We start from the raw sequence: 72,089 nt of genomic DNA on the forward strand, positions 1-72,089 counted from the left end.
GTAAAAGAGTGATTTTACCTTAGGAAGAGGATTTGAAGGGAATGAATGAATTATGGAGGGGGTGAATTTTGATGAAGGGTTTTTTTTAACACTTAGACCTTACAAGTTATTGGGCCAAGGGTCCGGTCCCTCCAGAAGTCAGAGAAATGCTCTGAGCCCCTTTAACTTTTAGGTTGTTGGTGCCTTTAGTACTTATGGGAAATTAGTAAAATTTAGGGAAAAAAATGAGTGAGGAAGTTAATTAGTTTGAATTTGTCCATAATGTAAATGTATTCATTGTCACCCATATCTTTAAGTGCTTTTGATGATGAAACTATATGCCTTGAGCTTTTAACTTAACCATTCATCATACATAATTCTGCAACCAATCATCTACTTACCCACCTACACATCCTACCATTTTTACTTCTTTTATTAGGGTGCACTTAAACTAGCAAACCCTTATCAGACTTTTTCTTTTCTTTTACAATGGGAATCTATCCAAGTCTATCCTTATTACATCTAAGGGCTCAGATTAAACTGTTGAGCTCCTTTTATTCACTCTACCTATCTACTTATCTGCCAAGATTAAACAGTTTGGTTAGATTTTATTCTCTATATCTATAAACATGAAATTCAAAACATGGAATAACCAAGATTAAACTATTTGGTTACCATGGATTGTGGCATAAGTAACAAGTTTCACACAATCTTTATTATACAAAAAGTAAAATAGCAGTGGCATTTGGACTTGCACACTTTTATGGTCTTTTTTCTTTTTCTTTGGGGTTCATTTTCTTTCATTTTTTGACCTTTTCTTTATTCTTTTTTCCCTTTGATTTTTCTTTTAGGGCATACCCTCTTTACATTTTTTAATTTTTTGATTTTTTACAAATATGGAAAACATTTGCAACAAGCAAAGGTATGTACATATTTTAGAGCTAAACCAAGTCAATCATGATATATGACACCTATTGGTATAGGAACATAACATCTTACACATACAAGTCTATACCTAAATATTATAATACCATGGTAAAGACATAAGTACACTCTAATGAAGAAACTCCCCGTCCATGCAAGGAAGTTATTACAACATTTTACAAGAGAAGCCTCTTTAAACCATTTTAATAAATTAGATATGCAAAAATTCATATGTACTAGAAAACATTCATGCAAATGCATGCTTCAAGCATTCTTTCATTTAGTTTAATGTGGCAAGCTTAAAAATTAGGAGTGTAATGTTTCTTTGATGAAATTATGAAGAAAAACTAGATAAATCATTCTATTGAATTCCTTTGCCCCACCAATCTAGGTTTAATTTTATTAAGGGTATGTAAAAATAATTCCAATTTGATTTTCCTTGGAGTGTAATTTCATCACACTAATCATTGGGGCGTGGTTGTATAAATATATGAAGAGATTTTATAATATTTTCTACTATTACATTAAAAAAATTGATTCAAAAAGTATTGTGTGTAAATTTATATTGTTGTTTTGAACGTTGAATGGAAAAAGTTTCAGCAACCAAACCTCTACATTCTATATTAGGTTGGTTATTAAAAGGTGTTATTTTAAACTACCCGTTTTACAAAAATGAGGGGAATTAAAATTTTATTACAAAAATATAATTTAAAAATTATATGATATTTAAAATATTTAAATATTTTTACACCGAAGGTGTTTCCTCTACCGGGTTGGGCTGAGAAAACATTATGATGCCCCTCAGTATTGCAACAAGAATGCTACAACTCCCAAGGCTACCAACTTAAATTATCATCCTGGGGTTCATACAAAATTAAGAGGTGTTGGCACTATATGTGCAGCATACAATGTGTCATTCTTTTGTTGATCTGATGTAATGGAGTGAATATCACAAAACCTAACCTAAACTGATTGTAGAAATGGAAATGCTACTTTCTCAAATGTAAAAACTAATCCTAATTGCATAAATGGAAATCAAACACTAGCCTAATTGCAGGATGTGAAAGTTGCATTGAAAAGGGAACCTAGTCTTAACTTAAGAATAAAGAAAGTAAACTAATATAACATGCATGAAGGAAAGAGAATGTAATCAATCACTGCATTCCAAAGAGGTTATATCCATTGACAAAGTTCATTATATACTTCATGTGGCAATCAAGGAAATCATTATTGTGCTATCCAATTCATAAATCTGTCCATTAACCCAAATTGTTGAGATGTGTTGCAGGGGTAAAAAGGAAAATACTAAGTGGTATTTGGTATTCCCAAATCATGGATTTAGAGCCTATGGGTCATTATTCATCTAGAATAAGTCAAAGTTGCAGTGGGGATCAAAATTGGTGAAGGAAAGTGATGCTACAGGTTTGCTACAAGAGGTCTGTAATGCTACAGGAGCGAAAATCTTACTAAATTCCCAAGTAAATAAAACTCAAATGAGATGGAATTTTTTTTTTTTGAAATTAGGATGTCTTAAGTCTCCATTCCAAGTGGAATCACTCCAAAATACCCTTGTTAACATGTGCTAAAAAATAGCATAAAATTACTATAAAAACTGGAAATTCAAGAACTAGTGTTGTAGTTAGCCTATCAAATTCCTAACCTAATCAAGTGAAAATTCATTCGGGTAAATTTTGTTGTTTAATTTAATATTTTTATGACCTAATACAAGTTTAATCAACTCAAATGAATCTCATTACCGCGTTGTAAAAAATAGCAAAAAATTACTATTATTTTGATACAAGGGACTTCTAGAAATTCTAGCTTTGTGAACTAGTAAACCAATTTAAGTAGCTCAATGATGAAGATAACTTTTCAAAGTTGTTATAAGGATGCATCATTATTGTGACTCTATAAATAACCTACAAAAAAACTTACTTCAATCATTTAACCCAATCCTACAACAAAAAAACATCAATACTAAATGTAGAAATAGGAAAAGCAAGAATAAGAGATGCATGTGAATAAGAAGTGAAAAGAAAAAAAAACAAATTATACAAAAGGGTTCTGAGACTCTTGGTATGGCCAAGCCCATGGATAATCAGATTCCTGTGATTGATACTGAGCTTTAGAATCTAAAAATGGCACCAAACTGTAGGTTTTAACCCTGTACCGAAATTACCTGCAAACAAATTCTTAAAAACAAAAAATAAACAATGTCAAGAGCATAAAACATAAAATAGATACACAGAGCTTTTCCCCTGGATCCCAAAATTGGGACTACTAGATTTATTTTTCATTATATTCCTTTCAATGTTATAATACGCACACGCACACACACACACACATATATATATATACACATTCCGAAGCATCCATTAACCCTGGATTAGAACATAACCGTAGTTTCCTTGACCGGATCTACAAAATAACATGGGTAGAAAAATAACATGCTCAAAACAATGTGTGAAATCCATGCAAAAAACCATAGGTAGGTCCACCCACCTAATATAGGGGCAAAATTGTTTTTCCCGAGGCACTGCCGCGAACCCTGTGCACGGGGCCTACCACCCCCTTGCAAACTTCTGACAGGGGAGGCTTCCTCCTCCCTGTGACCCCACCCGTTGCGCCCGACACAACAAAGGGGGTGCTAGCTACCCCCCCTCTAAATCCCCGTCTTTATGCATGGGGCTAGTTTTGGAAAGAATATGACAAACACCCAACACAAACTTTATTATTTGAATCAATCCAAGTACATCCCTGCTAGAAATGAAAGTGGAGCTACAAAAATAAAAGTTTTCTCCACAAGAAGGCTAAAAAATATTTGCCTCTAGAGGAAAATTTGAATTGGTACTTATACAAAACTATGAGGAAACATTCTCCTTGAAAGGAGGAAGCTTTCCCCTCCAAAATCCCTCTAATAGTGGATCTGGTTCCCAACACTAGGAATCTACATTAAATGACAGGGAACCCATTCCTATATTTTCTCAATCATTGGAGCTCCAAGCTTTGTCAATAATTTCATGATATTTTGTTAATTTATTATCCAATATTGATCCTCTTGTAGTAGGGATAAAGTTCCTATATTATCTACTCCTCCAAATCTTCATAATCTACCCATTATTCTCACAACATTCTACAAAAATAAATAATATTAGGCACAAATATACAATTATCTCTAAACCTTCCTAATGAACATATTAAATCTAAAAATATGTCATCTAATGCAAAAAATAGAGGTTTAATGTGCTGAAGGATGGTTAGATGGGCCTTAATTTATGTCTAATTTGGAGGCCAATCACACTGTTCATTCCATCCAATCCTGGGATTCCATTTTCATCATCCTCCGTTGAGTGAAAATATGACACGTGGAAAATGTCATTGCCAAGTTCACACGTTGAGGATTTTTCCAATGCTCATATAGGTGAGAAAGGTTGCAGTCTCTAAGTCAGCCATCCACCTACAAATTTGGTGTTGAAGCGTTCCAATGCTTGAAATATCCACCACAATTCCCTCACAACCTGCTTCGAATCGTGTGATATTTGCTTCACTGCAACTTCAACACCCATGGGAAGAACCCCCTTGTAAACTTTCCCAAAACTTCCATAGCCCAGCATCTCCTTGAATCCCTTCATGGCTAGCTTGATCTCCTTATATGTGAATCTTTAAGGCCAACATTCAAGCTCCCAAGATTCAATTTTCTCTCTTTCTTTCCCATATATGACCAGGAAGGTTATCGCTGCTTCCAGAAGCACCGCAGCAGAATAAACAACGATAGTTATAACTCGATGCTACATTCATTTCCCTAAATGGGAATGAATGGAAGGAATATTATCAATAATTAAATCCTTTGTAGATACATTAGTACTGAGACTCCATCCCATAACACGGTGAACACTCAATGATAACCCTGTGGATGAAGAAAAACCTACATACATATCCTCTGTAGTTATATAAGAGAAATTAACTGTAGACAATAACAGAGGCCAGGATGGTTTTGCCAAACTAGCAGGTGCTAAGATTACATTAAGCCTGTGATTCACACCATGATAGTCTATCCATGCCCTTAATTTCTCTCTGCTTTTCATACTCAACAGTTGTGATTTATTGGCCAATTTACCATTCTTGTATGACACAACAACAAAAGAATTAAATACCATGTTCTTGTGACCAATTCCCACATGGTTATTGTTGATATCCTCGAATTCAAAGTCCTAGACTTTGTTGATATCAATTACAAACAAATGATTGAAGGCATTTCCATTGCTGATAGCATTGCGCATTACCATGTACTAGCTTGGAAAATGTCCCTTTGGTTTTGGAAAAGGAGTTAGCACATAGGCTAGTCCATGGCCAACTAGAACAAGATACTGAGGCATAATTGAGAACAAGAAAGTTGTACTGAATGGATTCTTCAAATTTTTGATTGGTTTAGGAGAGAATACCTAATGATAAATGTCCAGTGGAAATGGAAGAAATAAGGGAGAAGCAAGTGACGATTGCATCAAGACCACCATAAACAATGTTTTTTGCATACTCTCCTCCCCATGGAATTTAAGGTCTTTTTGTATCTTCCATTGCATTTCCATTTCCATTAAAGATGTATCCTTCTCCACCATGACCATATTCAATATCTATATAGGTGGTAATTATATTTCTTCTGGGTGGATTTGATCGATCCCCTTCCATCGTCAACCACCAACAGAGGCTCTTACAGACTATGAGCAAAGATTTCTACTGCTTTTCCATCCATGTAAATGCACTCTTCATCACAATTCAGTTTCTTTTCATCCATAGTTGATGAAATTCATTTTGCATTTAGTCACCCCTCCTCTTTTACCTTCAACAAGAATTTTTTTGAGTAGCAAAGTAATGAAAAGCTAAGAGAGAATAAGGTCGTTGATTGTGTGCCTCAGTGGCGAATTTGCATGCATTCCACATTGATGAGAGCAGTGAAATTGGAATTCAAATTGTGATGACATGGTACTAGATGTCATGTTTTTTGTTTCATAGATAACTAACATGTCTACATGCAATAATCAAATGCCTGACACTTGGAAGCAATTTCTCCACTTCACTTACAATCAATTCCGCCCAATGTGTGTTGAGGGAAGAGCAATATCATGTCAAACTCATGTTTCAAATTCACGCATTGGGCTACCAATAAGGTTGAGGTTAGGATCTCAAAGACCAGGGGGTCCTCCAAAGGGGACAATGATGAGATTAGGGCCACGCCTGAGAATGCAAAGACGTAAAATTGGAACCTTTTCAAGGGGCTCTAGAAGAAGGAAGGGACTCCCTTGAAGCCCAATATGAGTGTGCATACCTTCTTTGTTGCGCTCTTTAAAGATAATTGGAATCCTGGGTTGACCTCCGATAGAAATTATGGGCTCTTTAAGCCACACAGAACCTAGACATATGACCTTGGATTGAAAGGATTGAAGTGGATAGTCTCCTCTCTACCTTTGTCCCCCAGTATTGCCATAAGAAAAAACAATAATTCTATCCCCACCACAAGTATCACCTCCCCTACCACTTCAATTTTCCATCCCCTCTATGTCTACAAGTGATGATACTAATTCTAGTTAAAACAATTCCTTAGCTAAGGTAATGCTTTGATATTTCATGTATATATTTGGTTGTTTGTATTTAGGCTTTGAATTTTGCAAATTAAAAAATGGTTTGCGCATGTGTTTTTCTCAACAAATGTGAATATTAGAGTCTTTGTAAGAATTTTGAGGTCCTACTTTAGGTTTTATGTTTTTGTGGTATTTGTTTACCTCACAGTAGTCCCAAAACAATCAATGAAAATAGATATTTTGATATTAAGCTCTGATTGTTCCAGTAGGGTTTGCTAGTTCTTCAACTCAAATAAATATGCTTTAATGGGATTTACCGTGCACTTTCCATATCAGACAACTTTATTGTATCCTTCTCCCTGGGTGATTTAGAGAACACCTTGCGCCACCAAAATCAACCATCTATTTTAGACAACTTTGTTGAATCCTTTTCCATGGGTGATTTACCAGGTCACAAAAACAAACTTCGGTTTTGGAAAAAATCTTGGATCCCTTTCCTTGGGTGATTTAGATAGTGCCTTAGGTCACTGAAACTAGCCTAAAATTTATTGGATCCTTTACACATGGTGATTTAGAGAGAGCCTCAACTCACTGAAACCAACCTTCCATTTTGGATAACTTTGTTGGATCCTTTTACCTGGGTGAGTTAGAAAGTTCCCTAGGTTACCAAAACTATTATAATTTTAGTGTTTAAACTTATAATAATTATGACAATTGAAAATTCATAAACAAGGTGAGGAACTCCTAAGACATAGTAATACTTCAGATATTTCATAAGTAGAAAGTTACCTTTTTGATAATTTTGTGTCACCGATTTACAATCAAAATGTTTTATTTACAACATGCTATCCATTTGTTTGATAATTCATCTCTGGAAAAAATGAAAAATTAGCTATATATTTCATCTTTTGGCTACATGAAAATTTGTAAAATGTTTTTTTGTTGGTGAACAAATTTTTGTTAATTCAAACCTTGAATTACTAACCTATGCTATAGTAAATATGTAGGTGTGTAATAAGTACAAAGTTACCTTTTGATCTTTCTTCCTCACCAATTTAAAATAAAAGCTTTTAATTTTTAACATGTTATCCATTTGTTTGATGATTTATTTTTGAAAAAAGTATGAAGATTTGTGAGGTATAGCGAAATATTTGTCAGTGAACAAATAAATGTTAATCCATGACTTATACCCTCTTAAGACAATATAAATATGTAGATTATGTAGGTATCTAGATAAGTAGGGAGTTGCCTTTTGAGCTCTGGGCCTATCCAATTTTAAATGAAAGTGTTTTATTTTCATATGTTCTCATTTTTCTTATGATTCTTTTATGGGAAAATGGATGTGAAGATTTTTGAGATCGTACTAAATATTTCATATTTTAATTTTGGCCTCCTAGTCTCGGTTAAGGATGAGGTGTCATGATGCAAGAGCATTCAACTCAAAAGAATCATTGTATTTTAGTAGACATAGGGGGGTCTTGTGTGTTAAGGAAGTTGGTTTCCTAAGTGTTAAAATTAATGTAATTATTTAGGCTTTTGAGTGATTTTAATGAGAATATGAATTAATTAAGTATTGTGAGGCATATCTATAAATGTTCTGGAATGTTGGAGAACATGAGAGATTTAGGATAGTTGAAAGATTTGAGAATCAGTTGTAAATCTTAGATTAGGATTTAGTTCATGATTTGTGGATTAAAGATGACCCTTAGGGATAAAGATGATATTTTAGGATTTTGTTGAGAAGTTTATGGATCTAAGCCAGGAATTGGTTATAGAATCATTTTGTATAAATGTAAGCCAAAAAGGCAGAGAAAGAGTTAGTCAAGTTAGATAGTTAGTTGGTTAGCTAGTTAGAGGTTTGATTGTAAGCCTACGATCAGTTAGGAAAATAGAGGCCACTGATACATAAGATCAGGCCAAGGAAAGAGTTCCTATGTAAATACCTGTTTATTAATACAAACAACTCGATTTTGAGTTTATATGTATGTATGGAGTAATTTAGTTATAATATGTGTGTGAACTAGAGTAAGTTTTTTGTAACAGAGGTTGCAGATGGAGTTCGAGAAGAACACAAAGAAGAAGCGATATGAAGGATTGTATTAGATTGCTTGAATCCATTCAAAGGATCACAGTTGAGATTCAGGAGTGATTGTGTTAAGAGCATGTGGAGTTAAGTCAAGAGGGATTTATGTTGTAGGGCAATTAAATACTGAAACCCTGAAGTAAAACTGGAAACCACATAAACACTAAGAAATGGCATAAAAGCGAAGTAAAGGGAAAGATGAAGAAGTGAGGTGTCGATGCACAGGGGCCGCTGGATCTTGGAGACCAAAGAACAAGGTTGAAGGTGGTGGGCGATCAAGATTAAGTCACGTAGCATAAAGTAAAATAAATGAACAGTGGAGGTTAAACTTAATTGTTGACAAAAGAGGAATATGGAGGAGCCGTCGTAGTCGTCTGATGGGCGAAGGTCTACGGTCATCGCGCGCCAATAAGCTCATGCATTAGTTAAGGAAGAAAGGCGGGTTTATAAGCGGAGGCTATTTATCAGATGGAGAAAATGTGGTAAGTGGTAATTCGAGGTGGTCACCCGCTTCCATTTATCAGTCGACACATAGCATGTCGTAGGAGGGAGAAAACCACTTTATCGGGAGGGTAATATTCATGCAAGTGGCTCACCCGTTATCGTTGTTAACTGTTGGATCAAATGGGTTTTGATCAATGGTGGAGGATCACCGATTAGTTCTGCTGATCGGGTAATCCAACAACTATCGAATTGAAAGGTAAGATCAACGGCAGAGATTGAAGCCGATAAGGCTTGGGAAAAAGCAGACATGATATGTTATCAACATGGTTTAAGTTCATTTGAGTTCCGACAAGTGAATGGATCAAAGTTGTGATACGATGCGATAACCGTTGATCTGATGGAGTGAAATCAACGGTGGAGGCTGAACCAATAAATTGAGTATCGATAAATGTGCCAAGGTCATGGATTGGCAGAAAGGTAAGGTTCACGTGTGCTTTGTATAGTATTTCTATTATATGAAAATTATAATAGAAATAAAGTGGATAAAGGTTTTATGGGTTAAATTTGAATATAACCAAAGTTAAGAGTGGGGTTTGGTTAATATGCATGGGGTATAGATTAACCAAAGTTTATTGAAGATTGAATAAAGTTCCGCTGGAAAGGTTAATGAAGGGTCAGACTAAGGTTAGTCAAATACAATGTTTCTGCATGAGATTTAATTAAGGGGCCTTAAACCTTTATTTGTGAAGGTTTTCACCATGGATCAGGTTATTAAGGCCTAGGACCAGTGATATGCAATTTTATTTGCATAATGTGGGTCTTGTCGGCTTAGACCGGCATCATATCCTAAGCCATCACATCATAATTGAACACATTAACATGACAACACCTTCCCAAACTTGATAGGAATAAACTCAACTCATTGTGAATAAAAGTCATTTGATTTATTACTTGACCAAAATTAGCTTCATTAACAAAATGATTTGTTTGATATTTTTTTGTTTGTAAGAATGGCACGACTACATCTTTATCATGTCCAATATATCACCCCAATCGGGGCGGGCAATTGAACCAATGATTTCACATCAAGGAGTGCCTTAACAGAGCACCCAATCATTGTCTATCCAAGACCCCGTGAATATTTTTGTTTGAGCTTTAGTTTTTACATTTCTAGTATAATTTTGACAAACAACTACGAAATTTATGAGGTAATAATTTTATCTATAATCTCATATAGTGGTTGTTTTGAAATTGGAGGATTGGAAAATTTTAAGGTATATATTTTATCATTGTTCTCGTATATTTTCTCTTTTTCGTAAGGCTTTATTATTTTTAAAATTGTTTTATTTGAGCTTTAATTTTTTTTGTTTGTAGCATAATCTAGGTAGAAAAATGGAAAAATTGAGGTAAGGTTTCAATTTCACATCTTCATTGTTTGTTTTCATGTAGGAATTTTTTGAGTTATAAATTTATCTTCGATCTCATTTATTTGCTAATTTGTTTGCTATACATCTAGGGTTTTAACATTTAATGTCATGATTTTGTTATATGATCTTATGTAGAAGTTTTTGGATGGAGCTCCCGGAGCTGGAAAAAATGGCGAAACCCTAGGGTTTCTGCCTGCTGAACGACGGTTTTCCCGGATTGTGTGCGACCTTCCGGATCTGGGTTATGGCTACCACCGCGGGCCTGCCTGCGGGTTAGGGTTTAAGAATATTATATGGTTTGGCACCATTACCCGGGCCTGTCGGTGGTTATTTTAAAGGTTTTGACAGCGATTCGGGCTTTCTGCTTCCGTGATTCTGCTCATTACCTGCAGTCGGTCCCCCCTGGTCATACGGTGATCAGGCGGTGTTCTTTGTCGGTTACCATGGTTGAGGAGGATCTCGTTGAATATGAGGAGGACCCCATGCCTGAACAGGAGATTTGGGCACATAAAAAAGGTTCGAACATGGAACCCTAAAGCAAACAGATGGTTTGGTCGACAGTTGCAGCTCACTCGACGCAACACCCACCGTTCCCCAGTAAAAGGAAACATCCGGCTGTCAATGTGGAGGACTTACCGGCCCTAGAATTCCCTCCCCTCTCGCCGACTACCTTGCATCTTCTTGGCTCATGTATGCATTCATCACCCACCTTCGACCCCCCTAGCTTTCTCCCCGCTGCAATCCCCTCCACCACCTGCGTAGGTCTCCCAGCACTTGAACCCTCCATCCTACTCCTTGGCCCCGACCGGCCCCTCAAATCTACATCGTCCTGCTCGATCCTTTATCCATCCTGGTTCCTGCAGCTTAAACCCTCATTCTCCTATTCGTTCGGGCTGCTTCAGCTCCCCATTACTGCCTGCACGCCCTTCTTCTTCTGCCCAGCAAAGCACCTCGGACCCGTGTCAGAACCTGCTAAAAGATTACCCAACAGGCAAGCACTCGGACAAGCAGAAAAAGGGCGGTGCCTTAGACCCTTAGACTCGGATATTAATCTGACCTTTGATGAAGATGTTCACATGGAGGATGCAATGGAGACTGCTAGGAAAGTACTGGTTGGTCATGTCCGTGGAAGGACCTATTCTGTGGAAAGATTACGACAATGGACCGAGGAGATTTGGGGTCAACTCCTGAAGGAACTTCCTACAATAAGGGTCCTAGCCAGAGGCTGGTTTGCTCTACACTTTCATAGAGCGGAGTACACGCAAATGATATTGTCACAATTCTGGCATATTGAGCTAGCACCGGTCCTATTGAAGCATTGGGACCCCCTTTTTGATCCAGAGCGCGAACAGCTTGGCGCTGGGCCTATATGGGTGAGATTTCCTGGTTTACCTATGCAATTTTGGATCCACAAGTTTTCAAGCGTATTGGCGATGCGTTGGGAACCTATCTGGAGCACGATCAATCCTACGAAAGAACGGGCATTATGACCATGGCTAGGATCCTTGTACACCTTAACACCAGGGCGAGACTGGAAGAGAAAATTACTCTACACCGAAGGCACTTCTTGCGCAAGAAACTACTGGACTATGAAGGTGTCCCATTTCGTTGCAGGAGGTGTCACAAAGTGGGCCATTTATACAAAGATTGTCCATTACTATCTGTGGTGACCTCGGGAAATTCGAAGGGGACAAAAAACCAGGATTCGGTGGAGCAGAGCAAGGGTGACTCAAAGCGAGGAGATGGAGATAGGAAACAAGATGCGGCCCCATTGGAGACAACGGAAGGTGCATCAAAGAAAACAAAAAACAGGTGAAAAGCAGCGACCTCTCCTCCTCGGACCCACTCCAAGTCTATAGCGGAAGCTACTTCTATCCTGGGTAAAGTGACTATTCCTATAACTACTGCACTCTATTAAGAAGTTATGTTCTCTGTGCTGCATTCATCTCTGCACCCTCCCTCCTCCGCATTGGGCACTATTCCCTCTATCCCCTGCTCCATCATCCCATCCCCCCCACCTTCTCCACTACCCCCACCTCCCTTAGGGAGATTAACACTCCACCCACCCGCTCCTCCTCCCATTCTGGGATGGGTTCTCATCCATACAATCTCCAATCTAGACCTCGGCCAAAACATTTGGGGTTGGGTCTCTCCCCTGGACGGTAAAAAAAAAATATAAAGTAGCCAGAGGCCGTCCATCGAAGATCAAAACTACCGTTAAGTCGGAGGTGGCAGATGTTGCCACGGGCCGAAAATACACCATAGAAAGGGCACTTAGAGAAATTAAGCCCTCTGCTCCTGTTTCCCCATGATTTGTCTCTCATACAATTGCAGGGGACTAGCCAACCCCAAAAAGAGATTGGCTCTCAAGCGGCTAGCACTAGAATCCAAGTGTGATATCCTCCTCCTACAGGAAACTCTTGGCTCCTCTGAAATCATTACCAGAACCCTCCAAACCACTCTGTCAGGTTGGGTATTTCAGGGTTTAGATGCTAATGGAAAATCGGGTGGCCTAGAAATTGGTATTAATCCCAAAGTTGTCAAGATCTATTCATCTTGGGGAGGGTGGGGCTTCTTAGGTATGGATATTTTGGTGGGAGAACTCGGTATCAGAATTAGAGTGATCAACATGTATGGGCCTAACCAGAACAAAGCGGCTTTCTGGCTTAACTTCTTGGAACATAACCTTATTACAAATGCTACCATTATTGGAGGGGATTTAAACTTTTCATTGGGAATGGAGGAATCCTGGGGTCATCATGCACAAATGGATCCTATCTCGGAGCAGATGAGCACATTACTGGACACCTACAAGCTTATTGACGTTCCCATGAACAAGAAAGTACCCACTTGGCATAATAGGAGAACGGGGGAAGCCGCCTTGGGTCGAAGATTGGACCAATTCCTAATCCATGAAAATCTACTTTGTCAACTTCCCCTGTACAGACAATGGGTTGGCACTGGTGGTTCATCAGATCATCTACCTATTCTTCTTCAAATCTCTAGACCTACCAAGAAGCCGTGTCCTCCTTTCAAATTCTTTACGGGCTACCTTCAAGATCTGGATTTCATCAACCTCGTAACTGACTTCTAGCAACCTCAACCTCCGCTGTGGGAACAGAAGATGGTGGCTGATTTCTGTGAGAGACTCAAAACCCTCAGGAACAGGACCGAGGAATGGTCAAAGAGGAAGAAATAGAGAGATGAACAGGGGCTTGGTTTCTTATCAGAGGAGTCTAAAACACATTTGAACAATCTGGAGAAACAAAAAAATAGGCTGCTACTTGATAAAGAAGAACAATGGAGGTTGAAAAGCAGGGCCATCTAGCTGCAAGCAGGAGATGGAAATACAAAATTCTTCCACAACTTCGCTAATGGTAGGAAGGCAACAAATACTATCTGGTAGCTGCCAAATGAACCTGATGGATGGGCCTCAACTCACAAGCAGTTAGCCAGATTGGGAACTTCACAGTTCAAAAGACAGTTTACGGCTCCAACAGATATCAATTTATCGGAGATCATTAACCTGGCAGTGCTTTCTCCAAGATTTGTGGAACCTGATGTAGTGGAGGATTTGGTCCAATCGGTAACTATGGAGGAACTGGAAGGTACACTAAAGTGGTTCAAAAAAGACAAGAGTCCAGGGTCGAATGGTTGGCTAGTGGAATTTTACTTGGCTTTCCTGGAGTTGTTGGGAAAGGATCTTTTGGCTGTCATCAAAGAGAGTAGAATCACAGGACATATTCATCCTCCTATGAACCACACCTTCATAGCCTTGATTCCTAACACTGATTCCCCTGCATCTTTCAATGACTTCAGGCCTATATCCCTCTGCAACTGCCTTTACAAAATCATTGCAAAAATTATTGCTAATCGTATAAAACCTATCCTCTCCAATCATATTTCCCATGAGAAATTTTCTTTCCTCCACCATCGACACATACAAGAAGCCATCGACAAGGCCCAGGAAGCCTTACACTCCATTAAACAAAATAACCTTAAGAGCATCTCCCTCAAAATTGATCTGTCAAAAGCCTTTGATAAAGTGAATTGGCTTTATCTTAAAATGATCCTTACTCACCTGGGGTTTCCCCCCACCCTCATCTCCTGGATTATGGGCTGCATCTCTTCTGTCTCATTTGCCATCCTCATAAATGGTTCGGCTTCTTCATCCTTCAATATAGATAGAGGCATCAAGCAGGGATTCCCTCTTTCACCTCTTCTTTTCCTTCTAGTCATGGAAGGCCTGAGTAGACTTATTGCTGCAGAGAAAAGGAGAGGGGGACTTAGTGGACTAAAAATCATGGAGCGTTTCTATCTGACCCATCTACTTTTTGTAGATGATATCCTGATATTTTTAAATGGGAGTGTCCGAGACTCTTCCTCACTAAATGCTATTCTGATCCTTTTCTGCAAAGCAACGGGAATGGAGATAAACAGAGAAAAATCTTCCATCTCCCTAACAGACTGCTCACCACAGGAAACCCAGCTAGCTTTTCAAAAGTTTTCCTACCAAGAAACTGATCTAATGGAACGACTCAAATACCTGGGATTTAGACTTAAACCGGATGGATACAAGATTGCAAACTGGACCTGGCTCATCACCAAAGTGGAAAAGAGAATCAGCTGCTGGTGTCATAGATTCCTCTCTAGAGCTGGCCGACTTATACTCATAAAATCTGTCCTTGAAGCCACCCCAGTATATTAGATGTCACTTGCCTGGATACTGCGGGGGATTCTTCACTAAATTCAACAAATTTGCTGCAAATTCCTATGGAATGGTAAAAAGGAGGGCAAAACTTTTGCCTGGGTAAATTGGAACAAAATCGCCACTCCAAAGAAGTGGGGAGGTTGGGGGCTCAAAGTACTCCAGGCATTTGCTCAAGATTTGGTGGCCAAACAGGGTTGGATTTTGTTGAAACACAGTAATCTCTGGATGGAGGTTATCCACCATAAATATATATGGCCGTCGACCATCACTGACTGGGTCAGAGGCACTTCTTGGAACAGGAGAGGTATTTCAGTAATATGGAGGGCTATCCTCAATGCTATGCCCATCATCAAAGAAGGATTACTATGGAGGATTGGAAATGGTGCATCTATCCGAATTGGCATTGATCCTTGGCTGGGCTGTGGAAACTCCCATATATTACCAGAAGGTTTGATTCATCATCTTAATAACAGAGGTATAAAGTACCTTGGACAGATTAGAGACCAACAAAATTCCACTTTTCATTCACAAGCATGGTTGAATGAACAGCATGGACATATCCCAAATGAATGGAGTAGACCTTGGCAATGTTACATTCAGGCACTTACAGAATCACATGTCAGATTAAGGAATTCAGAGGATGAACTTATATGGGCACTCTCAAAATCAAGACAATATACACCAAAACTGGGATATGACAAAATCATTGCTGATAGAAAACCAGAGGCCTTAAAAAAGATGGTGGGATACATTATGGAAATTAAAAGCTCCTCTGCGTACCAGACTGCTGATGTGGAATATATTGGAAAACAAGATCCCCACTGGATCGTATCTAAAAAAAAGGGCTTTCCTAGGACCTACTCAATGTGTACTGTGTTTCAAGATGAAGAAACGACTCATCGCCTCTTCATTTCTTGTCCCACTACCAGGAGCATCTAGTATCAGGTCACTCAATCTCTAAATTTAAATACAAACTAGCAGGGGGCAGACATCAGCTTAGCCTGGGAAAATTGGTGGAGCTCCTCGGCATTGGACAAACCACGAAACCTCCCATTACTTTTCTCTTGGCATATATGGATTAAGAGGAATATTGTTATATTTGAGGACAAACTGGTCAACTGGAACCTTATCCATCCTAAAATCTGTGCGGAATATGCTGATATTCCAAATGACACCTGCAACACGAGACCTCGGCCTATCCGGCAGGAATAGATCAATATATCAATCCCTTGGGCCTATTTCGATGGGGCTGCCCAACAACATGGCTGTGGTGGTGGCATTTATTTCCATTTATCTGAAACCCATTACTTTCAGATTAGTATGGGTCTGGGGCCGGGAACAAATAACCTTGCAGAACTAATTTCTCTCCGACATCTTTTATACTTTGCTATTAAGAAAAACTGCTGAAACCTGCAAATCTTTGGAGATTCAAAGAATGTGACAGATTGGTTCAACAACACTGCTATTTGTTATGCATATGCATTGAGGAATATATTGGAAGATTTTTTGACCAATTATCTATTTCTCATATCTACAGGGAAAGAAATGAAACTGCTGACCGGCTATCAAAAGAAGCGACGCATCGTCCTATAGGGGAGTGGATGATCGTTGAATTTACTCCAACAGGGACATACCAGTACTTTCACAGGCCTTATATAGATGGAGATATACAGGGAGGCAGCGGCCTCTAATTTCACAGCATATGTATATGAACCTTTTTTTGGCACACAACTATGTATAACAGTAAATGCTTGTAAATATGGACATCTTCTTTGCACAGAAGATACTACTGAACTCTATTTTGATGGTCTCAACACCATTACTGTATACACTCCAGGTTTCTAGTTTTTGTTTTTGATTTTGACAGTGGTACAGTGCCACAGTATCAGCATATGCCTTCGGGCATCTACAACATGTAATTTCACTATTGAAATTATGAATTTTCTTATTCTGAAAAAAAGATCTTATGTAGAAGTTTCTTCAACACAAATGAGATTAATTCACATTATTTTTCATGCTCTTGATTTATACTTTAAGCATGGAAATGATATAAATAATTCTCTGGTGTAGCAACATTTAGTAATTCCTCAAGGGCTACATTGTAGCTCGTGAGATCCTAAAAACAGAACTAAAAACCTAAATCCACATATATAGATTCAAGACCTAATCCATAGACCCTAAAAACACATCTTAAAATCATAAATCCTCATAAACAGATAAAAAGATGTGAACCATATTAATGAACTTAGCTCTAGAAAATTTCATGGTAGGGATTCTACTATGCATGTTATGCTCTTTTCTAGCTAAAATCGCTAGTTGAAAACATTCATGTAGTTATTTTAATCCTGTTACACTTTCTTCCTCAAGTGAAACTAAGGCACATATGCCTCAAAATATGGCAATCCAATTTGATGAGCTCACAATCTGCGAATGTTTTTGTATGCTTCTATTGTGCAAGCCTAGTCTAATGGAAATGAGTGCTTTTAATATGTGGCTTGGGTGTAGAGCTATTAATCACAAGATTTAATCCCATGATATGGTTGTAAGATTTGGTATTAAGGATATTTTTTTCAAGCCTTCATCCATTTGTGGTAGCTTATCCCTTGAAATATATTTTTTGAAAAATATTATTTCCCTTTAACATTTAATTCCACTTGTTCTTTTTCTATTTAAGGTGAAATACACACAACATGAATACACATATTTTTTAATATTTTTTATCAGGTATTTGGCATTTAAAGAAGAATACTTGAAACTTATTATCCTTTTCTTACTAGTCATGAAAAGTATAGTCCCTGCAACCTTTAACCATGGTCTTAATCTCATAGTTATGTTGTAGCATTTTTGTTTGTGTCTTGGTCGTGGTTAGGTTAAAATAATACTAATTTTGCATTTTTTTACAAATAAAATACTTTTAAAGTTTCATCATCGATCTCTTTTAGAATCAATCCAATTGAAGTGTGCAAGCTAATAGTATCGTGCAAAATTGAAAAACTTTTATATAATGTTGTTATTTTTAATCTCATCTCTATGTTGTTTATCACGACCAAACCTTGAAATCTAAAATGGATTTGATTAAAACTTTTATCTGATCCATTGATAACAAATTGATTGAATCCCTTGAGAATGTTGATTTTTATTGTGTTCATACTCCTACTAATTATAATTTTAGTCATGGAGTAGTTGGAAAACTCTCTTAGACCTTTGAATCATGGCACTATAAGAAATGAAGTTGTTGTTGTTTATGATTCAGCTAGTGTATAAGTTTGAAAATAATGATGAATTGAAAATAAGTCTAAGAGATAACTATTGTGCTAGAATTCCCAAGGCTTGCACCCAATGATCTGTTAGCATTCCTATTGTTTCAGTAACAATACTAAATTTGATCAAAGTATGGCTGTATCACTTATGAGTTGCTCCCTAATTTATTTAAGGTCTCCTTTTTCATTTTGATTGGTTATTCCAAAATAATTTTGACTGCAAAGGAAAAAAATGGATTTTCTGTACTGATTTATGTTATTATGTGAATGCGACAAAGTTGTTGGTTTTCAAAATAATGTTTGAAGCTGATGAATGCAATGGAACACATACTGGTCCAATCACCATTCAAAAAATGAGCCATGACAAGTTGTGATGCTTGCTGGAGTTTTTATATAGTGGGAGCATCTCAGACGAGGTGATTAAACAACATGGGCATGTGTTGTTCATAGCAGTTGAAAAATATAACATTCATTTATTAAGTAAAATTTGTGAGGCTTACATTTCAAATTCTTTCAACCCATCAAATGGTTTGAATGTTCTTGAGCTAGCAACAATATTCTCTGCTACTTCTTTGCAAGAAATAATTGTAAATAAAATTATAAAAATCACGATGAAATTATCTTCACTAAAAAGAATGAAGGGTTTGCTATGAAAAATGCACTACTTTCAGTAGAAATGATAAAGGCATTTCTTAAAGAAAACAAGGGTAAGTCATGATTCCAATCTGAAAAATATTTGAAGCTTTAGTAATTTTATTTAACACCCTCCTCCCACATCTACCCAAGTAACCGTCCAACTGAGATAAATATGTGACGAGAAGTTACTATGATATGATTCGACCTCCTAAGTCATGTTAAGGAAGTGGAACCAATGGAAACACACCATAAAGAACTTCAACATCAGTAATAAGGCCCCTAAGAACCATCCCAACCTTCATGCTAACTAACCCTTGAGTCCTACTGAGTTTTTAGACTGCTTGACCTCTGGATGCTCCCATGCTATGGGCATGCCAACGTCCAAAGAGCTCTAGATGATCCCATAAGCCTGCATGCCTGTGTCCAGGGAATATTTCCAGTAGACCTGTGCTAGAGTCTGGGGAATTTAAGGCACTTTTCAAGCCTACAATTTCGGCCATTGCCCATAACTTACTGTAGCTTCCATAATCCATTAAACACATGATGACAAGATTAATAAACCAAAAAATAAGTCCAGGACTAGGCCTGACCATCCCCATCCAGGACTGACATTCGGTCAAACACTCGGCATGAATTAAATCTATAGGTTTAAATAACAGATCTGAACATAGGGGTCTTATACTTATCCAGGGATCACTAAGAATAATTTTTCCCTTACATCATTAGCTGCAGTACTATCTATTAGGTCATAGATACATTGTTCACTCATTTACAAATAGAAACATGAGGAGAGCCATACATCATCACTATCAGAATACATGCTCATAACCAAAAACACAATAACAGAAATACCATGAATACATCAGCCATAGAATCCACATATAAACCGATATATTTACACATGAAAGACCAAGGAAAATAATTTCTCATTAATGAATGTAGAAACCAACCAGTGACGGACTACCACATTCCACCCAACCATAGATTGGCTGAGCCAAATTTCTCTTCAGCCAATCCTCCCATGTCATATTCCAAGCATGAATGTGGGACCCATAACCAACAAAAAAGAACCAAACAAGCCTGGATGATACCAGAGCTATCCACCTCCACGTGAGGAATTTTAGTGCCTCCTAGTCTCCTAGGCTTTACCGTAATCCACAGTCTGATCTAGGGATCACTAGGCCCTACACTGAGATCCACTCTTCATGCTTTACCATACATCCCATCCTGGGACTACTAGGCCCAATGGAGAGCAATCCACCTCTTGGATTTTCCGTATATCCCACCATTCACTGACAAGGATTTCTAGGCCCACCGAGACACACAATCCTAACTTTAATGCAACCCACAATCTGGTTCAGGGGTTACTAGGCCAGTGGCTTTACTGTGATCCACAGTTCGGCTTAGGGATCACTAGGCCATGTGTTTGTCATTTCAAAGATTCATCCCACTCAGATTCAAATCCATTTGGAAATCTAGCTCAACTGAAGTATGAGAACCCATTTCATCATGGCTATCCAGAAATGTCAGGGCTAGGCTGCAAACGCTGTCACACCTAGTAAAACCCATGCCATGACAGAAAATAACCATATGCAATACCATGCATGGCAAATCTAGCAAGGAAGTCACACATGCAAATCAATACCTACAAAGAATCCTGTTGTAGCGAATTGATCTTGCTCTTCCTTGCTTGATTTTCCTTCCTCTTTCCTTCCTTGTCTTTCTTGATCAAATGACAAAGTGCTCCAAGAATACTCTAAGTATCCAAGAGTGAGTGAGAGAGAGAGAATAATGAGAGAGATTCAAAACTGAACTAACCAAGCTTGCCCACTTATCCTCAAAATCCTTTTCATCAATGAGGCCTCTATTTTCTTCATTTTCCATTATTTTCCTTCAATTTCCTCCTCACATGCAACCCATGACATTTCACCTTCCTTTTCTCTTAATTTCCATTATTTTCGTAAATAAATGTGCCAAAATGCCATTTTTCCTTTCCAAATCCTTAGCCATTTCCTTTGCCAATTTCCTTTAGCCATAATAACCGAAATGAACACCCACTAGGATGTTTTTCCCACCATTCAACCTGGAATACGTGTCCCATCAACTGTGGTCTTATATTTTTTTACATGGATTTTTAACCAGGGCTTTTACAAAACCCTCCCCATTGGGTTGACACCATCCTCAGTGTTCAATGATACATATAACCAACAAGACTGTTGAAAACAAAACATATTGCCCATGGAGCTTTATAACACTGCTCATTGTAATATTTACAATGACCACTACTAAAACATGACAAACATACCATTTAATGGATATTTACAACATAACCCATTATGGTATTTACAATAATCACATAAACACATAAACATTTGCTTCAACCAACAATTAACCATACTATTTATGGAGCTTTATAACTCTAGATTGATACAGTATTTATAGTAATACACACATATACACATATGCACATTTGATCAGCAACCAAATGAGAGGATACGATGTTTGCATCCAAAACAAGGGAATCCAAAGACTCACACCTCCACCCTCAAAGTAATACTAGGATTCACCTCCTTCCTAGGGAGTCCATAATCCATTGCAAGGTCAAATCTGCATCCAATGTCCAGCGCTACTATCCGATGAAACTTGTCCTCTCAATGTAAAATTACCAGCTCATTGTTCCAGGGAACACTCCCAATGTGCATTTGATTCCATCTGACAATGCTAATGACCAAAACAAATATATTCCCGACCTTCCCTTCTTTGCTACACAGTCCCTCGGGCAATTCAGTCACCCCCTCCCATGCAGTCACACACCTTCCAAGTTCTGTTGGCACCCCCATCTTGGGTTGTCCATCCCTTGTTAAGGCTTCCTCGCATCAGAAGATAGAAAAACCAAGGAATATCCCTACCTTAAAACCATCATAATGGTCATAGCATGCTCATGGAAATCAATGGACACTATTGGGTACCAGTGTCCCACAATGACCATGCCCTTGAATACTTTACTAGCATACTGGTGCCTATTCTAATTCCTTTTGTTGCGGCTGCTAATTCTTATAGTTTATTTCAACCACTAAACTGGGCATGATCATGATTTCTTGTACCTAGCACAAAATTTCCATTAGATTCAAAATAAATTGAAATAACTTCAAGTCATACCTCATTGGTGGCTCGTCAATAAGTTACACTTGCAACTTTGTTTGCTTCTGCCACAACAAGTAAAACTAGCATCTTTGATCAAATCCTCATGTATAAATATATCACATCAGGTTAGCTCAAAACACAACCATCATAAATCAAAATCATCAATGATCTAAAATCACCTATAAATGACCTCAGAAAAATAATTAAGGTATTACAGACTCAAGTGCTGGGGTGTGCCTATGTTATTTTATGTAATGGATCGATAAGATTGCGAAATACACAGACACTGAAACAGTAAGAGAACACAGAAAGCAAACACATAAACACAACAAATTTAATAATGAGTTCACCCAATCCTCTTGGGCTGCGTCTCCTGGTCCATACTTCAGTGGTGGCCCTTCTATTGTGTCTTAAAGCAGAGTTTTTACAATAAGGAGCTCAATTTGAGTCTCACTTTAACAAATGATGATCAGTAGGATTGTACTTGGATTCCCCAAGTCTTTAGATTACACAGACTCCCCTTACTGAATCTCAACCTCAACTGGTCTCAGTGGTATGAGTCCAATTTGGTACTCAATACCTGACAAGTATACACAGAGGGGTTGCTTGAACCTCTCAAGCCTTCTCTAGAGTTCACAGACTCTCAGACTCTCTCTGTCTCTGTCTGCTCGATGCTACATTTGCTCTGCAGGTTAGCTCTGCTTCTCTACTCTCTACAATTCACTTCTTTCTTGCCTTTCAGTTTTTAGCTTCTCTTTCTCTGCTCTCTTTACTCTTTGTCTGTTCATGGATTAAAGCCAATCTGCTCCCTAACTATTCGTTTCTGCTTCCCAGCTCTCTGGATCTCCTGCCTCTGTCCACTTGAATTCCCCTGCTCTGTGTCATCATCACTGTGTAATGCTACACAGAGAGGTAACCACTTGTTTTCTCACGAACTGAGTGTCAGTTCTCTTTGAATGGTCGTTATTTCCGTTGCTCCAAGATTTCCCGCGAAACTGATTCCTTTGCCAACTCATCAGTCATGCCGGACTTCAAATCTTATTTGACTCAGCCTATTTCTCCATCGAATTTGGTCATACATCGGATCGTTTCTCCGCCGTTGATCTGGAGCCTCCAGATCCTACTCTCTCCGTCCATATCACGCGAGTAAGTAACATGACCTTTACCCACGCGATGTGAGCTTTTTTCTCTCTCATCCACTGGACGCGTGTCACTCGGTGTATGGCATCGGGTAGGACCCGGTCAAACCCGCTTACCGCTTGAAGCCCTTCCGATATCCTACCGGTTTTAGCGCGGGACTTGCCTTCTGACGAAATCGACGATTTCCGTACAGTTTTATGCTTTTCCTCGTGACCGAGCACTTGGGGGCTTTCCTTCACTGAGGGGGACACCCTGCGATACGCGATTAGGTTTTTGGATTTGACCTCCCGTTTGTCAATTTGTGCCAGTGCGCGGTCACCATGGGCCAAAAATCTGTGTACTTTGACCGAGGGTCCTCGTTGTTCTGTGCTGACCACAAATTGCCATTGTTCAAAGGTAATTTCTGATAAGCTTCGACATCCATAATACTTTGAAACTTCGGTATGAGTTTTAAAAAGTTTAGGGAACTTTAAGAGTGTTTAAGGATCAAATTCGGATCAATAAATCATATGTAACCATCATAAAACAGAATCATAGATCACATGTAATAATCATAGACCAGAATCATAAATCACATGAATAATAAAACTGAAATAAAATGTTGATACTTATCCTTTAACCAATCCTTATCTTCTACCTTTTTCGTTATTCCGTATGCACACTGGGTCATTTTCCACACCTAACAAATGCCTAGTTCCTTCTCCTCAACCATGTGCACACACACACAACCACACACGAAATACAACACCATGCAATACATGAACCTACACCTGACATACCACACATACACCAACACCCAATATACAACACAACACAATACATACTCCTACATTCGGTGTACATCACAACGCAATATATACACCTACACCCGATGTACAACACAATACATACATCTATACCCGATGTACGACACCACATAATACATGTACCTACACCTAACATACCACAAATACCTACACATGATGTACAACACAAGACATATCACTATGTCACAACTACATAATGCACATACATAGTACCGCATGCTTGAAACACAATATGTATGACATGCACACAATACCACACATATACCAGTACCATATGTACATCATATACACAATACCACCTATACAAAGCATCACCTTCACAACGTGTACACAACATCACATATACATGACACCACTAGCACAAGGTGTACAAAATGCCACGTGTACATCATACTGTTGTCACTCACTGCAAAATTTGTTTTTAGCTAACCAAAGTGCAAAATAAAAGAAATGTTTGCAGCCATATTCCAATCCAAATAATCCCTCAAAGCCAAATCATACCCCCTCCATTGGATAGTTCTCCAAATCATCTTTCCAATGGTATATGGAACTCCTCAAATGGACTCTGGAACCAAAAGTTAGAGAAGATTGAAGTTGCCCTGTTGAAAGATAGAAAACAAGGAAAAAATGCCTAAGGGTAAAATTGCAGGTCTCGACATATCGTCAATCGGAAATCCCAATGTGCAACACAACCATGGAATTGTTTCACCGATATGCGATTAGCGATCCTGCACATAGGTGATCCCGCATATCAGAGGTCCAAGGCATCATAGCATCAAGAGATTGACGCATCGCAATCGTCGATCAAACAGGTGACAACCTTTGGGGGTTGCGATATCGCATAAAGTTTCAATTGCGATTAAATTTTCCAGGATTTGAGCCTCTAGTTTTAAAGTTCCAGGAATGCCTTGAAACATTTAATAAAGCAAATTAGTTGAAAAAGTAGAAGAGGGATGGCCTTTTCTCTCTCCTCTAAGGGACCACGTGAATGAGCATCATTTGACCCGATAAATGAAACGTGGTTAGGCATGATTGATTGTGATACATGGCACTTGGCAACACATGGTCTATTTCGATAAGGGAAAATAGGCAGCATGACGTGGTGGTACGGTGGACACGTGGCAAACAGATTCAACATTTTCAGGGGTCATATGAGGCAAAAAAGAGTGACACATGGTAGCGATGATGTCACATATCAGAGATCAACGATCAGAGGTTGCAACATGTGTGCATCAAAAATGAAATTGTCGATTGAAAACCTTCGATTCAGGGGCTTCGATATAAGAGTTGGCCCATAGTCAAGAGGAAATTAAAGAACTAGGGGTAGAGAGAAGTTTACAAAGAAACGATATCCCCAGGCAGGAATAAAAGGCCTTATCTCCTTAAGGCTAAGCACCGAGTCAGAACCCTCAGTCCTATGGTTATAAATGTGGGAAGGGCTAAGCATAAGGGGCTTGTCATATCGGAGGTCAACAATCGACAAATTTGAATACTACACCACTGTGAAGTTTGCGATATGGAATCACTCTGATAAGGAAGTACAAAGATTTAAAGGCATATGGGTTGGCAACTATGGTATTGAATGAAGGTAAGGAGCACTTGGAAATCGATATGGGTTAATCGTGTGGAAGCCCTTGGGACAAGAAACCAAGGACTACATGGGCATCATAAATGAATTAGACTTATTTGCATGCACGTCTCCATGAATTAAATGGAAGTATGGTACTCAAGAAGGCTTAATTTCTCAGCGTGGAGATCTTCACAGTCAGATAATGAAATAGTGCTAGGTTAATCTCCGCTTCTTCTATGTGACAAGCAACCACATTTGATTGCTACTAGCTCTAGAGAGTGGAGAAATCAGGTAGTTAAGGTGAAAGTGACGAGAACTGACCAAGAAGCTAGAGGGACACATTGTGGTGGAGACGTGGCCTGATCAAGGGCCTTCACAGGAACAACATAAGTATATTTTCCTTAGTCATCTTTTAGTTTTTTTTATTTCCATTTATTTTGTAATTTTTGTGTATTTTCAAGAAAGGAATCAAATCATTGGTAATCATTTTATGCATTAGAGATATCGCACACTGAGACAACTAGTCTATCGGACAACTGGCCCTTGGATGAGATATTTTGTGATTGATTCAAAGCTCCCCCTCTCCTTATCAATAGGGGGAAGAAACACTTAATAGAGGTTTCGAAATTCTGCACCCAAAGTTGTCCAAAGTTTGTGATTCCAATTTGGTTCTAATTTCCTATTCATGAGGGACTCGAGCGATGTATGGCTAAATGTAATGGAATAGTATATTGGACTCATTTTGAGGATAATTAAAATCCTTGGTGATTTCAATCATGGCTATAAGCAATATCTTTTCCCCTCTGTAAATCTCATTTCATGTATGTTTATCTTCTACTGAAATTGTGTAATGAAATTGCTGGTCTCATTCTCTCATTGTTATATGTATGCTGCTAAGTAGTAACAATACCTGTGTTGTTGAAAGATTTACTTATGTACCTTTACGAGCTCAGATTTGCATATGATGATTAGTGATAAGTGTATCCATGAGCTATAGAACATGAAACCTTAATTTGTGCTCCACAATTCCTGTCATTCCATCTCTTCTGTCTTCCATCCTTCTGCCATTGCTACTTAGGATTCTATCTTGTTTATAGACCTATACATCTATTTCCTTCCTTTCTCTCCTCCTCTTCACCTTTACTACAACTTGAATATTAAGCTGCTCATTATCGCGTGTTGGCCACCAGAACAAGACATTCCTCTTTGAGATCAACCCGATTCACCACTTGTATTTCGATCCATGTATCTGCTTGAGTTCACCTTGATGAAAGACTATTGAACCAAGCCCCCTATATTATATTTCCAAACTACGTGACAAATGGAGTGTAGCAGAAACCCCTCACTGATAATATTCCATGCACTCCTCTATCTAAGATGTCCTACGCATCATACTACCATAAACACATAACTGTAAATGCATAAATAAATACAAAAATACGCCAATTATCTTACCTTGTTGTTCCAAGCACGTTGTTTTCAACTGAACACATCCACATCATCTCTCAAGGGACACCAATTCCCTTGACAGATCTAACTATAACTAGACTCCAATTGTTATACCTGTCAAATACATGTCCATGAATATAACACATACCCACATAATGTCAGATGAAATCAAGGTTAAGGATACATTTGGTATGCAAAGCACTCATTTGATTGGAATTAGGATTTACAACCATAGCCAAAGGAATTATTTCCCAATTCCTTTCTTTTACCTTTTTACCTTGTTGCAATTGAGGCTTACCATGGATTTCCACATTTGCCTCGTAGCAGCGCAGGATGTAAGCTTTACTCCTACGCAGGAGCACGCTGGTCATACAATGCAGATTGAAAATGATGTAGCACAAATTAACCACGTATCAGCGCAGGAGGAAAGTCTTATTCCTACGCAGCAGATTCATGAACCTCAGCAAAATAATGAAGCCTCTCTCGCATTGGACGGTGACCAAAGTAAGAACTCTTCTAATTCTCTTCACCGCCTCAGTAACAATTCAACAGTAGTTAACCTCTCTCAGCTAGTGATAGATGACAACTTAAAACTGCTTCTTGAAAAAGGTTTAAATTTTGCTGTGTCCCCAGCCAAAATTCCTATATATGACATCATAAGTAACATTGAAGTCATTATAAAAAACAATGACCAAAACAAACCAGAAGAAATAAGACAGGATGTTTCTAGAATTCTTAGAAATGCCAGACCTCCCCCCAGCAACATATCCAAAGAAGAAGCCATAGCCTTAAAAAACATAAAAAATAACAAGAACATCATTATCTTAAAAGCTGATAAAGGTAATGCCACTGTCATCATGAATAGGACTGATTATGAGCATAAAATGGAAGAACACTTAGTCAACAGTGGTTGTTATAGAGTTTTAAACAAAGACCCTAGCAGCAAAATTCTTCGCCTAGTAAGTGATAAAATTAAAAGCTCCTCCCTAGATGCCTCTATTAAGAAAAAATTAATTCCTAATAATGCCATTATCCCTAGAATTTATGGAGTGCCTAAAATCCACAAATCTGGTGTTCCATTAAGACCTATAGTGAACACTATAGGATCCCCCACTTATTGGTTAGCTAAATATCTAGCAAGTAAGCTTAGACCTTTAGCAGGGAACACTCCCTCTTACATCAAAGATTCCTCCTCCTTCATAGATTGGATCAAAAACCTAGAATTTAACGACAATGACCTAATGGTTAGCTTTGATGTTGTGTCTCTCTACACTATGATTCCAATGGATGAAGCCTTAGAAGTCTTAAAGAACATTACAAACTTAGAAATGGTGGAACTTATAAGCATTTGCCTTAAATCTTCATACTTCAGTTTTAAAGGTAAAATTTATGAGCAAAATCATGGTGTTGCAATGGGTTCTCCATTATCTCCATTGATTGCCAATCTTTACATGGAACACTTTGAGCAAAAGGCCCTTAGGTCTTTCCCCTTTACACTTGAAGAATGGAAACGATTTGTAGATGATATTTTTGCTAAATGGAGCCACGGTTTAGAGAGGCTCATGGAATTCTTATCTCATATAAATAGCCTCTCTCAGCACATAAAATTCACCATTGAAATTGAGAAAGACAACCAACTCCCCTTCTTGGATGTCCTCCTCACCAAGAAAGATGGTAAGCTAAGCCACCAGGTCTTCAGAAAGCAAACCCACACCGACAGATATCTTCATGCAAACTCCCACCACCATCCTAAGCAAAAAATGGGTGTCATCAAAACCCTAACCACCAGAGCCTCTAGAATCTCCGACCTTGAACATCTAGATGAAGAACTTGCCCGTCTCCATAAAGTTTTTGTAGACAATGGCTATCAACATCACACCATTCACAAAATAATTAAAGATTCCTTAACCAGTAAACAAATTAAAAGAAAATCGTTTGATAACCCTAGAATCTCCCTTCTCTATATTAAAGGAATCACAGATAAAATTGCCAAAGTTCTGGCTAAGCACAACATCATGGTATCTTTCACACCCCCTAACACCATAAGAAACATGCTTGAATCTGCTAAAGATGCAATTGACCCAAAAAATCACAAAGGCGTTTATTAAATTCCCTGTTCACGCGGTAAAGTTTATATAGGTGAAACAGGAAGATCTTTTGGAGTAAGATTAAAAGAACACATTAGTGATATTACTAGAAATAGGTCTGATAAATCAGGTCTAGCTGAGCACGCTTGTTCCTCCTCTCACTATATATGTATGGAACAAGCTAAATTAATCCATAAGGAAGACCACTATTTAAAAAGAAGAATTAAGGAAGCAATTGAAATTGAAAAATCCTCTAATAATATGAATAGGGATGATGGTGTGAAACTTAGTAGTACCTGGAAACCCTTACTAAATAAAGTAAAGTAATCCAATTTAATTAAAATAAAAATCATATATATATATATATAAATTAATTCACTAATTAAAACAAAATCTAAACTAAATTTAAAATTAATTTAATTAATTAATTAATTAAATTGATTTTATTTTAAATTTAGTTTAAATTAATTTTAATTCAGCTTTATCTTAGGTTAAATTAATTCAACTTAATTTAGTTCATAGTAATTTAATTTAGTTTAAATTAATTTATTTTAAGTTAAATTAATTTGAATTTTATTTTTAATTTAGGTTAACTAATTTAACTTAAAGTAATCCAATTTAATTTAAATAAAATATATATATATATATATATATATATATATATATATATATATATTAACTAATTAAAACAAAATCTAACCTAAATTTAAAATTAATTTAATTAATTAATTAATTAAAGTGATTTTATTTTAAATTTAGTTTAATTTAATTTTAATTCTAATTTAGCCTTATCTTAGGTTAAATTAATTCAATTTAATTTATGTCATAGTAATTTAATTTAGTTTAAATTAATTTAATTTAAGTCAGATTAATTTGAATTTTATTTTTAATTTAAGTTAACTAATTTAACTTAAAGTAATCTAATTTAATTAAAAAAAAAATTATATATATATAGATATATAAATTAATTAACTAATTAAAACAAAATCCAAACTAAATTTAAAATTAATTTAATTAATTAACTAATTAATTAATTAAATTGATTTTATTTTAAATTTAGTTTAAATTTAATTTAATTTTAATTTAGCTTTATCTTAGGTTAAAATAATTCAATTTAATTTAGGTCATAGTAATTTAATTTAGTTCAAATTAATTTAATTTAAGTTAAATTAATTTGAATTTTATTTAGGTTAACTAATTTAACTTAAATTAAAATAAATATTTTATTAGGTTAAATTAATTTAACCTAAATAAAATTAATTTAGGTAAATTAATTTTATTTAAGGCAAAATTAAAGTAATTTAATTTAATTTAGGTCATATTAATTTAATTTAAGTTAAAGTAAAGCATGTTAGGTTAAATCAATTTAGGTTAAAATTAATTTAATTCAAGTTAGTTTAGGTTAAATTAATTTAGGTTAAATTAATTTTTAATTTTATTTTTAATTTAGGTCAGATTAATTTTATTTTTAATTTAGGTTTAAGTCGATCAATTAAAGTAAAATAAAAATAAAAAATAATAATAATTAAAAAATTAGTTTATTTAATTAATTTATCTATAAATATATGAAAATCTAGCCGACCTCACATGCCCAAAGTTATCTCTCTACCCTTTCTATCCTTCTATTAATAGATTCACAATTGCTTGGCTCTCTCTTCTCAAAATACAGATTTCATTACCTTGATGATGGACTCACCTAGCTAGTCCGAAACGTCGGTTTCAAAATTTGCTCACAGGTTTTTCCATTGATTAAAAAAAAAAAAAAAACCAATTATTAGTTATGTAAACACATCAATTGTTACCTTGTCACGCTAATACCAAGCATGTTTCCTGCAAATCTTCACAAATGTCAGCCACATGTTCCAAATATCAGTACAATCATATCTATCAATTTGAAATCAACCTTTACCAAGACTAACAATCATGTCATAATCCATAGTCAACTCATATTCATTAGATATAATGCTACAACTATCACCTACTACACTCAAGTACATATCAGCTGTCTCTACACATATGTGTTAGTACAATCATCATAAAGAAAGATCATCTGAACACATACTCCTATTATGCAATTCATTAAACATCCAATGAACTATAAACATACCATGTTAGATAAGTAAACTAGACAACATAATAGACACCACACACTCAAACTCCAAATAGAAATCATAATCAAACAGTAAAGCACAATGTAAATGACATAAGAAAGTTCATACCTTAATGTATCTCAGGGGAGGTGATCTTGTCTGCACAATCAATCTAGATTAGCACAATATAACTTCACAACATATCAATTCAACCACAAATAAGGTCATGATATCCATAATAGTCACTAGCTAACATGTCCACATCATAAGCTCATAAACATTTATCATTCATACATAATAATCACATCTGCACAATCAGTCTAGATTGGTATGACATAATATCACAATATATTACCTCATACCTGAATATTATAACCCAAACCATCAAGTTACTAGCATATAACAACAACGAGTTATATATCATGCTCATCAAAACATATAATTAATCATCAAGCTAACTATCATATAACAACAACAAGCTATATATTATGTTCAATAACAACATATAACCTAATCATTAAGCTAACTATCATATAAAAATAACAAGTTAACCTATAACATACTCATCAACAACATATAACATAATCGTCAAGTTATCTAACATAAAACAACAATAGCAATGCATGAAACCACAAGTTACTATCATTCATGACTATCTAACACATGTGCATATGACTACACTAATCAACTAGCATCTATCATATATGTAACCATAACATCAATAGACATGTACATAAACCTAATGTATATAACCCTAATGAATATAAGAATCCATTAACTAACATACCTACATGTCCAACATCCAAACCTGTATGACGACATGCTTTTGCCTTGAGGCCCAATGTTTCAAATTCACTTTAATGGTCTCCATCTCTTGCTCTCAACCAACACATCAGCATTATAACAACCAACAACATCATGATGATCTAATTTCATACAATGACCTCATGCACAAAAACCTTCACCATGACAATGCATGTATAACAACATATAGACACTACCATGCATAACAAATGCATATACAACCATATACTCATGACAACACACCCCACAACAAAACCATCAAACATCACATGGTGACATCACTACAACCATGATCAACACCATGCAAATGCAACAAGCACATGGAATACAAGCATAAGTAACACCTATTCAACCAACATGAATGCATGACCAACACACCGCCCAGTACAAGGGGTGAACCATACTCTGATACCACGCTGAACACCCTCCTCCCACATCTACCCAAGTAACCGGCCAACCGGGGTAAACATGTGATGATAATTTACTATGATATGATTTTACCTCCTAAGTCATGTTAAGGAAGTGGAACTGACGGAAACACACCATATAAACCTTCAACATCAGCAATATGACTCCTAAGAACCATCCCAACCTTCCTGCTAACTAGACCTTGAGTCCTACTGAGTTTTTAGACTACTTGACCTCTGGACGCTCCCATGCTATGAGCATGCTAGCATCCAAAGAGCTCTAGATACTCCCACAGGCTTGCATGCCTGTGTCCAAGGACTCTTTTGAGCAGACCTGTGATAGAGTTTGGGAATTTAAGGAACTTTTCAAGCCTAGAATTTGTAGTAACTTCTGGAATCTAGTATACACATGATGACAAGATTAATAAACGAAAAACTAACTCCAGGACTAGGCCTAACCATCCCCAACTAGGACTGACATTCTATCAAACACTTGGCATGAATGAAATCTATAGGTTTAAATAACAGATCTGAACATATGGGTCTTATACTTATCTCAGAATCACTAAGAATCATTGTTCCCTTACATCATTAGCTACAATACCATCTATTAGGTTATAGATACATTATTCATTCATTTACAAATAGAAACATGAGGAGAGCCATACATCATCACTATCAGAATACATGTTCATAACCAACAATATAATAACAAAAATACCAGGAATACATCAGCCATAGAATCCACATATAAACCGATACATTTACACATGAACGACCAAGGGAATTAATTTCTCATTAATGAATGTAGAAACCAACCAGGGATGGGACCACCATGTTCCACCCGACCATAGATTGGCTGAGCCAAATCTCCCTTCAGACAATCACCCCCATGCCATATTCCAAGTATGAATGTGAGACTCATAACCAACCAAAAAGAACCAAACAAGCATGGATGCTACCATGAGGAATTTTAGTTCCTCCTATTCTCTTAAGTTTTACCGTAATCCACATTTTGATCCAGGGATCACTAGGCCCTACACTGAGACCCACTCTCCAAGCTTTACCGTACATCCCATCCCAAGACTACTAGGCCCAACAGAGAGAAATCCACCTCTTGGATTTATCGTATATCCCACCATTCACCGGCAAAGGATTCCTAGGCCCACTAAGGCACACAATCCTGGCTTTACCACAACCCATAGTCTGGATTAGGGGTTACCAGGCCAATGAATTTACAATGATCTATAGTCTGGTTGAGGGACCACTAGGCCATGTCTTTATCATTTCGGAGATCTACCCCACTCGGGTTCGAATCCATCCGACAATCTAGCTCAACCGAAGTATGAGAACCCATCTCATCAAGGCTATTCGGAAATGGAAAGGCTAGGCTGAAAACACTGTCACACCTGGAAAAATCGATGCCATGACAGAAAAGAACCACATGCAATACCATGCATGCAAAATCTAGCAAGGAAAACACGCAAGCAAATCAATACTTGCAAAGAATCCTATTGGGGCTACTTGATACTGCTCTTCCTTGCTTGCTTTTTCCTTCCAAACCCTTAGCCATTGCCTTTGCCAGTTTATTTTAGCCATAATAACCGAAATGAACACCCACTAGGATGTTTTTCCCACCATTAAACTTGGAATACGTGTCCCATCAACTGTGGTCTTATATTTTTTTTACATGGATTTTTAACTAGGGCTTTTACAAAACCCTCCCCATTGGGTTGACACCGTCCTTTGTGTTCAATGATACATATAACCAACAAGATAGCTGAAAACAAAACATACTTCCCATGGAGATTTATAGCACCTCTCATTGCAATATTTACAATGACTACTACTGAAACATGACAAACATACCGTTTAATGGATCTTTACAACATAGCTCATTACAATATTTACAATAACCACATATACACATAAACATTTGCTTCAACCAAAAATTACCATACTATTTATGGAGCTTTATAAATCTAGCTCGATACAGTATTTATATTAATACACACATATAAATATATGCACAATTACTCAGCCAACAAATGAGAGGATACGATGTCTACATCCGTAACAAGGGAATCCAGAGACTCACACCTCCACCCTCAAAGTAATACCAGTATTCACCTCCTTTCGAGGGAATCCAAAATCCACTGTAAGGTCAAATATGCATCCAATGTCTAGCTCTACTATCCAATGACACTTGTCCTCTCAGTGTACAATTACCAGCTCATTGTTCCAGGGAACACTCCCAATGTGCATTTGATTCCATCTGAAAATGATAATGACCAAAACAAATATATTCCCGACCTTCCCTTCTTTGCTACACAGTCCCTCGGGCAATTTGGTCACCCCCTCCCATGCAGTCACATGCCTTCCAAGTTCTACTGGCACCCCCATCTTGGGTTGTCCATCCCTTTTCAAGGCTTCCTCGCATCAGAAGATAGAAAAACCAAGGCATATCCCTACCTTAAAACCATCATACTGGTCATAGCATGCTCATGGAAATCAATTGACACTATTGGGTACCAGTGTCCCACAATGACTGTGCTCTTGAATACTTTACTAGAATAATGGTGCCTATTCTAATTCCTTTTGTTGTGGCTGCTAATGCTTGCAGTTGATTTCAACCACTATACCGGGCATGTTCATGATTTCGTGTACCAAGCACAAAATTTCCATTAGATTCAAAATAAATTGAAATAACTTCAAGTCATACCTCATTGGTGGCTCGTCAATAAGGTAAACTTGCAATTTTGTTTGCTTCTGTCACAATAAGTCAAACTAGAATCTTTGATCAAATCCCTATGTATAAATATATCACATCAGGTTAGCTCAAAACACAACCATCATAAATCAAAATCATAAATCGCATTTAACCATCATAAAACAAAATCATAGATCACATGTAATAATCATAGACCGGAATCATAAATCACATGAATAATAAAACTGAAATAAAATGTTGATACTTATCCTTTAATCAATCCTTATCTTATACCTTTTTCCTTATTCCGTACGCACACCGGGTCATTTTCCACACCTGACAAACACCTAGTTCCTTCTCCTCAACCATGTCCACACACACATACAACCACACACGAAATACAACACTATGCAATACATGCACCTACACCTGACATACCACACATACACCTACACCCAATATACAACACAACACAATACATACTCCTACATCTGGTGTACATCACAACACAATATATACACCTGCACTTGATGTACAACACAACACATACATCTATACCCGATGTACAACACCACATAATACATGTACCTACACCTAACATACCACAAATACCTACACATGATGTAAAACACAAGACATATAAGTACACAAAGTACAACATAACGAATACACACGTCACTATGTCACAACTACACAATGCACATACATAGTACCGCATGCTCGAAACACAATATGTACGACATGCACAAAATACCGCACGTATACCAGCACCATAGGTACATCATGTACACAGTACCACCTATACAAAGCACCACCTTCACAACGTGTACACAACATCACATATACATGACACCACCTGCACAACGTGTACACAACGCCACATGTACATCATACTGTTGTCACTCACTGCAAAATTTGTTTTCAGCTAACCAAAGTACAAAATCAAAGAAACATTTGCAGCCATCTTCCAAGCCACATAATCCCTCAAAGCCAAATAGGACCCCCTCCATTGGATATTTCTCCAAATTATCTTTCCAACAATATATGTAACTCCTCAAATGGACTTTGGAACCAAAAGTTAGAGAAGATTGAAGTTGCCATGTTGAAAACCAGAAAACAAGGAGAAAATGCCTAAGGGTAAAATCCTAGGTCTCGACATATCGGTGATCGGAAGTCCCAATGTGCAACGCAACAGTGGAAGTGTTTCACTGATATGCGATTAGCGATCCTGCACATCGGTGATCCCGCATATTAGAGGTCCAAGGCATCGGAGCATCAAGAGATTAACGCATCACAATCATTGATCAAACAGGTGACAACCTTTTAAGGTTGCGATATCGCATAAAGTTTCAATTGCGATTAAATTTTCCAGGATTTGAGCCTCTAGTTTTAAAGTTCCAGGAATGCCTTGAAACATTTAATAAAGGAAATCAGTTGAAAAACTAGAAGAGGGATGGCCTTTTCACTCTCCTCTAGGGGACCTGAATGAGCATCATTGGACCTGATAAATGAAATGTGGTTATGCATGATTGATTCTAATACATGGCACTTGGAAACACATGGTTTGTTTTGATAATGGACACTAGGAAGCATGATGTGGCGGTACAGTGGACACGTGGAAAAAAGATTTTCAGGAGTCATATGAGGCAAAAAAAGGGTGACACATGGTAGCGATGACGTCACATATCAGAGATCGACGATCAGAGGTTGTAGCGTGTGTGCATCAAAAATGAAATTGCGGATTGAAAACCTTCGATTAAGGGGCTTCGATATAAGGGTTGGCCCACAGTTAAGAGGAACTTAAAGAACTAGGAGTAGAGAGAAGTTTACAAAGGAACAATATCCCCCGGTAGGAATAAAAGGCCTTAGCGCCTTAAGGCTAAGCATCGAGTCACAAACCTTGATCCTATGGTTATAAATGTGGGAAGGGCTAAGCAGAAGGGGCTTGTCATATCGGTGGTCAATAATCAAAAAATTTGAATACTACACCACTATGAAGTTTGTGATATGGAATCACTCTATTAAGGAAGTACAAATATTTAAAGGCATATGGGTTGGCAACTATGGTGTTGAATGAAGGCAAGGAGCAGTTGGAAATTGATATGGGCTAATCGTGTGGAAGCCCCTGGGACAAGAAACCAAGGACTACATGCACATCATAAATTAATTAGACTTCTTTGCATGCACGTCTTCATGGATTAAATGGAGGTATGGCACTCAAGAATGCTTAATTTCTCAGCGTGGAGATCTTCACAGTTAGACAATGAAATACTGCTAGGTTAATCTCTGCTTCTTCTCTATGACAAGAAACCATAGTTGATCGCTACTAGCTCTAGAGAGTGGTGAAAACAGGCAGTTAAGGTGAAAGTGACGGGAACCGAACAAGAAGCTAGAGGGACACATTGTGACAGAGACGTGGCCTAATCAAGGGCCTTCACAGGAACAACATAAGTATATTTTCCTCAGTCATCTTTTAGTTTTGCTTATTTCTTTTTATTTTGTGATTTTTGTGTATTTTCAAGAAAGGAATCAAATCATTGGTAATCATTTTATGCAGTAGATATATCGCACGTCGAGACATCTAGTCTATCGAACAGTTGGCCCTTGGATGAGATATTTCGTAATTGATTCAAAGCTCCCCCTATCCTTATAAATAGGGGGAATAAACACTTAATAGAGGTTTCAAACTTCTACACCTGAAGTTGTCCAATTTTTGTGATTCCACTTTGGTTCTAATTTCCTGTTCATGAGGGACTCGAGCGATGTATGGCTAAATGTAATGGACTAGTATATTGGACTCATTTTGAGGATAATGAAACTCATTGGTGATTTCAATCATGGCTGTAAGCAATATCTTTTCCCCTCTGTAAATCTCATTTCATGTATGTTTCTCTTATACTGAAATTATGTCATGAAATTGCTGGTCTCATTCTCTCAATGTTATATGTATGCTGCTAAGTAGTAACAATACCCGTGTTGTTGAAAGATTTACTTATGTACCTTTAAGAGCTCAGATTTACATATGATGATTATTGATAATTGTATCCATGAGCTATAGAACATGAAACCTTAATTCGCGCTCCACACTTCTTGTCATTCCATCTCTTCTGTCTTCCATCCTTCTACCAGAACATTGCTACTTAGGATCCTATCTTGTTTACAAACCTATGCATCTATTTCCTTCCTTTCTCTCCTCCTCTTCACCTTTACTAAAAATTCAATACTAAGCTACTCATTATCGTGTGTTGGCCACCAGAACAAGACATTCCCCTTTGAGATTGACCCGATTCACCCCTTGTATTTTGATCCATGTATCTGCTTGAGTTCACCTTGATGAAAGAGTATTGAACCAAGCCCCCCTTTATTATATTTCCAAACTACGTGACAATTAGAGTGTAGAAGAAACCCCTCACTGATAATATTCCATGCACTCCTCTATCTAAGATGTCCTAGGCATCATATTGCCATAAACACATAACTGTAAATGCATAAATAAATATAACGATACACTAGTTATCTTACCTTGCTGTTCCAAGCACGTTTTTTGGAACTAAACACATCCACACCATCTCTCAAGGGACTCCAATTGATTTGACAGATCTAACTATAACTAGACACTAATTGTTATACCTGTCAAATACATGTCCATGTAAATAGCACATACCCACATAATGTCAAACAAAATCAAGGTTAAGAATACTTTTGGTATGAAAAGCACTCATTTGTTTGGAATTAGGGTTTACAACCATAGCCAAAGGACTTATTTCCCAATTCCTTTCTTTTACATTTTTACCTTGTTGTAATTGAGGCTTACCATGTATTGTCACATCAACCAAGTGTTAGTTATGTAAACACATCAATTGTTACCTTGTCACGCTAATACCAAGCATGTTTCCTGCAACTCTTCACACATGTCAGCCACATGTTCCAAATATTAATACAATCATATCTATCAATTTGAAGTCAACCTTTACCAAGACTAACAATCATGTCATAATTCATAGTCAACTCATAGTCATTAGATATAATGCTACAACTATCACCTACTACACTCAAGTACATATCCGATGTCTCAACACATATGTGTTAGTATGATCATCTTAAAGAAAGATCATCTGAACACATACTCCTATTATGAAATTCATTAAACATCCAACCAACTATAAATGTACCATGTTATATAAGTAAACTAGACGACATAATAGACACCAAACACTCAAACACCAAATAGACATCATAATCAAACAGTAAAGCACAAAGTAGATGACATAAGCAAGTTCAAACCTTAATGTATCTCAGGAGAGGTGATCTTGTCTGCACAATCAATCCAGATTAGCATGATATAACTTCACAGCATATCAACTCAACCACAAATAAGGTCATGATATCCATAATAGTCACTAGTTAACATGTCCACATCATAATCTCATAAACATTTATCATTCATACATAATAATCAAATCTGCACAATCAGTCTAGATTGGTATGACATAATATCACAACATATTAAATCATACCTGAATGTTATAACCCTAACCATTAAGTTACTAGCATATAACAACAACGAGTTATATATCATGTTCATCAAGAACATATAACCTAATCATCAAGCTAACTATCATATAACAACAACAAGCTATATATCATGTTCAATAATCATTAAGCTAACTATCATATAAAAACAAGAAGTTAACCTATAACATACTCATCAACAACATATAACATAATCGTCAAGTTATCTAACATAAAACAACAATAGCAATGCATGAAACCACAAGTTACTATCATTCATGACTATCAGACACATGTGCATATGACTACACTAATCATCTAGCATCTATCATATATGTAACCATAACATCAATAGACATGTACATAAACCTAATGTATATAACCCTAATGCATATAACAATCCATTAACTAACATAAATGCATGTCCAACATCCAAACCTGTATGATGACATGCTTTTGCCTCGAGGCCCAATGCTTCAAATTCACTTTAATGATCTCCATCTCTTACTCTATCTCAACCAAAACATCAACATTATAACAACCAACAACATCATGATGACATAATTTCATACAATGAGCTCAAGCACAAAAGAATTCACCATGAAAATGCATGTATAACAACATATAGACACTAACATGCATAACAAATACATATACAACCATATACTCATGACAACACAACCCACAACAACACCATCAAACTTCACATGGAGACATCACTACAACCATGATCAACACCATGCAAATGCAACAAGCACATGGAATACAAGCATAAGTAACACCTATGCAACCAACATGAATGCATGACCAACACATCACCCAGTCCGAGGGGTGAACCATACTTGATACCACTCTGAACACCCTCGTCCCACATCTACCTAAGTAACTGGCCAACCAGGGTAAACATGTGATGAGAAGTTACTATGATATGATTTGACCTCCTAAGTCACGTGTTGGCTTGTTGGGGCATGACCCAGGTTCAGAGTTAGTTAGCCAAACAAATCCCGGTACTACTGGCCCCTTTCAGCAATAGTCCGTAGAGTGCGGACTGAGGTCTCACCCGAAGTAGTATGGGAGGGTGCTAGAACCAGGTTTCTGTACCCTGGAGATGTCTGATGAGTTTGACTGGTCTGCAGTTTCTCCTTGCGCGCAAGTTGGTTTGCGCACCTTCCCGTTCCTTGCGACTTGATACATTGCCTTCGCGCAGCCCTATCCCGAGACCGTGCCACGTTTTTCACTATTACCCAAGACCTTGCTTATATTCCAATGTTAGTTAAGTATCTTTGCCCACTTGAGTGATTTGAGTTATACTTAAAAACATAAAGCATTCATACAGTTGTGCATAGTAAATAAACAATATATTTGCAAGTTATATCAATCATGTATTAACCCAAGAACAGATACACAGAATTATAACAAAACTTCTCTCTATCGATTCTTTCCACGGTTACAAACTTGATTTGCCTTGTGCACTCAGCTGTAGGGGTCCGCGCACTCATCTACAAACTACTAGGTCTCTGCGCACTCAGTTGCAAAGCCTTCTCCTACTCTGTGACCCAAAGACACACTTCACACTGTGATTCAATCACTTAGACTTCTCATCTTCTATTCTCCCTTGGTTATATTATACACTTAGAGCCTTGCTCTATTTATACAATCCCGTGGTCCGTGAACCATGGGTAGGTCTATCCAGCCGACATTACATCACAAAACTCGGGCGGACAACCCTATGACTCTATTATGTCTTCGCTCACCGCACCCACAATTCGTGGAGATTTACAACAAGATTCGATCAAAACATGGGCTTTAAGCCCCAAAACATGCCTTTGGGGGGATTCCATGCCCAACAGGTCCCCAACACAAACATCGTGACTTGCCCGCGAGTCACTCTGTTGGCACGACGATCTTAGCGTGGAGTCCCTCCATCTGTTCTCGAATTGCGCGGAGGTCAGCAATGCACTGAGCTATTTCTTGCTGGATCTTTTGCATACGCCGCTCCAAGACCTCTGTGTCCAGAGTGCTTCTCTGCATCAATGTGTGCACCCCCCGCATGTATGTGAGCTTCCCTTTAATTTCTATCATGTTGGTGAAGGCCTCGTCGATCCAAGGCTAGACGCACACCTTTAGGACTGCTTCTTTATGTTGTGCCGGATCCACCTACTCCTTCAACGCTTTAGCTTGCTGCATCCGCACGAGCCTCTGAGTGAGGGCCACCATCTACGCAGTTCCTTTAACATTGTCATACTTCTGTTGGAGTTCGTGCACCTATGTCTCCAAGTGCTAGATGTTGGGGTCCTCCTGCAGATTTGTGAGGACCTCAAATGATTCTTCCAACATGCTGGTGTAGTCTCGCACTGCACTGCCAATTTCCTCCAATCTCACTGTGATAGCGTTAGCACGCTTTTCTCTGACTTCCAAGGGAGTGTATGGTTGCACCTTTAACCATAGATTGCCGAAGGTTCAACTCCAGCTGAACCTTTGTCGTTTCTTCCCTCGCCTCGCGGACCCCTACTGCAAATTTGTGGATCCGCGCCTCCGCTGGTATGTCTGCTGGGATAGCCAGCACCGGGACACTTTGACAAGTGTCGTCTATCACCTATACCAGCTATTGATTATGTGACACCAATTCGTCGCCCTACAAGCTTAGTTGTTCCATATTTATTTTCTTCTCAATAAGGACTTGGAACGCACGACTCTCCCTAGCTCGCAGCTCTGCAGTTATCCTATCCTGCAACACATATAAGGTCTTGCGCGGGAGTGCAGCTAGATTGATACTGAGACCTTTTAGCATGCTAGCCAGAGGCTGGTCGGCCTCATTTGATGCCACTAGTTCCCCTTTCAGCAACACTATGGTGTTCGTTATCCGCGTGTGCAACATCTGCTCTGTTGCCGAGGATCCAACTATACCAACCTGAGGGGGCATACTTGTAATTCCTGCAACTGTGCTCTGAGGTCCCCCAACACAATCTGCTTCTCCTGCATGAAATCTTGGAGAGCCTCATTGGTGACATCATGCATCGCTTCGCTAATGTTGTGTAGATCACCCTCAGTTTGGGTGATCAGGTCAATGGAAAATTTCGAGGCCTTGACCTTCTTCCATGACCATGCCCGCTCGGTTGGATGTTGGCGTTTCAGTTGCGTTGACACGGTTTGTGGGTCCGTGCCTCCTTCTTTTGTTTCTACTTCCTCTACTTCCTGCCCCTACGAAGGCATTGGTTGGCCCTCGGTCGTCGTTGCGACTGCTTCCTATGCTGCTGCTGCTACTGCGACCTTTTCCTACTCAACTGCTTGTTGTGCCATGTCCCGTGTTGCACACACTTCTATTGCCGCTTCTTTTCTTCACTTTTCGGCCAACTGTGCAATGCACAACTTGGCTTCATCCTTCTTTCGTTGTGCCGTGGACTTCTCAAATTCTGTGATGTCTGGGGCGCACCACTCCGGTGGCCATGCCTCCAGAACATTGAAAATGACGTCGTCAGTGGCTACGAAGGGTAGCTTTGTCCACTATTTAGTCGGGTCCTTGCACGCCCTGATATAGATGTTATGCATGTCCGCTTTAAATTCTGCAAAACCCTGTAGACTGTTGTAAACAGTGGGTGACAACCGCGGTTTACGGTTGATCCCCATTCTAAGGTTCATTTCCATGAACACCCAGAAGATTTTGTTGTCACGTATTTGCTTAGAATCCTTCGTGGCCCAGAGTGAAGCATACTTCGTGACCTCTGGCAGGTCCCTATCAATTATGGGGAATTGACTATCCTCTAGCAACTCCCCAACCACGAGCACTATGGACAGCAACAACCATGCATAGTGGAACATTTTGCCTTGTTCCTAGGCTTCGCGACAATTTTCTAAAAATTCCTTATAGAGGAACTCAGACCAGTTAAACTAGACCCCCTCTACGCACTACTCAACCAGTGCTACCACCGACACAGGGACTTCATCAGTGCGACACTTGCGCATGACCTTTCCTGCTAGGATTTGGGTCGCTACGTGCAAAACTTTCTCCTTGATGATGGAGATGGCGTAACCCCTTGTTCATCTTGTACTTTTTCTTCATGGCCTCTGTGATGGCGAAGTCACTGCCCTTCCCTTCTGATATGCTTGCAGGGTCCTCTCCTTTGCATGGAAGTCGAGAGACGTAGTGAATCAAGTCTGTCGTGATGGGGATGGGCTCCTCCAACCACAAACACCCATCATGCACCAGGCAGAGCAGCTGCCTAATGACGAAAATGGTTATTGGGGCACGGTGGAAGTGCGGCACCCAAAGAAAATTCAGTAGTCCAGCCTTCTCCACTCCACGCAACCACTTCCATGGCTCTAGCTCTGTAACCCCCATCGCGGTGTTCTGCTTGGGCTTCATGAGGTTCCTTGTCTCCAGGTGAGGGAACTTCTCGTGGTCAGCGAGGTCCCAATATTCAAATTTTAGGCTCGGCACGTGTCCCAGGTGCGTGCCCTCAAACATAATGTTATCTGGGAGGAGCGGGGTCTGGAGCAAGCTCTTGGTCTTGTCCAGGTCCTTGGGCACTTTCGCCTTCCCTTTTCGCAGGGAGACATAGGCAGGAAATTTTGTTGTAGAGCACGCAGGCTGAGTGTCCTCCTCCATGCCTTCATCCTCCTCCTCTGTGATGATAAGATCCTCCAGATCTTCTTCTTCTTCATCCATTTCTATGGTGATGGCTTTCCCCTTCTCCTCCATTGATAGTTTGGTGCGGAGTGAGTTCCGCGAGGACACACGTGCGGGGACCATTTCTTGTTTGTCCTTCTTAGGTCTTGGCATGCACGGTGATTTCAAGATTTTTACCACAATCCCGATGCCTTATGGAACATCCCCCACAGTCAGGGTTTGCGCGACCTCCTTGGCAGTCATTTCTGTTATTTTCATAACATCTTGAGAAGTTGCCATTGTACTCATCCGGAAATCTAGCACTCACTAACTCAGGGGCTCAATCAACGCTCGGCTCACAACACTCAAGGCTCTGCTCAATCACTCAATTCGTAAATGACCAAGTGTTGTTTACTGGGCAGTCCTTTGTATTTTATAACGCTTTTTGAATTCGAATATGATCGTTCCCCCTAATTCCAGTTCATCAATGCTTTCTTGGCGACGGATTTTACCAAATCTTGCCCATAAATCGCGTCTTAAATGCCTACCGCCTCAGCCATTTGACCTCAAGTCAAGCATCCCATCGTGAATAGTGACTTCAATGGTCACTTTCTGACCAACCCGCGCGGCAGCGCAACCCCCCGTGGGCGGTTGCGGACCTTGTGAATTTTTGTTTCTGCACGTAGCTCCAACCTCACACAGCTTCCGAGTAGAGTAGTTTATAGTTCCATGCTTCCTTTCAACTACTTGGAGCGCTACGACTGTTCCTTCCTCGGCTAGTCAGGTGGACACACCACCTATGTGCAGTTTCCTCCGATCATCCAAAATTCCTTCTGGGAAATACCTACCTTTTACTGTTACTGGCCACGTCGCATACCTTATCCTCTACAGCACATCAGCTTGGTTAATTCTCTTAGTAATATGCGGTCCAAGCCAAGGCATCAAACTGATCAATTCGCAGCAATAGTCCTCAAGCTTGTCAGCATGCTCATGCACACCCTATTTTATCACCATGGTCCTCTTATCAAGAAACCCGTCCCTTATCTCATATTTCAGCTTCTTAACTCCCGTAGCTTCTACCAAAGCGCTTTTCCTCCTTAATTGCACCCTTTCTTTTTCAAGTTCTTGGAGCCTAAAATTTCCCTGTTGGATTTCTACTTCCAAGGTTTCACGAACCGTCACATCTATTGGTGTGATCTTGTGTGGCCTAAGTTCTCCAAGTATTATAGGGCTTACTTCAGTTGCTTCATACTCTAGCCTTGGCAATGCCTGCACAGTCAAGGTTTTGCACACGGTCTTATATGCCCAGAGAATCGCTAGTACGCGTAGGTCCCAGTCAACCCATTTCACTTGGTGGATTGTGTTCAGTGCTTCCCGTACTTTGTCAACAGCTTCTTCATGAAGATGCCTCTACATGCTTGGTCTTACCATACTTCCCAGTCCCACACAGAGGGGTCGTTCATGCCATTGTCTTTCCCTCTCCTTCTTACTGATCGTGTTTCCTACAACAAGGATGGTGTGTCTTTGTGCAGGTTGCGTAGCATATGCTTGTATCAATCCGGAAAGGTGGGTGTGCAGGCCGTTTCGCATTCACGCCAGTCCTCAAAACTCTACTGGTGTGTACCCCACCACCTTGCAGGTGTAGCACGCAGTACCCATTTTATAGCATCGAAACGCTATTGTTCCGACACTTCTTTTTCAAATTTGTCCAGGAACTTTTCTACCTCGCTTAACCCGTCATATGTAGGCAGGTCTCTTGTCTCCGTTGCTACGTAGCGCAGTGACCTTATCATCATGTTATAGTTGAGTGTGGTTACCTCGTGCAACTATTTTTGCCATCGTTCTATCTCTTCGTCAGAATCTGATGTGCAAGAGCTTTCACGCTCCCAAGAGATTCGGCCGTCCGCGGTGTGATTTACCTAGTCTTGCTCCCATGTGGTTATCTTGTAGATGCAGTCCATATCTTCGTCACTATCATTGTCATGCACTGGTTCTGTGTAGTGTGATCCTTTTGCCGGGTCTAAAGGTACCACTAGGTGCAGTGACTTTTTCTCAAAAATCATCTTGCGCTTCTTTAGATTTATCACTCCATTCATGTCAGTGGCCAAATCTATTCCTAGTAACACGAGAAAGGTATTGTTGTCATCAACAATCTCTATCACTTCGAAATCTGCTAGCGTGCTCACTCCTTCGATATCTACTATGATTCCCTGCAATATCCCCATAGGTAGGATGTTTTGCTAGTTTTCCATTCGTAGTTGGATAAGAGACCAATGCAACGCAGGCCTGCCCATGCACTCCCATGTTTGCTTTAGCAGGACGTTCGCATCTTATCCTAGATCCAGAATCACTTGATCCATATCATATTCCCCGGTCTGTGCGGTCAATCTCATCTCCTTTCTTGTTCACGCCGTGTCCTTCCCGAGCTTTCGGACTATGCGTGGTTCTCCTAGTGTGGTCCCAACACATCTAGTTATGAGTTCTTGCAGCCCCTTCACATCCTTGTTGTCGTGCAGCAGCTTCATGCATGTTTCTAATAATGTAGTGAGGATCGATGGGTAAATTTCTAGTTCCATTATGTCTTTACTTCCTGAAGTGGAGGCATCCTCAAAGCTCCTCTTAGCTTCCATGAATGTCTCTTTAGCGCGCTCCAAATAAAATTCAGGTTCCTTAGTTGGAGTCTTGCGAACCCAGGTACTTTCTTCGGGCTGCTTGCCTTTGTCATCCCCCATCGTAATAACGCTTCGGAGCACAATATTTACATTATGTTCTTCCTCGCGCTACTCAAACCTCATCATTTGCAGGTTCTGATTCGGGGGAGGTTGGAGTGCTCCTTTATTACGCACCCTCGCTATCAGTGTTAGACAGTCCTCTGTCCCATGATAGAACAATGTACAATACAAGCACGATGGTCACGTTGGATTCGTAAAGTCGCGGGCATAATGTCCTGGCCCTCCGCAATTGTAACATATCATTTGGCTGTGACCTCTTCCTGGTCCCATTCCTCCTCGGCCTTGCCTGCTCCCCCTGAAATCTAGTGCGCGTCATGCCTGTGTTTTGATCAGGGGCCCGTGTTTCAGCCTGAACTCTGTAGGTAGGAGTCCAATCGATCATCAGTTCATAACTTCTACAAGTGCGCTTGTCATGTCCCATCGATCTGCAGAAATTACAGAACAAATGTTGGGAAGTCTATGTATACTTCCATAATAGATGGCAGTTATCTATAGCATGCTTCCCTCCTATCTGACAAATCGCGCACCATAATGCAGGTGCCACACTTGGCCCTACTTGTGCCTTCGATCTCAATGGCATTGGTCCTCCTCCTGTGAGTTAATTCGCGAACACTGGGCAGTGGTCCTTGTCGTGCCCCTGGCCCTTGCACTTTGCGCACCATACCTCTTCGCGCACTTCTGGATGAGCCGTCCTGTCTTGTTTCAAACTCTGCATCTCAAGGCACAATTTTTTCAATTGTGCGTGAATCCATTGGACTCCCAGGTGTGGATCTTGTATCAGAGTCTTGTGCAATATCAACGCAACCTCCAAAGCTTCAGCCTGAGTTGTTAGCCTCTATTGTGACAATGCGTTTTGTAAATGCAGTGTTAATGATGCTACAAATCATTTGTGATGTTTCCCATCTGTTAGTGTCATGTTCGCTTCGCGAATTGTGCACTTCAATATTTGATCCAGCTCCCATGGGGTTTCGCCTGGTAGCATTGTGATTTCCTTGAATCCAATGATCGACTCGGCCTGCAATTTTGGTCTGCTAAATTCCTTGTTTAGCGCAGCTTGGATATTCGCTATCCCTGCATTTGGATTGTCATTGGAATGTTTTATGTACCAGGTCAGCATGCGATCCTGCAAAGCACTAACCAACGTTGCCTTCTTTATCTTGTCGTTCGTGATACCCCGTGTTTCCCATACCGCTTTTGTCACGAACCAAAATTGGTCGAGATATTCATTCCCTACTCCCTTGAACACTAGTAGCTTTATCGCACTAGCCATACTGCTTCGTGGTGGTGGCGGAGGTGGTATGGGCGAAGTCTGGGGTGAATATGGTAAAACTGGTGGTGGTGTGGGTGGGGGTGGTATGCGCGAAATCCTCTACTTTATCATATTGATCGCACTTCTTGGTGAAACCTTCGCGATTTCTTCCTCGCCTTTGCGTGGCGGTGAAATCAAGGGGCTAGTTTCTAATTCTGTGCTACCTTTGTGTTTGTAGATCCTCCCACTCCGCATAGCCCCAAACATCAATTTATTCACATAACCCACTTTTCACACAGTAGCATTTTAATCCAAGTGTTCAAAGATTTAACATACTTACCTTGCGGTCCCTTAAGGAAGCGTCGATCTACCTCGCTATAGCTGACCAAAGTATCTACTGCGAATTCGGTGATGAACCCTCCTATGATCTAATCCAACCAGTGATCGACAATGCGTGCGATCCTATCTTCCAATGCTTCCATCTTGTGCACGAACTCTGGAGTCCACACAATAGGTTTGTCGAGTTTACACCTTCCTTGGCTATCTGCTACCCTCGTGATCCACTCGTACAACTCAGTGGGGAAGGATGTAAAGAAAATTTCGTGGATTTCCGTATATAAGTAGCAATCTAACCACTCTTCCTATGATAATCTTGGATTTTTGTTTTCTTGTGTCGTGAACTCATGAATCTTTCTGTCCAACCACTCTTCAATTCCTTTATTTGTCAGATTCCAATGATACGACATTAAACATCTCTATGCAGATCCCGATCCTGACAACAGAACCATTTTTTGGCTTGTTGGGGCCTCACCCAAGTTCAGAGTTAGTTAGCTAAACAAATATCGGTACTACTGGCCCCTTTCGGCAACAGTCCACAGAGCATGGACTGAGGTCTCACTCGAAGTAGTATGGGAGGGTGCTAGAACCAGGTTTCTACACCCTGGAGATCTCTGATGAGTTTGACTGGTCTGCAGTTTCTCCTTGCGCGCAGGTTGTTTCATGCACCTTCTCATTCCTCGCGACTTGATACACTGCCTTCGCGTAGCCCTATCCTAGGGCTGTGCCACATTTTGCACTATTACCCAAGACCTTGCTTATATTCCAATGTTAGTTAATTATCTTTTCCTACTTGAGTGCTTTGAGTTATACTTAACAACATAAAACATTCATACAGGTGCGCGCAATAAATAAACAATATATTTGGAAGTTATATCAATCATGTATTAACCCAAGAACATATACACAGAATTATAACCAAACTTCTCTTTATTGATTATTTCCATGGTTACACACTCGATTTTCCCTACGCACTCAATTGCAGGGGTCTGCACACTCAGCTGCGGACTACTAGGCCTCTGCGTGCTTAGTTGCAAAGCCTTCTCCTACTCTACGACCCAAAGACACACTTCACACTATGATTCAATCACTTAGACTTCTCATCTTCTATTCTCCCTTGGTTATCTTATACACTTAGAGCCTCGCTCTATTTATACAATCCCATGGTCCGCGGACCATGGGTAGGTTTATCCAGCCAACATTACATTACAAAACTAGGGTGAGAAACCCTGTGAATCTATTATGACTTCGGGCTCCACGCTTGCAATTCACGGAGCTTTACAACAAGATTCAGTCAAAAATTGGGCTTTAAGCCCCAAAACATGACTTGGGGGGGATCCCATGTCTAGCATCAAGTTAAGGAAGTGGAACAGATGGAAACATACCATATAAACCTTCAACATCAACAATATGACTCCTAAGAACCATCCCAACCTTCCTGCTAACCAGCCCCTCAGTCCTATTGAGTTTTTAGACTACTTGACCTCTGGACACTCCCATGCTATGAGCATGCTAGCATCCAGAGAGCTCTAGATTCTCCCAGAAGCCTGCATTCCCTTGTCTAGGGACTCTTTCCAGCAGACCTGTGCCAGAGTCTGGGAATTTAAGGCGCTTTTCAAGCCTATAATTTTGACCACTACCCAGAATTTGCAGTAACTTCCGGAATCTAGTAAACACACGATGACAAGATTAATAAACCAAAAACTAACTCCAAGACTAGGCCTAACCATCCCCAACTAGGACTGACATTCTATCAAACACTTGGCATGAATGAAATCTATAGGTTTAAATAACAGATCTGAACATAGGCGTCTTATACTTATCTCAGAATCATTAAGAATCATTGTTCCCTTACATCATTAGCTACAGTACCATCTATTAGGTCATAGATACATTATTCATTCATTTACAAATAGAAACGTGAGAGCCATACATCATCAATATCAGAACACATGCTCATAACCAACAATATAATAACAAAAATACCATGAATACATCAGCCATAGAATCCACATATAAACTGATACATTTACACATGAACGAAAAAGGGAATTAATTTCTCATTAATGAATGTAGAAACCAACCAGGGATGGGACCACCATGTTCCACCCGACCATAGATTGGCTGAGCCAAATCTCTCTTTAGAAAATCACCCCCATGCCATATTCCAAGCATGAATGTGAGACTCATAACCAACCAAAAGGAACCAAACAAGCATGGATGCTACCGTGAGGAATTTTAGTTCCTCCTAGTCTCTTAGGTTTTACCGTAATCCATAGTCTAATCCAGGGATCACTAGGCCCTACAACAAGATCCACTCTCCAGGCTTTACCGTACATACCATCCCGAGACTACTAGGCCCAATAGAGAGAAATCTGCCTCTTAGATTTATCGTATATCCCGCCATTCACCGGCAAAGGATTCCTATGCCCACTGAGGCACACAATCCTGGATTTACCGCAACCCATAGTCTGGATTAGGGGTTACTAAGCCAATGTCTTTACTGTGATCTATAGTCTAGTTGAGGACCACTAGGCCATGTATTTATCATTTCGAAGATCTACCCCACTCAGCTTCAAATCCATTCGATAATCTAGCTCAACCAAAGTATGAGAACCCATCTCATCAAGGCTATCCGGAAATGGAAAGGCTAGGCTAAAAACACTGTCACACCTGGAAAAATCGATGACATGACAGAAAATAACCACATGCAATACCATGCATGCAAAATCTAGCAAGGAAATCACACATGCAAATCAATACCTACAAAGAATCCTATTGGAGCTACTTGATCCTGCTCTTCCTTGCTTGCTTTTTCCTTCCTCTTGCCTTCATTTCCTTTCTTGATCCAAAGCCAAAGTGCTCCAAGAAAACTCTCTATCTCCAAGAGTGAGAGAGAGAGAGAGAATAATGAGAGAGCTTCAAAACTGAACTGACCAAGTTTGCCCACTGATCCTTAGAAGCCTTTTTATCAATGAGGCCTCTATTTTCTTCATTTTCCATTATTTTCCTTCAATTTCCTCCTCACATGCAACTGGTATCCTTTCACCTTCCTTTTCTCTTAATTTCCATTATTTTTATAAATAAATGTGCCAAAATGCCATTTTTCCTTTCCAAAGCCTTAGCCATTGCCTTTGCCAATTTCCTTTAGCCATAATAACCGAAATGACCACCCACTAGAATGTTTTTCTCACCATTCAACTTGGAATATGTGTCCCATCAAACATGGTCTTATATTTTTCTACATGAATTTTTAACCATGGATGTTACATTTTCAATCTACTCTCCCCACTAAGTTATTTTTGCAAATGAAGGTAACATTTTCAAAGATGGATAAGTTTCACAAAAGCTCAACACGAACGAAGATTTCATTTCATATTGGTGAAGTTTTCACTGAATTTACATTTTCGTGGTTGCATTCATCATCCGGGAAGAATTCAAAGAATATTAATCTCATGGTTATGTTGTAACATTTTTGTTTGTGTCTCAGTTTTGATTAGGTTAAAATAACACAACTTTTGCATTTTTTTACCCATAAAGTACCTTTAAAGTTTCATCAGCTATCCCTTTGAGAACCAATCCAATTGAAGTGTGCAAGCTAATAGTATCATGCAAAATTGAAAACCTTTTATATAAGGTTGTGATTTTTAATCTCATCTCTTTGTTTTTTGTCATGGCCAAACCTTGAAATGAAAGGACTTAAATTCATTTTTTTTCTAGTGTATTTATGTAGTTTGATTGAATTCGTCGAGAACACTAATTTTTATTGTGTTCATGCTCTTACTATTTATAATTTTAGTCATGGATTCATTGGAAAATTCTCTTAGACCTTTGAATCATGTCACTGTAAGAAAGGAAATTCTTATTATTTATGATTCAACTAGCGTATAGGTTTGAAAAATAATGACGAATTGCAAATAAGTCTAAGGGATAACTATTTTTCCAGAATCCCTGGGGCTTGCACTGAATAATTTATTAGCATTCCTATTGTTTCAGTAAAAATATTAAATTTGATCTTGACTATGGCTGTATCACTTATGAATTATTCCCTAATTAATTTAGGGTCCCTTTTTTTCATTTTGATTGGAGATTCCAAAAGAATTTTGACTGTTAAGCAGAAATTTGGATTTTTTCTAATGATATACGTTATTGTGTGTAGGCAACAAAGTCTTCATTTTCAAAAACATGTTTGAAGCTGATGCAATGGAGGAAATTTGATTTTAAAAGGTTAATAGTGATTTTCCATGTCATAGTATGTAATCCGATCAAAATCCTTTAAAATTCAAAAGAGATACAGGTGTGACTAGGCACTGACAATTTTTTTTATTAATATAATTTACCTATCTTAAGCGTGAGTATTCCGCAAGTGACCCAAAACTATATTAAATATTGAAAATAAAATTAATATCTTATTCTATAAAATTTATAGTATCGATAATATTTTTAATGACGTGTAACTAATTTGAATTTTAAATTACCTTTTTAATTTAAATTTCCTTAAATCTCGTGTAAACAAATTAATTTAAATATAATATATATATACTATTATTTTGAAAAAAGTGCATTTATTTGGTTAATTTAAATTTACCTTAAATTTAAATTTTAAATTCACTTTTTAATTTAAATTTTATTAAATCTTGTGTTATTAAATTAATTTAAATACAATATATATGATTATTTAATTTTAATGATCGTGTAACTAATTTAAAATTTAAATTTAGGTAATTTAAATTTAAAATATACTTTTTAAATTTAAATTTTATTAAATATTGTGCTAATAAATTAATTTAAATATAAGTTATATATATTGTTATTTTGATAAACGTCACATTTATTTGGGTAATTTTGATACAAGTAAACTAATAAAAATGAGATATTAAAAAATTGTCCACATGGCATTATTTTATTAATTTCTTAATTTTTTCTTAGGTGGTTATTTTTAAGTTGAAATTTCCTCTAATGGAATGCAAGGGTACACATATTGGCCCAATCCCCATTCTAGAAATGAGCCATGATGAGCTTCGATGCTTTCTGGAGTTTTTATACAATGGGAGCATCTTAGAGGAGAATATTGAAAACATGGCCACGTGTTGTTCATAGCAACTGATAAATATATCATTCCTTTCTTAAGGAATATTTGTGAAGTTTACATTTCAAATTCTATTAACCCCTCAAATATTTTTCTGTGTTCTTGAGCTAGCAACAATGTACTCTACCACTTCTTTGAAAAAAAAACTGTATATACAATAATAAAACATCATGATGAAATTACCTTCACTAAAAAGTATAGACGATTTTCTCTGAGAAATGCACTTCTTTCAGTAGAAATTACAAAGGCCTTAAAGACATCAAGGTTAAAGAAATATTCCAATATAAAAAATATTTGAATCTTTAGCCATTTTCAATCTACTCTCCCCACTAAGTTATTTTTTCAAATGAAGGTAACATTTTCAGAGATGGATAAGTTTCACAAAAGCTCATCACGAATGGAGATTGCATTTCATATTGATGAAGTTTTCACTGAATCTGCGTTTTCATGGTTGCATTCATCATCCAAGATGCCTTCAAACAATATTAATGTCATGGTTATGTTGTAGCAATTTTTTTTGTGTTTTGGTCATAGTTAGGTTAAAATAATATTGCTTTTGCAATTTTTTACCAATAAAATACTTTTAAAGTTTCATCAGCTATCCCTTTTAGAATCAATCCAATTGAAGTGTGAAAGCTAATAATATCATGCAAAATTAAAAACCTTTTATATAAGGTTGTGATTTTCAATCTCATCTCTTTGAATTTTTATTGTGGCCAAACATTGAAATCTAAAAGGGCCCAAATTCATCTTTTATCTGGTGCATTGATGGCAGTTGGATTGAATCCCTTTAGAATACTAATTTCTATTGTGTTCATGCTCTTCCTATTTATAATTTTAGTTGTGAAGTCGTTAGAAAATTCTCTTAGAACATTGAATCATTGCACTATAAGAAAGGAAATTATTGCTATTAATGATTCAACTCGTGTATAAGTTTGCCACTAATGATGAATTGCAAATAAGTCTAAGGGATAATTATTATGTTGGAATTCTCGGGGCTTGCACCCAATGATCTATTAACATTCCGAATGTTTCAATAGCAATATTAAATTTGATCAAACTATGGTTGTATCACTTAAGAGTTATTCCCTAATTTATTTAGGGTTTCCTTTTTTCCATTTTGATTGTAAATTTCAAAAGAATTTTGACTGCAGAGTAGAAATTTGGATTTTTTCTACTGATATATGTTATTGTGTGCAGGAGACAAAGTCATTGGTTTTCAAAAGCATGTTTGAAGTTGATGAATGCAAGGGCGCACATATTGGTCTAATCCCCATTCTAGAAATGAGCCATGATGAGCTACGATGCTTGTTGGATTTTTTATACAGTGGGAGCATCTCAAAGGAGAAGATTGAATAACATGGTCACGTGTTGTTCATAACAGCTGACAAATATAACATTCCTTTCTTAAGTAAAATTTGTGAGACTTACGTTTCAAATTCTATCAACCCCTCAGATGTTTTGGATGTTCTTGAGCTAACAACAATGTGCTCTGCTACTTCTTTGAAAGAAATAACTATAAATACAATTTTAAAACATCACGATGAAATTATCTTCACTAAAAAGTATGAAGGGTTTGCTTTGAGAAATGCACTTCTTGAAGTAGAAATTACAAAAGCATTGCTTAAAGATATCAAGGGTAAAGAAGGATTCCAATATCAAAAGTAAACCTTTGTTGTTTATCGTGGCCAAAACTTGAAATATAAAAATGCTTGGATTCAATTTTAATCTGATGCATTGATGACAATTTGATTGAATCCATTGAGAATACTTATTTTTATTGTGTTCGAGCTCTTACTATTTATAGTTTTAGTCATGGAGTAGTTGGAAAATTCTCTTAGACCTTTGAATCATGACACTATAAGAAAGGAAATTATTGATGTTTATGATTCAAATAGTGTATAAGTTTGCAAATAATGACGAATTGAATGGCTTCTACCATAGCAAGATTAGAATGTATTGGTCTTTGTTGTACCAAAATGTGGTAGTAGTATGAAATGCAACAATTTTTCCATCCAAGTACAAAATCAACCTACTTTTGGCTACCTATGATAATATAGCTGATATCTTTGATACTTATATACCCATAAACACAAAAATACAACCCAAAAACACCATATATATATATATATATATATATATATATATATATATATATATATATGGTTTTTTTTTTAATTTATTATTATTATTATTATTTTTTTTTTGTGAGTGTGTTGAACTAGAGTTTCTGCTACTTTCGGAAGCAAACTCAATCTTCTGCCATTGGACGAATATTTTTGTGTTTTCATACTTTGTGATGGAAATATTTAATCCGATCAATTACAGTGGACCAAAACAACCTTACATTCAATGAACGAGTTCAGTGGACCTATGCTCATCATTTACTTGGATTAAATGTATGTCAAGTTGGTTCTAGAAAATTTGGTGGAAGGTCATATCAAAGGGCTTACATTATAGTCCTGTCGAGTGAATTTCTCTTTTCTTGATTTTGCAGTGTACTTCTTGGTGTTGATTTGTTGACTCTAGACCCAAGAATGCTCAACTCAACAACTCATTAACTAAAAATATTTCTTATTGGGTTAATGCATTTACCCTGAGTAAGCAACATAATTACACCAAAGGTGTCTCTCTGCAAGGTTGGGCCGAGAAAGCACAAATATTCTCTATCTTTGGTGTATTTGCACCTTTAGGGGAAATTGGAAGTTAATTATATTATCCTATTTTTTTTTGTAAACTAATGTTGGAGACTTCTATTAATATAAAAAATTGTACATTAACATCCTGTTGACAAGCCTTTCAAAAGATATCACCATTACGGCCACAAAAATCATCCCCAAACTAATACATATGAGCAGAAAAGTTCAACATAACCAACATAAGGATACATTTAAAAGAGAACAAAGAGAACCAAAATAAATGACATGACAAGTAGGTCATTTCAGAAACCAAATATCAGTAATGTGGGAAAGCGCCCCGTGGATCATTTCGTTGGCACAAGAAAGAATGAAAACAAGTCATCCAAGTCATTGTCCGTAAACATTGAGTGCCTCAACAAAATCATGAGCCAACCCTTATAGGGTGAGGACCAACCAGTGAGTGCCACACCAAAAACTTTGAAACAAAGCAAGAGCCAACCCTTTTAGGGTGAGGACCAACCAACAAAGCAACATAAACTAATGATAAAAAATATACGAGCAAACCCATTTTTTCTAAGAGGCTTTGACAACCAACATTGAAGAGATACATTAAGAGTCGACCAACTAAAACACAAACAAATTTTGATGGGAAAAGAAGAAAAATTTAACAAATGACCAAGTATTGTTTCCCAATACTATTATTGAGTTTCTTGACCAAAACATGAAGAAAAACTAATATAGAAACCCTTGGAATTAAACCAAGAAAAATCACAAACATGCATTGGTGTTAATCAAAAGAGATAATTGTAAAATTGGGAGGATTGCCAAAAGAGGGAAGCATAGTGCTGCTCGGAGGGTCCATAGAAGGAAGGATAGTTCTGCTAGGAGGGTTCGATGAGTCCCCTGACGTTGATTCAGACACCACAAAACCTTCAACCCTAACCAAATGAGCATCAATATCATTAAGGCAATAACAAATGTTCCTTAGAATTCTTTTAATGTCCTCCTATCTAACAAAGAGTTTATAATTGTCCACTTGTTTATCTCTTAAAACCATGTGAAACAAAGTATCCAATTGTTGGTGAACTGAAAGGGAATGTAGAAAGTATAATCTCCTTTTAATGAACCTTCTTGAGTCTAGGAGCCATCGAAGGCCCTTATCTCCAACTTCTAAATAAGAAAAATAAGGGCGCTCTCCAAATTGTTGTGATTCCATTTGATGAATTTCCTTCTGTATTTCCAGAGGCACTAAGTCAAAATATGAAGTTACAATCCTAAGTGAAAAGTATCTAGGGCTGCGAAGGAGCTTGGCTAGCCCTCCCTCTTCAGATTGCTAACCATTGACGAGGAGGCATGATAGTATATGCTAAACTACCGCCCTAAATAAGAGTCAGACCAGCTAAAAAAAAACAGGGGTTGTACTGTAAATTGGAAATGACACGGTCAAAGATGAACATGCCGTCCCCTCAACACCCTAAACAAATATTAATATTAAAGAGATAGGAAGCTTCAAAAGACAGAAAAGGCGCAACTCTATTAACCTTGATGTTAACGCATTTTGGATAAAGGCATTTGAAGTCCCCATACTCCACCCACCTAGAGAACAACTCCCAGAGAAATGAACCAACAGTTGAATTGACCCTGTGCCTCGATATGAAAACAAACTAAAAGACATTACAGTGGTAAATATTCAATGTCCCAGAATAAGAAATAAGTTAGACATATAGAGGGAAACTAAGCCTAAGATCCAGAATTGATGGAACACCAAAGATAAAACTCTTAAACCCTTGCACTAGTACCAAATGGAAAAATTGTTGGGGTACCAACAACCGCATACCAAGACAGGACAGGGAAATCAGATACCTGCTAATTCATGAGCGTGAAGGGTCAAGCTGGAAAGGACCACCACCAGTTCGAAGATCAACCCACATTAAGAATTGTGGAGGAATAACACAAGGAATATCGACCAAACACTGACATTAACATAATGATAGCTCCAGTTAAGGATTCTCTTGTCTCTCCAAAACTGAAGCGAGGACTCCCCACTCCCCACCAGAGAGTGCAACTATTAACCATAGAGTGAGGGCCCTTCACTACCAATCCCACAAAATTACTTTCGCTAACAAGCTTGATGCAACACAGATTACGACCATCACCCTCCACTGTAATACCTCTTGCACCTGATCTCACATGACTTGCTACACCAAGAAATCAATGGTAGTAAGGTGAGGAGGGCACCTCACCTTCGTTGTGCTTCACAACTCCAATCCACCACCCTATCAGTAAGCCATGCAAGTATTTGAGGTAATAGGATGTAGGTTGACCTTCGCATGCACAATAGCCATGTTGTGCCACACCACATCTAGAAACGGACAAATGGGGGACCAAAACCCCGTTTTCCATTAATTGTCATTGAGAATTACATCCACATCGGGGATTATTTTAGAATTTAATTTTTTCAAACCAATATAATTGAGCTACTGTATTAAAAGTAATATCAGAGCTAGGTTTCACAAATCTAATAGCAAGTAATTGTAAGTAAGCTTCAAAACAAAACATCAATTTACGCCTATGATTGAAATCAATTGCAAACCCAATTCCAATAATATCATAAAAATGGAAACAATATATTCATTGAGCTAAGAGGCTCATTGAACCAAGATGCTCATTCTACAACCTAATATGAGAGTGATGTGTAATTGTGTCCGTGCTCAACCTCGAGTTGACACGTGTACCTTAAAAAAGATGTCTGCTATAGTAAAAATGTAAACGATTATACTTATTTGATTAGTTCTAATTAAAAGCATTACAAAACATCAATCATCTTATTCTCATTACATTCACTTGATTTGTTGTTAATATTACAATAAAGTATAAAAAATATATATAAATCTTTCACTTTCAATTTTAGAGTATTTACTTGTATTAAATAATATAATTTTATAGAAATAAAATAATTAATTTTTTTTCTTAAATTACTTTTTTTTTAAATATTTTAATATTAAACTTAATATATAAGAAAAAATATGTGTTTTTGGCGTGTGTTTTTTTTTTTTTTTTTTTTTTTTTTTAATAATAATAAAATATTAAAAAAAAAAATTCTTCGTGATAGTCTCGCTAACTTCACAATAATATTACACGTATACATAGCTCAGACGTTCTTCCTTTTACTTTAGGAAAAGAGAACGGTCATAAGGTCGGAGTTTACAATAAACGAGATAGCCACAGAGCCGCTAAGTGTATTAACTCTAAATCTTGTGTTCGGTGTCTACACTGTAAATTTTCAGTTATATATATGTGGGAGTTTAATTGGCGGTCAAGGACTATGGAAATTATAAAATTTAATATTCCAATATGTAATATTTCTATATATTAATTCATCGAACGTTAATATTTTAATATATTAATTCATATAACAAAATTTCAATCGAATATATTAATTGATATATGGTTTTAAAATTTTGTTTATTTGGGTAATTCAAGTGGGGATGGTTGTCCAATAAAGTTTTACTAAATCTGAAATGTTAAATTTAAATTTTGTATTACTTTCTTCTGTAGCATGGTGAATAATAAACATTTAAATCTTGATGTAATATTTAAATATATTAATTCTTAATAATTTGAAATTTTTTTAAATCTAATAAAAACATAATTAAATCTAAATCAAATGTGTTTAGATTTAACTTTTTAATAAATAAATTAAATTTTTTTAATATAATATAATAATTTATTAACTAAAAAAAATTTAGAATCTGTAGTGAAGAAAACTAAATGTAATTTTATATATTAATTCACACAACAATGTAAATTTCAATATTTAATATTTGAATATATTAATTCACACACCATTAGATCTCAGTTTCATAATCTTTGTGGCAATACTTACCATACTTACCTTCCTAGCAGTGAGCTCGGGAGACTTCTCTCCAAGCTTTTTGAGAATAGAAATAAAATCTTAAATCAAACTAAATAATTTGTTTCTTTAGGTCTGATAGACCAAAGTTTGGTCTCAATGGAAGTTAACCATCATCATCATATGGTTTGAAAATTTTAAAAACCCTAATGAGGATCTGAATCAAATTTGTTTAACTTTTCAGGTTTGACTTTTCAATAAATCAATTCAAACAAAACTGATATAATAATTTATTGATAGCTCAAAAAATTCAGAATTTTTATTGAAGATAATTAACACTCTCCTTTAATTTAATGTTTCCATATATTAATTTAAAATGATTAAATATAATAATTTATATATAAATAAAAAATATAAATTTATTTTAATTTATTATATTTATATTTTTTTATATAATAAAAAGTATATAATTTGAGTGAGTTTAATGGTTAAAATTATGAGCTTTTTTCTAAAACTTTATAGGTTCAAAACTAGAGAGATAAAATATGTATGTCTTTAAAATTTAATAATAATAATATATCAAATTTTTATTATTTTTTAATTTTTTTAACTACATTCGATATTACAAATAATTTCATATAAAATTGTCTAATATTTTATTTTTCTATTTTTTTTATTTATTAATTTTTATTTATTATTATTTAAAATATATTATATATATAGATTCATGACTCTAAAAACACTCTTTAAAAAAAGTCTTTAAAACAGCTGGATAATACAAATTCGCCTTAAATTTATAACTACAATAAATCATTATAAACTCTTGGTTGCAGCCCCTCCATCCCTTTCTCAAGCTGCATGAGTAGTTGCATGATACACTGTACGATGAATAGGGACCACCATTATAATGGCTAACGAACCTGCCATAGGGCATTAAATGCCTGCTTAGTTCCATACTTCTTAAGCGGATAACACACCGCTGTTATTTTTTATTTATGTGGTCATTACCGTTATTTTTTATTTATCTGATCACCGCGCGCGCGTGTTATCGGTTTAAGGAGTATGCAGCTAAACGAGCATTAAATACCATATGACAAGCTCATTAGCCATTGCCATTACTTTCTCTCGCTACATTTGCCATGCTGTAGTCCTTCCCTGATCTACATTTGCCATGCCGTAGTCCTTCCCTGTAAGTTGAGCAGAGACTACCGATTCTAGCCTCCCGCCACTGCATCAATCTTCCTAAGTACATGCAGTGAGTGGTTGCATAATTATTACATTCATCCCGAAGTATTGAATTCATCTCCGTATTTTAAGATATTTGCAGGTTTCAGGAATATCTTGAAATAAACTGTACATTTTTATTTTAAGGGCATATCTTGAAAGTATCTTGGAATCAACTGTGGTGAACAATTGGCCATGTCCTTAGCAACAAGTTCCATCATTAAGGCTAATTGCAAATTTCACAAATATCTTGGAATCAACTGTGGTGAACAATTCGCCATGTCCTTACCAACAAGTTCCATCATTAAGGCGAAATCTTAAATCGTAACTCCACCCTCATATTTTAGGGCCTCCTCATTTTGATTGCAGATTTAAACTGTTGTGAACAACTGGCCAGGTCCCTACCAACAAGTTGATCCATCATTAAGGCTAAATCTTAAATGGTAACTCCATTCTCATATTTAAGGCATTCTTATTTTGATTGCAAGTTTCAAAAATATCTGGGAATCTTTGGTTGTGAAGGGTCATGTCTCTATTTAACTCCATTTTTATATTTTAAGGTATTTTTATTTTGATTGAGATTTGGGGAAGGGTCAATTATTGTTTTGGTGGTAGATTTCAGAAATATTTTGGAATCTAAAAAAGAGAAAAAGTTAACTATATGATCTTTTAATAATCAAATTCCAAAATATTTTTAAAATCTAATATTTTACTGAACTCCACCTCTTAATAATCAAATTCCAAAATATTCCTAAAATCTATAATCAATATTTTACTGAACTTAACCTAGGATACCATTATCTTGGCTCGGACTCCCTCTGGTAACCTTAGTAGCTTGTCTTTCTACCCTCAGGCCGGCCTAGCCTTCCACGCCTTTATGATACTGACATGAATGTGCAAAATGGCCTCTCCATCAGTAGCTAACTATCCGATTCAGTACACAAATATTTCGAAAAACAAGTATACATCCCCATACAGAACCAAGGCCTTAGGGAATATCTCCAATCAGGCGGGTGGCTAGTTTCAATAGCAGGATCTAAATCCGGTGAAAAGACCTTGAAGAGTCTAGGGATGAAACGGGATGTAGAGTTGGTGATATTTCGTTGAAAGGTTGGCGGTAGGATAAAGTATGTCTGAGATTTATTCTTTAGTGATCTCATGTTTTCATTTTTTGGTATCCTTTTAAATTCTTTCTTACAACAGGAGAGAGTTTATCTGAAATTTTATCACACCTCAAAGGTATTTGTATTCAGTGATACCTTGTGCTAAGGAAAGAAATATATTTACAGTTGAGCTTCTGGTGCAAAATTTGTTAAAAACTTTTAACCCAGAAACAGTGAATTCATGGTCAATAAAAAAGTAGTAAGTTGTAAAATATTATTTAGTAAGTTGTAAAATATAATAAATAATGGGTGCACTTTTACAAGATTTTAGAGTGGTTTGGGTGAAATATGGTGATAAAATTGTTAGTGAAATTATCAATTTTCGCTATTTAAAATGTGTTTTTAATGCAGTTTTTTCAAAATTTAGACTTTCAAATACTTCTAAAACATTTAAAACGCTCATTGTTTAGATTAAGAGCTTCAAATTTATTCTATAAAAATATCTATATAAAATTGACTAATAAAAACAATAATTTTTTTTATAACTATGTCATGATAATCAAAATGCGATTTTTTTGACTAATAAAAACAATAATTTTTTTTATAACTATGTCATGATAATCAAAATGCGATTGTTTTCTCACCATATTTATGGTGTAACAATGTATTAAATTTTGAATATGTATAAGGAATTTTGTTAGTTTTTTAAATATAAATTTAGAGTGAAAAGAGATAGGATCTAATTGGTTTAATTATTAATCATAATTATAATTATGGTTATAATTATTAATTTTATGTTTTTTTCTTTATTATTATGTAATTTTAATAAAAATGTTAAACATTACATTACATTACAACATTTCTATCATAGTGAGATGAAAGAGCCTATAAACATAATAAATATTGATATAAACTTGAGATAAATATCTATTTGCAAATTATAAAATATAAAATTTTGAGAATATTTTAAAATATCATGAACAATTATCTAAGTCAATTGTTTCACCTAGTTTATATTAAATTATGAAATATTCCTCAAATCCAAAGTGAAAATAAGTTCATAAACATATTACTTAAACCCAAAATCAAAATAATCAAATTGACACTCAAAATAAGTTCAAAGACATATTGATCGAGAGAGAATTATGCTATATTGTTTGATAAATAGTGAAATTGAGTTCACTTGGCTCCTTATAATGTTTGATAATTAGTCAAATTGAGTTCAATTGACTCCTTTCCACCTTACATGGAACTTGTGTTGTAAAGCTATATTCATTTGGAAAACCGTTGTGTATCTCTAAGAAACGAATATGCATGGTTAGTGAGGCTATCACTCAAGCTAAAGAAATAACTCATACGATCTCAACTTGCCAGGAATACGGAATTGTGTCTAATAAACATGAGAGAAAATTTGCACTTACCATCATAGTAGTTTTTGGAATGTGATTAAACTCATACCATCTCAACCAACCATGAAAAATATTCCCGAACTTATTTCCATGGCAGATTTCCAAAATATCTTTGAATTTGACGACCAATAGAGAGTGAATTGTTTGACCTCTCTATTAATCGTCATATTTCTAAATATTGTCAGAATCTGCAATTGACATAAAAATGCCTGAAAAATACCGACCATGGAACTGAATTGTAGCTAATGGGAAGCAATGGACTTACCATCTTTCTAGTCTTTCAAATATGGTAGGTCTTGTTTAATTACATTTTAGTTGTACAATACACTTTCTAACTCTTCTTCAAGAGTATTTTCATTAGTGTATATGATGAATCAAGAAAATACTTTTGATAGTAATCACATAGGAGAAGTTTTGCTGACGCATTTCGAACCATCCAGTGTGGTTCATCGTTAGGACAAGATAAAGAGGCAGATCATGGCACTAGATTAAATAGAGAGCAATGTAGAGACCCTTAATAAAGTTAACAACTATTATAGTTGTTAACTTTATTAAGGGTCTCTACATTGCTCTCTATTTAATCTGGTGCCATGATCTGCCTCTTCATCTTGTCATGACAATGAACCACACTAGATGGTTCGAAACATATCAACAAAGCTTCTCCTATGTGATTACTACCGAAAGTATTTTCTTAATTGTTCAATATGGATCATAGAATCTTGAATTCAAAAAGTGTATATGATGTTAAGATTAGTTATACTTCCTTTGATATCTCTGCACTATATAGTCTAGGCTATATGACAACAAAATTGGAAACCAATCACAAACGTATATTAAGAATTGATCTCAAAGAATGATGTGCATAATATACATATAAATACATAATGAAACCGTTGATTTAGTTTTCGGGTCTTCTTAGACTATAATAACCACTCACCTTAACACAAACATAATCCGAAGGATTAGATATCTAACAATGCCCCCTTAATCTGAAGGGATGTATCAAAGTCCAAGAATGAGAGATAAAAATGCATAAATGCATCTCAGCCAAGAGATGAGTGTTTCTCAAAAATGGTTTTTAAGGATGACCACAAACCAAGGATGGTGGTTTTTAAGAGAAAACCATAAATGATACCCACATCTAGAACCTTCATAGCAGTTCTCAAATCAATAAAAAATGTCAACTCTGGAACTATTAATGTAGTTCCTCAAACAGTTCTGAATATGGAAGTGTTCATTAACAAACAACTCATTCAACAAAAGTGAAGTCTCTCTGGCTACAACTCTGGATCTAACTGGTACAGGCTATGGCTTCAACTCACTTATGGATCTCTGACTCAGGCTCGCTTGACAAATCTTTGAACCTATAGTAGACCATCAATTCCATCAATTCCCCCCCTTGTCAGATACAGGGTGAGAAGATGAAGTACTCTTTATCAATGCAAGGCTAGTCAATACTCTCGAATATATCATGCGGTATGACTTGTCAAACTTCTTGGCTATTTTGGACCAATCCCAAGAAGAATTCCATCCAAAATTAATTCTCTCTCTTGTAGTCGTCTTCTTTCCGGAACACCTATTTGAATGGTGATTGTGCTTTCCACAAGGCTCACATGTCCAAATCTATCACAATGTTGGTATCAATCAATTTGTTTTGGAACAACACCATCCAAAAATCTAACACTACGAAATTGTATAGGTTTGGAAAAATTAGGAATATGAAAATATACATCCAAAACATCATTTTTATACCCCAAACTAGTTCTGTTTTTGTTGTGTACAATTTCTTCCCACGATCTTCTAAAGGTTTTGGGAACAACATGCTTTACATATGTATGCAAATGACTCTTGCATGCCCTTGCTTGAACATTACTTTCCGCTACATCCAAATTTTCTCTTGAAGTGGCTTCATTACTCTTCGACTGTTGTTTAGGATCGTATCTCTATACTTGAGACTCAATCTATAGAAATTCAACTATCTCTAATGCATCATATAAAAATACTCTAGTATCAACAAGACTTACTTCACTAATATTTACAGTTTCAACAACAATGGAACTAATGAGATTGTTTAATATATCTAATATATTTTTAATTTGAGCCATTTTAGTTAATATCGGGTGTTAGGTACCACCGAAAATGCACCCGTTTACAACATAATTTGATAAGTAATAATGGTCGGTATAATATTCAAATAAGAGACGAAGGGCAAGCGTTCAAGTACACAAAGCCAATGACACTACTTTCTTCCTCCTAAACCACTCCCCAAAGACTTTCACCAATAAAATATTCCACTAGATAAAACAATTTACTTCTAAAAAATGCTTCAAAACACTAATACTAAATGTTATTTATGCACCTCTGTTTATGCCAATCCCGAGAGTTACTCTGTACCACAAATTTCATTTCCACCACCAAAATTGCCATAACAATTCGAGCATGCTAAATATCTTTAAAAATATCATCTTATTTTAAATTGTATTTCCCATATTCATGATATTTTATTTATTGAAAAAAAGTTCTTTCTTGAAAGGGATTTCCCACTCTTCCATATAAAAAAAAACTTCGACATATGATTTTCCATAATTAAAATTTTTTGTATTTGTACTTTTCTCGACAGTCTTCTATATTCATGTTCATGTTCTCACTCCATTCTTCACCATATTTGTTCATCGTGACAACAACACTAGATCTCGTCTAAGCATCTCCCGATTTCTGCACCAATCGTAGGGTTGTCACATTCACAATATCTATTTTTACTAATCGAATTTAACACAAGAAAGATAGCTGGAAGAAGAAGCTCATACAGTACAACCATAAATCAGCTCACAGACTGTTGTACTGCAAACATCATAATCAATCATCATATATATACTAATCTTGCACAGTATATCCGAGGTGATCTAGGCTTCAGCTTTGCAGTTACACATGAATGCATACTTTACGATGATGTCTATACCATCGACAATCTAACAAGTAGAAACCATGGCCTTTGGATGCTGACAGTGCAGTGGATATAGGTCAAAAGTGACTCCACTCGACTACAGAACCTGACATCAACAACATGAACTCACACAGACATTGTTGCTCATTTAATTCTGTATTACAGAAGTCAAAGACACAGATCTTTGGCTAAGAAGGAAAACATATTTTTAATTTTCTAAGTTTGCAAATCAATTGATGATTATAATATGTAGTGTTATTTCATGCAGGAAGGTTCAACTGCGACTTCGCATTGTATATTGTAGTGTATAAGGGATTTCAATTCTGTAGTGTTGCACCTGTAAAAATGTGCAACATCTCAATTGAGAATGCAAGTATTTTCGTTATAATTCTTTATTGTCTCATAACACATAGATGACTTTCAAGTGAAAATAATCTTGATCACAAATCAAACTATAGATACTTATACCTGCATCAATGCATTTGACGTATTCGACTAAGCACTAATAATGTGTACTATGCAAACTCACATTTGTTGCATCACTAATCCAAACTCAAACAGGAACACAAAAAATTACAGATATAACCATAAATACAAAGATGTAGTAGAAATAGCACTTCATTTCATTAATATCAAATACTGAAATAAGCTTACAAACAAAATGGGAATAAACTAGCTCGGGCAATGGTAGTTTATGTCTGAGAAGGGATGTGGTGGCTACATGATTTTGAACTGTGTTACAATGAGGTTCAAAGGCCTATTTATTATTGAAAAATAATGGAAAATCCTAAACATCCAAAAACGTAACCCTAAGAGATGAAGCGCCAAAACTATGGGCCCTGTTTGGGTAAATTGATACATCAACTTCCCGGGGTCGTAATTTTAGCATACGATCTCTGTTTGACGCGCACAATAGCTCGTTAGAAATATTTGTTCGAGTAATACAACTTTCGAATGACAAAAACCAATGTAAATAATATATTCCCCCCAATTTTCCCAAAAACGTCGTTTAGGGCCTCAAAACGGCTCCAGAAGTTTAGGACCTGAAAAACTGCCAAAAATAGTAAACTATGTTAAAATTAAGGAAATTGAAAAACTGAAAGAGACAGTGACGGGGATCCAAGTGGAATAGGCAGGTTGCCACCAACATCCACTTGGATCAGTTCTCCCCCCATAGGAAGCAATGGTCCCCATTGCATTGAGTGCCTCCATGAGATGGGAAACTTATGTTACACTTGGTCCCTGGTGAGCCACTTGCTTTGGTGCAGGAGTTGGCTAGCTTTGACAACCTAATATAGTTGGATCTTCTGTTGGCGAGTGCTATTGATTTGTGTGTCTATAATTCGATCAGTTGTGGCCTGTTCCATGTAGTCGGGGTTCAATTCTATTGGTGTGAGTTGTTTTGCAATGTCTGATGTGTCCAATAATGGTGGGAAGTATGGTCAAAGGCAGTCCACATTAAACACTAGGTGCAGGCCAATGAACGGGGGAATGTTGAGCTCGAAATAATTGTCTCCCATAGCCTTAGTAATGGTGTAAGCACTATATCAGAGTGATCTAAGCTTTCGATGGGCTCCAGTAAGGCGTTCTTTCTGCAAATGAAACCAAACTTTGTCGCCCACCTGAAACTTGTGTGGCACCTGATGTTGATCATGTTGTTGCTTGTACTTGGCATTTGAATTGTCCAAGATGTTGTGAACCTTCTAGAAGATGTGTTGGATGCTTTCAATAAATATCTTTATCATCCTCAGACAATACATGTGTGGATTCTGTCTGTGTAGTCGCATGAGGCATGACAACATCAATCAAACACAATGGTTGAAATCCTAGATGCACTTGAAAGAGACTATGACCATTCGAGCTATGGATAGCTCTATTATAATTATGTTGCATGTAGGGAAGACTCTCATCCGAGGGTCGTGGATTCTTGGAGTTGTACATGCAGAGTATGTGCACTATCATCCTATTAGCGATCTCCGTCTGGCCATCAGTCCGAGGATGGAAGGCAATCGACTTAGTGAGATTGGTGTCCAATAATGTCCAGAGGCTTGACAAAAATGTGCTTAGGAACTTGTTATCTCAATCTGATATAATGGTATGAGGGATCCAAAAATATACCCACACTCATTGAAAGAAGAGTTTGGCAGTGTCCTCTACTATGATACTCTTCTTGCAGGCTGCCAATATAGGCATCTTGTAAAATCTATCCACAACCACAAATTCAAATTCATTACCATGCTTAGTAGAAGGGAGGCCAAACATATTGTCCATGGAGATGGATTCCCACGGCTAGATGGGAGTAGGCAAAGGATTGTTCAAGCCTTTCTTCTTGATGATTGGATTGGTGATGGGGTAAGCAGTGCAGGATCTGATATATTTCCCAACATCCAATCAAAGTTTTGGCTAATAAAAGTACTTTTGTAGTAAAACCATAGTTTTCTCCACTGAAGTGTCCTGCGACCCGACTGTAGTGCGCCTCCCAAATCAGCTTGGCACGCTCACTTGAAGGAACACAAAGGTGGCCTAGGTAGCATAATAATGTGTCTTGGAGGTGGGAATCAGGAACTTTATTTCCAACTACTAGTATCTGGAATGCGGAGGAAAATTTTGGATCATTTTTGTATAGTTGTGATCAGAGGTCTCGTGGCCACAAGAGTTGAGAACAATAGTTGGTGATGCAAATGGGGGTTGACTAAGGCAGTCTGCAACATGATTGGTGCTACCCTTTTTGTATTTAATGTTCAAGTGGAATTGTTGCAGATATGTAGACCACTTCTAATGGCGATTATTTTTCAACTTCCCTTGTGTCTGTATAACCTGAAGAGGTTGGTGATTGGTGTGGATGGCGGTCTCCTTCCCACTCGATGCCCACGTTGGGTGAGGACTGCACCAATAGCATAGTCGGAGGTGTTTATCTCAATTTCAAATGGCTGCTACAAGTCTGGCAGTGTGAGTACCAGTGCAGAGAAAAGGTGGTGCTTCAACTCAATGATCGCCTTCTGTTGGGACACGGACCAGGAAAAATTTGCTTTTTCCCCACCCTTAGTAATCTGACTTAAAGGCCAAGTGATATGAGGGAATCCCAACATGAACCTTCGATAAAAATTTGCAAGGCTCAAAAATATGTGAAGCTTTGTTAGAGTAGTCGGGGCTAGCTAATCCCGAATGACTTGGATCTTATTCAGATCTAGATGCACGCCACGGTCATCTATGATGCAACCAAGATATTGGAACTGGATCATGCCAAAGGTGCATTTCTCCAAGTTGGCACATAGTTTGTGCTGTCGAAGGGTTTGAAGGACTTGTTGAATGTGTTGTAAGTGTTCATCATCACTCTTGTTGAATATGATGTCGTCCATATAAAAAACCACGAATGACATCGTGAATGGCTGCAAGATGTCATCCATTAGCCTCATAAGAGTAGCAGGGGCATTTGTCAACCTGAAGGGCATAACCAACCATTCAGAAAGGCCTTCCTTGGATTTGAAGGCAATATTCCATACATATGTGGGCTCTATTGGAACCTGGTGATAGCCAAACTTCATATCGATCTTGTTGAAATACTTGGACCCGTTGAGTTGGTCTCGAAGGTCAACAATCCATGGGATTGGATACGTGTTCCGGACAGTGATTTTGTTTAGTGCCCGATAATCAATGCAGAGCCTCCAGGTCCCATCCTTCTTCTGTAAAAGTATAATCGGGCTCCCACAAGGCGAGGAACTTGGTCAGATGTGCCCTTTTTGCATCAATTCCTAGATTTGCTGCTTGGTCTCTTCATTTTCTAGAATGGAGTGATGATATCAGCCCGTTGTGTAGAGGTGCTTTAGGAGTCAGATAGATCGAATGATTGACTTGATAGTGCAAGGGTACCCCTGTGGGTGAGAAGAAGGTGTCCTTGTATTCTTCCATGGTTGTATCCACTTGCATCTGCTATGTGGAGGAACCCTTCCTGGTAGCCATGGATGTGGCTACGATCTTCCCCTTACTTTGTGAGAAAATCAGAAAGAAAAATATTCCTGAGTCTAGGAGATGATCTTACTACATTGCTTGGAAGATATCAAAGAGATGGTGGTAGGAAGGGCTACCTCTAGTATCCCATATAGCTTATTTCCCAAATAAATAATAATAGAGTGAGGTTTAGACTCATACAACATGTCGTGTCCACAAGTATTGTTGTCCTAATAATACATCACAAACTTCAAGAGGAGAAACATCACACAGTACCTCATCTGTGAAGGGATTGATGTTGTAGGGAAGGCAACAGTGCTGGCTGACGTAGATATCTCGTCCTTGGTGAAGCCACCCGATGGTGTATGGTTACAGATGTGTTCTAGTCAGTAGGCCCAGCCGCTTCACGACCTCTACTGAAATGAGGTTCTTTCGTCTTCCGATGTCAACAATGAATTGTAACAGAGAACACTTCACCCACATCTGTGAGTGGAAGAGGCATTCCCCCTCCTCTAGATCTTCAGGCTAAATCTTCTAGATCTTGGTGGTGGCCACAATGGTACTGAGATCCATGTCAATGACCTGCGTCCATTTTTCATCCCTCTTGTAGGGTTCTGACTCGGAGTCGGAACATGTGTCTGATTTGGAAGCCTTCAGCTCAACCACCAGTGACAGCTTGGCCCGACTCTCACTTGTGTTGTGAGTGGAGCTCTTATGGAACTCACACTACTTTCCCGTGTCCTTATTTATCTTTGCGATGTTGTTATTTGCTTGTAGCTCGACGATTTATCTTGAGTCGCTCTACCTTGGCTTTGTACTTTACCCTGCGATTTGGGGGCGCCTTTCCCTTGCTTCAGATTCACAAATCCAAAGTATCATTTTTATGTTTAAATTTCTACTCAATCTTAACATCATATGAATACACTGTACTGAGTGAGGAGATGTACAGGAAATCCATCTCGTCTTGGATGTACCTGTGTAGACTGTCGCGGTACTTGAGTACCAAATGTCGCTCAGAATACTTGATACGCAACTTCGTGTGAAGGGTATAAAAAAAATTGGTAAAATCTAACATGTTTTGGTCCCTTCCGTACTGCAGCATGGTCCACTTTATGTATTTATTCTCATAGCTCCCCACAACATAGTATGGCTCCTTGATGGCATCCCAGAATGAACTCCAAGTGGGTGCGGCTAAAAA

General features: G+C 37.5%; 1 pseudogene; it reads left to right on the plus strand.

Moving 5' to 3' along the window:
• Positions 1-16,803: 16,803 nt before the first annotated feature.
• On the plus strand, positions 16,804-55,130 carry LOC149214315 (uncharacterized; annotated as a pseudogene).
• The last annotated feature ends 16,959 nt before the right edge of the window (positions 55,131-72,089 follow it).

Source organism: Pinus tabuliformis, chromosome 1_1 (genome assembly GCF_031772625.1).
Source record: "Pinus tabuliformis cultivar Carrire ecotype Pingquan chromosome 1_1, CPIR1, whole genome shotgun sequence".
Classification (NCBI taxonomy): Eukaryota; Viridiplantae; Streptophyta; class Pinopsida; order Pinales; family Pinaceae; genus Pinus; species Pinus tabuliformis.